Genomic DNA, 65,238 nt, shown 5'->3' with positions numbered 1-65,238 from the left:
TGATTTTTTTCTAGCAATGTAAGAACAGAATCTTTCATTGTTTCTCTTGGCATTCTTTGCACTTTTAGTCTTTTTTTAATGTAAATGTCCCATTTCTTTACATTTTGTTGTTGTATAGCCTTCTCAATTTCTATGAACAGATCTTCAGGGAGCAATTTCAAAGCTTAGTGTTTTTTCATCAGATATTCAAGTCTGATTCTTGCTGTTTACAAATATTTTCATATCTGATTAACTTCATCTAAGAATTTCATACCAGAAAAAAGATAACAAGAAACATACTTACATCCATCATTGTTCATTTTGAACCTACAGTTTAAATGTAAGAATATGTAAATTACAAGCGTTGGAGGCAAAAACTGCCCAATGACCTAATTCTTAATCTTTATGAACTTATTTTCAAAATGAATCCATGTAGCTAAATTCCACTGGGTCAGAAGCCAACAGTATAATTGGAAATTCTCCAAATTAACTTCCATGTAGTATGCAAAGCTATTAAAGAATTAGTAATAAAAATGTGCTAATCAGACCCTTACATACGCATTACTAAAACCCAACAAGTGATGAAAATGTTCTAAACTCAGATTGTGGTGACGGCTGCACAATTCTGTGAATATACTAAAAATTACTGAATTATATAAATAGGTGAATTTTATGGTAGGTGGATTATATCACCATAAAGATGATTTTAAAAACTCAAGAGGAACTGCAGCGATAGTTTAGAACTTACATCAATGAATGATTTTTGAGGGTAGGAGAATTTTATCAATGACATTGTTTAGAATTGCTGGCAGTTTTGTATTATTCTTAAATTCTCTACAATGAGCCCCATATAGTCTGTGCCCAGGGTGAACAGCTCCCTTGGCATGCCACTGGATCAATTAATTCATGTGTTTATAATTCTATGTAATGTAATTGTCATTAAATTTTACTCCTTTAGGCTCTAAACTCGGGGCAGCTGTACTATGGCTGCCCAAATGCTGAACCACACAGTAATCCAGGGGATTGTGGAATCTAGCATGAAATGACATTCAGGGATGACTTTGCAGTTTCTCTGCCTCTGATAATGAATTTTCTGTCATGTAGTTCCTCTGTCTCTCTCTCCCACACACTCTCTCTCCCTCCTTTTCCCCCTCCCCAGCATTCCGTGTTAAGAAATATCTGAAAATTATTCCAAGAGGCTTAATGTTCTTAAACCTGTCAGTTTTCTGAGACTTTTTAACACCAGCAGAATAAGGTGATTTTCTTTTTTAAGGTATGAAGGCTGCAGCATCTGTGTAGCTACAACACCTACATTCACACTAATTCCACCTCCTTTTCTTGCAAAGGCAAAAGAAACTTCAATCCAGACACCAAACGTTTGTTTTGTTTTGAGGTGGGTGGGATGTTAATGTTAAGATGTGACTCAGTTTTTCCCTATCCCTCACTAGAGTGGTGGGCTGGGGAGACTTAAGAAATTAACCAAATAGCAGACACTTAAGTAAGTGCACCTTTATGGGATGTTTTTGTCAAAACCCAGACACTGTGGCTCTCTTTCTACACAATAGCCCTCTCCCATTTCCCAACAGGCAAGCATCAAAACAGCACAGTTATCTCCTAGCAAACAAAGGGCCTCTGCCCAAAGTCTCACACTTTTTCTCCTGGTCAAATGTGTTTTGTCTTCACTATTTCCCAGGCAGCTGAACTCCTTTTACTTTTAAGTCTTACAAGGTAGATTTCTCCCTCATTTTCAATCTCTCCTCATTTCTTGCATTTCCTGATCATCTAACCATAGAGTGTGTCCCTTTTCTTCAGGACAACAGTGGATGGAGTTCTCTCACAAATAAAAGCCAGAGAGACAAGTGTGCAAAAGGGACTGGCTCCCAGAGGTGAGTCACCCACCTGCTCTGTCTGTAATAGAAGGGTTGGCAGAGTGAATGCCAAATCCCATCCTCTGAGAGATCAACTGTTCTCAAGACAGGGTGGTTATTTGTTGGGAGAACATATACATTTAGAAAAAGCATATTATAGTGCAGTGGAAGGCAGTGAAGGGCCATGGCTAACAGCATGGCTATTTGCTCTATTACTTACAGGTTATGCGACCTCATGAAATAATTTTTTCTCTTTAAATCTCAGTTTCTATATATGTAAAATGGGGCTAATAAGTATTTCCTTAACTGAGAGGCAGAATTTTTTGTATTTTAATGTTTATGATTGGGATATCTGACAATCTGTGCTGTTTTATACTCTGTGTATACTAGTCTCTCTCCTAGGGTTGTTAGGAGGCTGAAAGGTGATTGTGTGTAAAGTGCAGTTCACTGGTGGGAATTCTTCCATGACAGACTTTTTATTTTTATTTTTTAATATTTATTTATTTGCCTGTGCCGGGTCTTAGTTGTGGCACATGGGATCCATTTCCCTGACAAGGGATCGAACCCAGATCCCCTGCATTGGGAGCACAGAGTCTTAGCCACTGGACCACCAGGGAAGTCCCCATGATAGACTTCTTTCCTTCGAGAAAGTAGGCAGGTTAGAATCTGTGGGAAGATGAAATATTATTTTTATTGTTGTGACATGGGTTTGTGTATGTGTAGGGCTTTATCTTGCTCACAGACCTTCATGTTGGGCAGAGCTCACTGAGACAGGTCATCTCTGCTCCAGGAAACACTTGCCCTGCAGCTTGAATGGGGCTGCAGGATCTACATCCAAGATGGCTCCCCAGATGCAGGGCATGCTGTTGTTTATAATTTTTATCTTTAATATTTACCTTATTGAGGTATACTTTATATACTATATAATTCACCAATTTAAAATGTACATTCCAGGGACTTCCCTGGTGGCGCAGTGGATAAGACTCCTTGCTCCCAATGCAAGGGGGCCTGGTTCAATCCCTGGTCAGGGAACTAGTTCCCACATGCATGCCGCAACTAAGAGTTCACATGCCACAACCAAGGAGCTCTCGAGCTGCAACTAAGGAGCCTGCCTGCCACAACTAAGACCTGGTGCAGCCAAATAAATAAATAAATACTTTTAAAAATTAAAAAATAAAATAAAATAAAATGTACATCTCAGTGATTTTTAGTGAATTTACTGAGTACAACCATCACCACCACCCAGTTTTAGAACATTACTTTCACCCCCAAAAGTTCCTTTGTGCTTATTGACAGTTCATCTCCACTTGCACTCCACAGCCTAGGCAACCACTGATCTGCTTTATTTGGTCTTTATAAATTTACCTTCGTTGGAAATTTCATATGAATGGAATCATGCAATATGTAGATCTTTTGCATATGGCTTTTTTCACTTCACATAATGTTTCTGACGTTTAGCCATTTTGTAGCATGTGTCAGTAGTTTGTTCCTTTCTATTGCCTAATAATATTCCATTGTATGAATCTACCACACTTAGTTTATCTATTCACTAGTTGATAGACATTTGAACTGTGTCCATTTTTTTGGCCATTATGAATAATGCTTTTATGTACACGTCTTTTTGGACATATGTTTTATTTCTCCTGGGTAGATTCCTAAGTATGAAATTGCTGGGTCATATGGTAAAGTTTATGCCTTTGTTAAGAAACTGCCAATATATTTTTCCAAAATGGCTGTACCATTTTACGTTCCCACCAGCACTGTATAAGAGTTCCAGTTTGTCCCCACCATCTCCAACACCTGTCTTTTTAATAAGACTTTTTAAAAAATTGTGGTTAAAAAAAACACATAAAACTTATCATCTTAACTATTTCTAAGAGTACAGTTCAGTAGTGTTAAGTATATTCACATCATTGTGCTCTATACTCATTAAACCAGGTGTCTGGTCCGCGGCCTGTTAGGAACTGGGCGGACAGCAGGAGGTGAGCGGTGGGCAAGGGAGCGAAGCTTCATCTGTCACTCCCCATCGCTCCCCATCGCTCGCATTACAGCCTGAACCATCCCCCGTCCCCTGCCACCGTCTGTGGAAAACTTGTCTTCCACAAAACCAGTCCCTGGTGCCAAAAAGGTTGGGAACTGCTGCGTTAAACAACAACTCCCCATTCCCCCCGCCTCTTAGGCTCCCTATCCCCTGGAAACCACTATTCTACTTTCTGTTTCTATGAAATTGATACCTCATATAAGTGGAATCACGTAGTATTTCTCTTTTTGTGACTGGCTTATTTCACTTAGCATAATGTCCTCAAGATTCTTCCATGTGTCAGGATTTCCTTCTTTTTTAAGGTTGAAGGCATGGATTTTTTTTTTAACACCTTTATTGGAGTATAATTGCTTTACAATGGTGTGTTAGTTTCTGCTGTATAACAAAGTGAATCAGCTATACATATACATATATCCCCATATCTCCTCCCTCTTGTGTCTCCCTCCCACCTTCCCTATCCCACCCCTCTAGGTGGTCACAAAGCACTGAGCTGATCTCCCTGTGCTGTGTGGCTGCTTCCCACTAGCTATCTATTTTACATTTGGCAGTCTGTATATGTCCAGAAGGCATGGATTTTTAAAGGCTAAGGAGTGCTACATTTATCAACCTTAGGGTTAAGCAAAGTCTCTCTTGCAGTCCTAGGTGCAGGGGAGGGAAGGAAAAAGAGAAGGAAAGAGGAAGGAAGATAGGAGAAGTATATTGTGGAGGAAAGTTTTTGAAAAGGAGAAAGTACAGAAAGGAATTAGGAACACATACTTTATCCCTTTTTGCCCAGGGTGAGCCCAACCACCAAACTCCCCTTGGCAGTCAGAAGTAATCTCCTTCCTGCCTTTCACAGGGCAGAAGTATATATATATATATATATATATATATATATATATATATATATATATATATACACATATATACATATATATATACATACACATATATATATGGTCTTCTTGGACAGATTGATTTTTGGAGTCCTTGCAGCTTTAAATTGATTATGCAGTTGGCTCTGCATTTACTGCCCATAATTAGATCCTGCTAGGCTTTGCAGAAAAGCACATCTAGCCATGATTCATGGCACTTGGGAATGAGTTTGTTTGCTGAAAGGCTGTATCATGTAGACTTGTTCAACAACTTTTAAAGCATTAACATGCTTAATATTGTTTAAACTGGGGAGCAAAATTACTAACATCCCTCTTTCTCAGTAAATTGTCATATACTGTCCTGGATTACTTAGAGAATTTACAGAATGGGGTAGTCATTTATTGCCTCTAAAGAATAGTCTTTACTATTATATGGTAATATCAAATGGAAAATGTGCAACTGTTGTAAAATAGAGCAAAAATTCTCAGAGCAATGAAGCATGGGGGTGGAGTTGAAAGGCTCCATCCAGAATATTTATATCATAGCCTAATATGACAAGTCATATCAAAGAATGAAGGAACTAAGTTTCTGAACATACTTGTGGAGAAGCAAGAGATTTCCTGGCATAGGAGAAAACTGTTAAATGGAATTGAGAAGAAAAAAAAAAAAAAGAGAGATCTGAGAAGGAAGAACTCTGCAAAAGAATAGAACACATCTAATCAGGGAGTAAAATTCTCTCTACATATAGCTTTCTGCTCTAGGACTATCACTGCCTTAATCTTTTTTTTTTAAATATTTATTTATTTACTTACTTACTTGGCTGCACCAGCTCTTAGCTGCGGCACCCGGGATCTTTTTAGTTGCAGCATGTGGGATCTAGTTCCCTGACCAGGGATCGAACTGGGGCCCCCTGCATTGGGAGTTAGCCGCTGGACCACCAGGGAAGTCCCTGATGTAATCTTTTTTACATTAAAAGTTTGAACCGAGTTGATTAGTGACATTTTCTTACAGAAATTTTTTTTTTCATTTTAGAGAAGAAAACATGAGGGGAGACTGCTGTATTGTCATTGTTACTTCTTTAAAAAAAATTTATACAAACGAATTCATGTATATTTATATAACTTATCAAAACATTTTCTAAATGAGGGCCAAGTGAGTGATTTTCAAGTACTAGAAACCATTCTTCTAACAAACTCTAAAGTAGAATCCAAACAATAGCAGATAACATTTTTCTGAAAAGCGCCATGATCCCCTCACTGTGCTAAGCGCATCAGTGCATTACCTCATATCATTATATGAGGTAGGTGTTATTAAACCAACTTTTATATGAGGAAACTTACCCAAGTCCACTCAAGACAGTTTAGAAAAACAGATACATACTGAACTGCTCCAATTACTTTTGGGGGTGAGAGGCGCCAGGCCTAGAGCCTCAACCACTCATCTGCCCTCACCCCCTTCTTGTCCTACCTTCCACAATCCCAGTCCAAACTTCTGGGACTTCAGTGAAACACCACTCTGCCTCAGACTGGACGTCTGCTGGGCACTGTGCTAAAGAATGAGATGACTCAGTTGCTCTGTTTAAGAAGAGTTCTAGCTACCCAGATGTGGTTAATTTTAGGTGTCCACTTGACTGGGCTAATGGAGGCCCAGATAGCTGGGTGTGTGTGTGGCAGTGACCACTAGACTGAGTAAAGAAGATCCACCCTCCCCAATGTGGGCGGGTGTCATCCAATCCGTTGAGGGCCCAAATAGAACGAAACGGCTGGGGAAGGGTAAATTCTCTCCCTCTCTTCTTGAGCTTGGATATCCATTTTCTCCTGCCCTTGCACATAGGAGGACACAGGAGCCCCGGGTCTGGGGGCCTTGAGACTCCAGGACTTACACCAGCAATCCCCTCTTTCCCTCCTCTTTCTCAGGCCTTTGGCCTCAGACTGGAAGTTACATCATAGGCTTCCCTAGTCTTCAGACCTTCGGACTTGGACTGAATGTCACCACGGGCTTTCCTGGTTCTCCAGCTTGCAGGCGCCATATCATGGCATATTTCAGCCTCCGTAACCATGTAAGCCAATCCTCATAATAATCTCCTCCTACATAGCTATGTACTGTATACCCTATTGGTCCTGTTTCTCTGGAGAGTCCTACCTAATACACCAGGGCTGCTCAAAACTTTATTAAAATAGATTATGACTGGAACCACAGAAGGCGTTTCCTTCTCATACCTCATCAAACAAACAGAAACCAAAAAATGTTCAAACATTCTGCTTGCTGTTCAGTGCTCGAAATTGGTTTTAATTAACCGTTTAAAAAATAGGCTACAAAATAGACAGAAACACTTTTGAAGGAAACGTAGGCCCTAGAAGGGTACACATAACAGAAAACGCCCTTAAAGGAAGTACCTCCTGAAAAGTTTATGGTTGGTTGCACAACCTTTGAGGCTGTCTGCTCTGTGCCCTTCTTAAACAATGGTTCTGGCCTAGTTTCAAGCAGAAGCTACCTCAACACTGGGTTCTAACCCTATGGAGATTTACTTGGGGACAAGGAAATTCATGCTTCACACACAGGCCCCAGCCTGGGAATGGTCCCCTTGAATCTTCTGGCGGGTAGCTGGACAGAGTTAGTGGGGGAGGGGGTAAGGTTAGAATCTGTGAGCCAACAAGCCAGACAGCTATTCTGGAAATACTTTAAAAGGAAGAATGCTTGAACTACATGTGAGCCAAACACCTGTTCTGAGCCGTCCCAACTCTCCTGACTGGGTTTTGACTCCTGGTGATTCTGGTTTTACAGTTATGGGACAGTAGAATCAAAGGGGAAAAGGCCTTCCTGTATCTGAAGACCATGGTGGCCTATATGCCCAGAACTGTCCCAGGACAAATGAGAGCTCTCATCAGCCCCAAAAAGCACCCACAGCTCTAAAGAACTGGGAGCATTTGAGTGGGGAGGCCCTCTACAAAGGCTTTTGACAGCACAGCCACAAAGAGGCACAAAGAGAAAACCAAAAGGAGCTCTTATAGTTGCGAAGACAAACATGTTTATATAGAGAACAGGTGGAAGAGAAGCAAAACTGGCTATCAGTGACTGTTCCCAGCAGTACCTGAGAAACAGGTAACTTCTGTTCCAGAGAGAGCAGAGCTGGTGATGGTATTCCTAGCAGGGTGGCCTCTCTGCTCACCTCACTCAGCCAGGGCCAAGTTCAGCGACTACAGACTCCAGAGTCCTGACACATGCCCTGCTCCATCATGCCACACTCACCAGGAATGCCTGAATCTTTTCATTGAACCCTTCCTTTTCACTCTACTCTGAAAATTTCTGGCCAGATCAGTGTGTCAGTTTCTCCAGGGTCTTCATAAACTGCCCAGATGGTTGCTTTGAGTCTGTCAAAGACTCAGCACACTCCACCTGGTCCCAAGAAGCTCTTCAGTCACCTCTTTTACTTGGTCAGCGAACCTCTCCAGAGACTTCTCCAAATGTCTTAATTACTTAATTGAACTTCTTCCCCTGGACCATTCTTTTTCCTGATTAACATCATCCAGCGACCATTCTGTATTCCAAGTGCTGAGAATGGCTGCTCCATATCCTCAAATATGAGTTTCTGAAAGAAGCGCAATCCCTCTCACAAAGTCTGTATCATTTGAGTTGGGTTTGTCAGGTGCAGGGTGGGAGGTCGTTCTATGCAGAGAGAATGCATTGTGCAAAGACATGTGACATTAATTAACTATAATGTGTGAGCTAAAGTCGGAAAGGAGGCATTTAGGGACAAATTGGGATGGGTATTTTGCAGTAAGCTGAGGCATTGGACTTCCATGATACAAACCAATAGAGGTTTTTAAGCAATGGAGTGATTTGACTACTGCGTCTTCTAGGAGTATGTAGGATAACCTGGAAGAGGGAGAAATTAATGCCAGTGTCCGGGCCTTTTGAATGAAATTGCCCTGATTGTAGCCTCTGCGTTAAGTGTGTGTTTTTGTTATCTACGGAGTGATGATGGACTGTCCTATCAGGACTGTCCACTTAATGACCCTGGAGGTTTTTTTCTGGGCTTCCTGGTAATGAGCTACCTGCAACTAGTGCTTCCCTGTAGTGGGAGCAGCTAAGCATGGCCTCACTTCCTACATGATACTATCCAAATGCTATCAGCTTGGGAATGCAACTCCCCAAAGCAGTTGATGCCCAAGCTCAGACTATTTCTCCCCTATTTACAAGGACACTCTCATGCTTGCCTTATAAAAAGGAAGAGCAATGTTTGGGGTAGGGCCCCACTTTCTGGAGTACAAAGATGGTGCATCAAGCTGGCCCCAATACACCTCTCTACAGGATGATATGACTTTGCTGGTGTGTTTCAGAAACCTCTTTGCCCCACAGTACTTCAAACTTCCCACAGCTGATTTGACCATGGGTGGCCAACTAACCCAAGTCAATCTACATATACTTTGCTCACTAGCTGAAAATGTATAGCCTGGAGTAAAAAGATGAGTTGTGTCAATGGAATTCTTCCTTTTAGGGAGATAAATAGGGAGTACCAAAAGGCTTGGCCATTTAGCAGCAGGAGCAGTTGCTTGAAGAGTGTCAAAAAGTGGGCTAAGGGTGGTGGGAGCTCATGCCTTGTACAAGAGAAGTTAAGGCGGGAGCTGGAAAAAGGAGGGCAGGCCAGCATGCAGAGAGAAGCGAGACCTCAGGGAAAGGAAAGTAAGAGAGTAGCCAGGCTCCAGACCAGTTTTAGTTTTTGTTTATTTTGGGTGGGAGGGCGGGGAGGGGGAATGACAGGCTTCTAAATTAAGTTTCAGATTCCATTAATTATTTCTACCATTCTTTCACGATCCTATTTCCCTAGACATTTTCTTTTAAGTTACATGAATGGATTTTTGCTCCTTGCTCTTTGTAAGCCTTTAGAATGCTATGGTAGCTATTGTTCTGGACTTCCTGAAAAGCTTTCCCTTCAGCCCTCACCTGGTAACACATTCTGATTCCTGGCCACAGGGGAGGAAGTTGCACATGTCCAGTAGACTTTTGGACATAAAAGGCTGAAACTGGGGTGACAGTTTGGTTGGAAAGACAGATTTTAAAGGCATCATCATATAGATAAAAACAAATAAGGAAATAATTGTTATACAGCACTTTCAGCATATTAGGTACTGTGTTTGGCACATTACATTAATATCAGTGAATTCTTACAATAACATATCTAGAGATTATTATCGCTTTGGACATGAGGAAACTGAGGCTTAGAGAGTTTATGTAGCTACACGGTCACACAGTGGTAGGGGTCAGAGTTGGGATTCCACTCCAGGATAGGGGGTCAATCTACGAAGCCCAAGCTCCTCCAGCCATGCTGGGTGGCCTCCCAGGACATGGGAGGACACGAAGTCTACTTTCTAGGAAGATAGTGATGGTGAGAGATCAGGGATTGGAACTCCAGGGCACTCTAACTCTTGAGAAGAGGAGCTGGTAACAGAAAAGAGTAAGTCAGAGAAGTAGAAGAGCCAACCACCCTGGTGCTCCGGAAGCGGGAGGCGGTGAGCGTTTTGAAAAGCGAAAGGGTAGCCAGCAATCAAATGGGTCAAAAACATCACAGAGGAAAAGGAGTGAATTGGATTCGGGAATTAGAAGCTCAGGCTCAACTTTGGTGAAAACCGAATTCTGCTGCTGAAAGCAGAAGGCAAGTTTTAATGAGCACACAAGTTCATAAGAATTGGTGGAGTGAGGAGTGCGAGCAGACTATGTGGATTGAGCAGGCATTGTACTGCCAACGGAAAAGGAGACAAGAGTGAGGACGAAGCTCAGAATTCACAGTTCCAAGGAGGAGCAGGCATGCGAGATTAGCGTCGGACAGAAGAGGCGCCTTTTGAAACAGAAACTAAGGAGGTAAGTAAGGCGTCATAACTGGAATGAGTCTGTGCATGTGTGAGAAATTTAGGCAATTCATGTATTTGAGAACAGTGAAATCTGTAAAGGTAAAAATAACAAGACGAGCTGTAGCACATATTCGAATCCGGTACATGTTTTTCGAGCTAATTTGTTATCCTCATTTTACAGATTGGGAACTCCAGGTTCAGTACCTTGATCAAAATCCAATTGCAGGGACCAACTCCAGAGCCGGCAGCTCTGAGCCCACGCTGTGGGTCGAGGTCAGCGGTGAGTAACCAGCCCGGCCCGGGGCGGCGGCCGAGCAGGGCGCAGAAACTACACTTCCCAGTGTGCCTGGCGGGGCGGGGCGGGCGCAGGCTCCTTCCCAGAAGCAAAAGCGGAAACAAAAGAGTCTCGCCGGCGTCCCCGCCCGCATACTCGCGCACACTCGCGCTCGGGCGCCTTAGGAACAGGCATCGGCACCCAGAGCGAGCCAGAGAGCGGCGAGCTGGGGATTCACCCGGCTGAGCCAGCCGAGGAGCCGGCGAGCCGGGCCCGCGACGACCCCACGCCCCCGAGCCCCGCAGCCGACCCCAGCCGGCCGGTATCCCAGCCGCCCTCCCTGACCCATGGCGCTGAAGCGGATTCAGAAAGTGAGTGCCGGGGCCAGGCCTGGGGCGGCGGGGCGGGCTTCGGCCCCCTGCCCACGCTGACCCCGGCGGTGGCCCCTAGAGACGCGCCGCGAGGGAACGTCAAGGGAGGATGGGCCGGGGCGGGGACCGGGGGCCAGAGACGCCGGCGGGGCCAGCGGGCACCCGACAGGTGAGGTGGGAGCAGCGGTAGGTCCCGTGTGCTGGAGGTTTGTTGGAGGCAGGGGGCCCGCTGTGCGCTCGCGCCGGAGCTGAGCCCCGAGCCCGGGCTGGAGAGCCTCCTTGGTCTCCAGACCTTCCCGCAGTCTGTGCTGCTCGGTCACTGCTGGATTTTGCCCTACACCGGCTAGTTTTGGCCCTTGTCATGCTGCTTTCTCCACGCTGTTTCTTAAGCCCGTCCTCTTTATGTGCTTGCCTCCCCGGGATCCCGGGAGGGCCTGGGCCTGCAGCCTTCCTCCGCGGAGGTGTTGGGTTTGTTCTTTCTCTCCTCTGCGGTTGGCTGTTGCTCAGATGCCCGAATGGGGTGGAAAAGCTCTTTTGGGGCCGAGAAACCAGGAGAAACCTCCTGCCTCTTCTATTTTGGTGCCTCTCCTGCTGCCACTTTAGGTCACATAGCTGTAGTGAAAACATAGTTGCTGATACACAACAAGATGACCTCTTGGCTGTGATTCATCGTGAGTCAAGCCAAGCAGGTTTTTTTCCCCCTTGTGATAAACTTATATGTAAAGTTTGTGACACAACAGAAACTGCCACAAATTAAATTGTTTGATGCTTTGACACATGGCTATAGAATGAGGAAGAAATGTGTATGTTCATTAAACAAATATTTATCCATCCCAACTCAGTGTTAGGAATTATCTTCTCTTGCATAATGTTTATTGCTACAGTCTCTAATGTGAACATCTTACAAAACTGAGGTTGGGGCATTTTCTTTCTCTTCACTTTTATTTCTTTTTGGGTTATCACGTCTGTTCACTGACACAAGTTTTAGGTTTTTTACTGTTATGGTTCATGTGGAGAACACTGAGAATTTGTTTTTTTTAATGGGTAGTGCGTTCAGCAAGTTAAGCCAACAGTGGACAGCATGTTTTGCAAAGAATTTCAAAAGAAATCCTACCAAAAATTTGTGTCAACTTTTTCAGGCATGAATCCACAGAGCAGTGATAGAGATGTATACATTGTATTCTCAGTTACCCTTGGTGTCATCTTCTGGTACAGAGGACAGCAACTTTCAGACCCAGCCGGTTTGCCGGGGGTGGGGGAGAGGTCAAATACTAAATCTGTGAAATACTGTTATTTTTTTGTGCCTTTTAAGGTTCCTCTCACTACAATACACATAGTTAATCATCAGCATTTATTGATTAATGTGTTTTCTGATTTGAAGATAATGCAATTACACATTTTTTTCATGTAGAAAATACTAATTTTGAAGCCACACTCAGCATCTTTGCCATGTCTTGTGTACTTATTAATGATGATGTAATGTTGGCTCACATTTGAGGTAAACACATTTTTGCAAGGAAGTCTTAAGATTCCATTTCCTTCTTCCCTAGTTGTGAGAATTTTTCACAAGACTTCGCACATCCAGTAGCTTTTAAATACCGTAGAATTTGTCCACAGTAAGTAAGCATTCAAAGAAAATTGACACTATTTGTAGATATACTGGGCAATTATCAATCACCATGCTAAGCCAATATATTTGGCTTATATTTATAATATGGCATATATGAAAATCATATTTTTAGTAGCTATTGGTTATTATTAGTTTATAACAGAGTTGTCTGTAAAAAAAAAAGAAAAATTTGGGATCACATAATATCTCATCTCTGCATATCAGTCTTTGGCTTTTCTTCTCTGTTATCAGAAAAGTTAACTTGTACAAATCTCTTTTCCAGCCATTCTTTCAACTTCAGGAGGCATTTTATTTGATTCCCCACTTTTCCTTTTTCTTTACCTACCTCCTTGACTAGAAGCAAATTCCAGGGGAGCTGTGCTGTTTGCCATATGAACAGTTAAGTTAAAAACTGTCTTTGATATCATCAGTTTACAGATTCTTTTTGAATCTTGCGTGCTTCAACAAAAGAATACGCATAATTAACTTTCGGCCTTTCTTTTAAAATGTAATAAAGTAACACTGTCAGGTACCTTCCAGGTCATTGGGTTGTGATTTTCGTGTACCTACAGTGGCAAGCTTTAGAACTGTGCACAACCTTAAAGAACTCTGCAGGAGTGGAGTGGGGTGGAGGGCAGGGGAATAGCTTACAGACAGTGGTCCCCAACCTTTTTGGCACCAGGGACCGGTTTTGTGGAAGACAGTTTTTCTATGGGGGGTGGTAATGCGAGCGATGGGGGGGATGGTTCAGGCTGTAATGCGAGCGATGGGGAGCCGCAGGTGAAGCTTCGCTCGCTGGCCCACTGCTCACCTCCTGCTGTGCAGCCCGGTTCCTAACAGGCCATGGACCAGTATCCAGTCCGCCCCTGGGGGCTGGGGACTCCTGTTATAAGGTAGTGTATCAGAATCACCTGTGGGACATTTTCAGACTGTCCCCACTGCTGTAAATGGAGAGATGTTGAATCCCACAGATGCGCTGGGGTGGAAAGAAGGTTGTGAACCACTGACTGACATTCTAGTCTACTCTCCTTATTAGAGAAGGAGCTTGAGGTTTGGAGTGGAGTGCTTTGTCCAGGTTAATATCTTAAGTGATTTGGCATGTTTTTAAAAGTTCATAACTTCACTTCGTCTGAAAAGATTAAAGATAGTTGAATTAAAATTGTATGAATATACAAAGCATGTGGATATGAGTGCTCAGAATATATTTTTATGCTAGAGTATGCTAAATGATTTAATACTCTGATTTAGACATCCAATGCCAGTTTTGCATTTCGGCTCATAAATTTACACACCCATGCCCTATTTTTAGACACAATGGAAGATGTTGTCACAGTCACCTGAATCACTAAAGGGAAAAAATTTGAACAAAGTCTGAGGAAAGATCCCCTAAAACATGTCTGAAAAAAGAGGGCAGTTTTTCAGCTGGACATTTATTATTTTCTAGAATTAATTTTGAAGTGTTTATTCTATGAATACTATTTTCATACCTTGGTAAACTTTTTTTGGAAATCATTTTTTAAATTAATTAATTAATTTTTGGCTGCATTGGGTCTTCATTGCTGCGCGTGGGCTTTCTCTAGTTGCGGCGAGCGGGGGCTACTCTTTGTTGGGCACGTGGCCTTCTCATTGTGGTGGCTTCTCTTGTTGTGGAGCATGGGCTCTAGGCGCATGGGCTTAAGTAGTCGTGCCTCGCAGGCTCTAGAGTGCAGGCTCAATAGTTGTGGTGCACGGTCTTAGTTGCTACGTGGCATGTGGGATCTTCCCGGACCAGGGCTCGAACCCATGTCCCCTGTGTTGGCAGACAGATTCTTAACCACTGCGCCATCAGGGAAGTCCCTGGAAATAATTTTTTTTAATTATGAATGTTATATCACAATACTGAATGTCTTGAAAACCAGAAAGGGAAAAAAAAAGAAAGGAAATTCTAACACAGTTATCATCTTAGTATATTTCTGTCTAGATTTGAGTTTTATTTTGCAAATATAGCAACACAGATGACTATTCCTCAGTATATAGTTCTGCTGCCAAAATGGAATATTTGTATTTTTAATAATCAATTTAACTTAAAATGTATATATAAATTAAAATACTTTATAAGTATTCTGAACTGTTGAATTTTTTGATTTGTACACTTCCGCATTAAACTATTTTATGTCAGTCTAGAAAACCTTAGGATACTTCAAAAAAACAAACAGAAAAAAAAACCCAGCCCTTTGTGGATGGAGCATCAGATGGGAGAAGAAGCTCTGGTTTCTGTTCCTGGCTCTGTGACTTACCAGCTTGTTTCCCTATCCATACAGCTGCTGATAAGTACAACCAGCATGTATAATATATAATGGTTCCTCTGTGCTAGATACTGTATTAAGTGCTTGACATATATTAATTGATTTAATCATTAGTGGGCCCAAGAGGTAGAAACGATTATTATCCCCATTTTACAGATGATAAAACTAAGGCATAAAGATGTTGAGTAATGTACTCAGAATCACGTTTTGTAATTGTAAGTGGCAGCACTAAGAGTCCAAACCAGACAGTTGGCTCCAGAGTCCCTGCTTTTAACTATTTCAGTATATCCAGGTAGACTCACATCTTCTTAAAGATGTGAGTCTTAAACTGAAGGACATAGAGTCAAATGAGTTTATGGATGTAAGTGTTTTGCAAACTGGAATATTCTGTACAAATGTAATGTGGTATTATAATTAAGACCTTGGCATATTTAATCATTTTCACTGATGCATCACTCAGCTTGTTGATTATGCATTGTAAGTTTTTGCTCTGAGGTAATGTGCACTAGACCGGTTAACATGGTAAAAGAATAATGTAACTTTGTTCATCTTTATTCCATCACTTAAAATGTTTCTCCTCCAAAAGGATTTAGAAAAATTGGTGTAATTCATAAATGTTCTGTCAAAAGTATCATTTCATTGTGAGGTTTTCATTTGAGAAAATGGTTTACGAATTGATCTAGCTATTTAGTTCCTATAATGGCTTTGAATAGTAGTCAACAGTTCAGATTACACAGATATATTAGAAAGACTTTCAGATTACAAGATTAAGTCTAAGACTCCAGGTTCCTTCAGTAAAAAGGGATATGACTTCTAAAAACATTTTGAAAAGAACACACTATTCATGCTTCTTGGTAGATAAATGGTTTGCCTCGAGATGAAAGGAAGAAAGCGTTCTTTTTCTAAAAAGCCACTGTATGCATTTTTCTGCTTTTAAATCTTTGTAATTAAATTCAGTCTTCCTTTTGCCGCCAAGATCATATATTTTTCTTCCTTTATCACAACCAAGGTGTAAAAAGATTAGATAACCTATCCTAGTTTAAAAGTTCTGAGGTTTCTTCTCTGTGGAAATAAATAGCATAGATCTAATAAGGCTGTTTATGCCTGCTTTAGGAAGTCAGGCACATGTTATAAAAACCAAACCTAGCAGGATGTGGGATCGCTTCCAGCAAAGCAGAATAGCATCCTTATTCATTTTGGTTCTCTGAAATACATGTAGGAAATGTATTTAATGAGCACCGTTAATCAAAATGATCAGCATAATACTTTGCATCAAACTGAGTTAATGGTTGTCTGTAATGTATTAGCTCCCCCCACCCCTTTTTTAAAAAGTGGGTAAACTGATGCTATGTGTAATTAAAAAATTAAGTATTGAGATACTTGTCCTCTCTCCTCTTAACCCTGTATGCTGGATTAAAAAATACTGGAATATATAATATAACCCAGATTTGCAGGGTTTCAGGATTGGAGGGGTCCGCAGACCACCTCAGAACAAATGAAGGCCAAACAGGTTCTGATTCTGGCCTGCTTTGATCTAGATGGCCTCTGAGAAGCTGAGGGTTTTTTCTGCATTTAATTTGGTCTTGGGATGAATCTGTGAAGGTTCAGTTACATACATTAGACAGTAGTACGAGGCTCCTATGTTCCAGGAGTTGTCCGTAGTATGGGGAAGAAACCATCCTGAAAAACTCCATCTAGCACTGCCCGTTGGATCACACTGTGCTCTGCAGCTTCCTGTCTTTCCTCTTTCTGGATGTTTCCCCCACTGTTCTGTATTCATATTATCCCTGTTTGCGTGGCTCTTCTCCTTCACTGACAGCAGATTGTTATTAGATTCCTAGTCGTCTTTCAGATTTAGGAAAGCCTTTCTAACTGGGGTGAGGTGGGGGGTTTGTTCACCTTAAACTTTATTCGCAGTAAAATTAACCTGATGGTTCTCACTCCAGGTGGCCACCCTCCTTTTGTGAGTAGTTTGGATTGCTCTAGAGGTAACCCATCAGACTTGGTGGCCTGGGCTCATTGTTCTTCTCTAAACCAGTAAAACTCTTTTTTTTTTTTAATTTTTTTTTTAATGTATGTTGATTGAACTATTTTTTTTAATAAATAAATTAATTATTGGCTGAGTTGGGTCTTCATTGCTGTGTGTGGGCTTTTTCTAGTTGCGGCGAGCTGGGGCTACTCTTCGTTGCGGTGCACAGGCTTCTTATTGCGGTGGCTTCTCTTGTTGCGGCACCGGACCCTAGAGCACGCGGGCTTCAGTAGTTGCAGCACACGGGCTCAGTAGTTGTGGCACACGGGCTTAGTTGCTCCACGGCATGTGGTATCTTCCTGGACCAGGGCTTGAACCTGTATTCCCTACATTGGCAGGTGGATTCTTAACCACTGCGCCACCAGGGAAGTCCCATAAACTAGTAAAACTCTTGCTGGTATTTTTGCTTCCCCCAAGTTTTGATGTGTTGTATTTTCATCTTCATTTAGTTAAAAATATTTTCTAATTTCCCTTTTGTTTTCTTTTTCGATTCTTGAGTTATTTAAAAATATATTATTTATTTCCTAAATAATTGGGATTTTACAGAGCTTTCTGTTATTGATTTCTAATTTAATTCCATTGTGATCAGAATATCTGTTATTGACTCCTTTACAATTTTTGAGGCTTGTTTCATGGCCCAGAATGTGGTCTCTATTTTTTACCTACACAATGATAATGTCCTTCCGGTTTTCAGCATAGCTTTTCAATGAACAATGTTCAATAATTTCTAGTCTTCATTTTGCCAGTGTCCGTTTGGTGTCTGTACAGCCTAGGCTATGTTTAAGTAATGAATGCCAAACTAAGACATTTACACCTTGCCAATGTTTTAGTGTCTTCTCGCACTTTTATGAGCTTTCAGAGCAGGGGTGACAAAATCAGTTTAGGGGGACACAAACTGCATTTTAAAAAATGGAATAGAAAACATTAGTGCTTTGGGTATAGTAATGGTGTTGTTTCATGAAATCTTTGTTTTAGTTATGTATATGTATTCCTGTGCGTGTGTTATGTGTACTAGGTTGTGGTATATAATGTTTTTCTTATTATGACTTGCTGTAAGGAAAGTTTGAAAATCACTGTCCCATAGCATAAGATCTTTAGGTAAAATCACTATTGTCAAAAATACATGTCATATACATATATGTGTACATATGTATATAGAGAGAAAACAAATGAACCTATATACATACATACAAGCACACATACACAGATATAGATTCACACACATTGTAAAATGTTCTAGTCTTAGAACGTTTCTGTTTGATACAAACTGTCAATACTCATTGTTCTCTGCTACAAGTAGCAGCATTTTATAGTCACTGATGTACAACTGCAGTATTCAAGAATAGTACTGGGTGATACTAAGAGAGATTAATTACTTTATTATGAAAATACTTATTAAGTACGTACTATGTGCCAGTTATTAGGGATAGAACTGTAAGAAGGTAAATATTTAGTACATATTGGTAGATAGGTTTGTGTTTTAAGTGGATTTTGAGAAATAGGCTGCTACCTTTTTTCTTTTTCCCTGAAGCACCATCTTTCTTGGTTACTATGAAATAAATAGTAACTTTTGATAATGTAGCATTTAAAATGTTTTGTTGCATGTTCCATCGTGTGTCAAAATTCTATTATGTATGTAATTTCCTATCATGTTTTTCTCGCCTTTCAGAGTGTCTTTGAACACAGACCCTCTCAAAGCTTGTGAAGTAGTGTTCATTTCTAACCATTTATAAGAAAGAAGGCTCCTGGGAAAAGATAATAAGAATTCCTTTTCATTTCTTCATTTGTCACACTTTTGTTTCTCTTGAGCATGACTGAAAATGTGCAGATGTCCTTCATTCAGTACTGGAGTATTGTTGGCTCCAATGTCAACTGAAAATAATGTGCTCTAGTTATTACAGCCTTGAGGTGAGTATTGTTTTGGAGTGGGAGGAGTGCTGGAGTGGAAGTCAGATGGTCTGCGCCTGCGTCCTGGCTTTGGCTTTGTGACCTTGGCCAAGAAACTCATAGTCTTTATTTTCTTTATCTAGAAATATAATTAGTTGAACTAGATAACTTCTGTGGTCTTTTCTGACTTACAATTTTAAGCACATCTAAATAGTGTTATTTGCTGTTTTCCTTTTGTCCAGCAAACAGCAAAAATGGTCACAAAAATAAATATTGAGCAGTGACACTGTGCTCTACTGCTGCATGAAACTTGAGTTAAAATTATATTTATTTTAAATTGTCAGAATTGAAATAAATGTGGGCATCTTAATGTATAATAAAAGATGAATGAGTCTCTAAAGATATATTACTTTTTGATTAAAGAGCATTTATTTGAGATGCAAATAAGATGTATTTCTGTTTTTGTATGGGTAACATAATGAGCTTTTCTAATTCCATTTAGCATCCATCTGTTTCAAAGGTATCTTTTGTACTTAAAAGATTATTTTATCCACATATTTAGACAGCTGTCTTACACAACTGCTTTACATGTAGTAGATTTTTTAGATTCAAGTTAATGCACTTATAGAGCACCTTATGTATATAAGGCATATACAAAATGTGATAAGGAGATATATGGAAAAGCAAGGTATAACCAACATTATCTAAGAAATTTTAAACTAGTAAGGATATGAGATGTACCATAACAACTAGGTAGACTTAGGAAAGTACCATAAGGAAAATACAACATTTGAGCAGGAGGGGAGTCAAAGGTGGGAGAGGCCAAATATATTTGGGGGAAATTAGGAAAAATTATACGGAAAAGGTGGAATTGGATATAGGTTTGGAAGAATGGCATATTTGGAAGAATAGCATTTTTTAAGACAGGGAAGCTAGGTCCATAGAGGAAGCTACAGAAATGAAGGCACTGGAAAGTACATGGCTTATTTGGAAGGGAACAGATAATCATGCTTTTGGGAAGCATTCAGAAAATATTAGACCATAAAAGTTCATACTGTGGAGGGCCTTGAAGACTCATGCTGACAAATGTGTACTTAATGCAGGAGTTGGGGGTTGCCATTGAAGATTTTTGAGTAAAGAAGAAACATTCTTAATCCTATTGCTAGGTATACATTCTTGCCCTCATAGAACACAAGATTCTTTACTGTTTGTAGTTATAGATTTGTAGTACATCACGAAAAGGGAAGTACAAGAGTGCCATGGGAATATAGCAGGGACCCTTTGGAGGGTTCAAGGAAAGCCGCCCTAAGGAAATGATGTTTAAGATGAGACATGAAAGTGAAAGTTGAGGGGGGTGGTGATTAGGAGTCTTCTATCTAAAAGGAAGTCATGTTTGAAACTAGAGACAAGACAGCATTTGGGGGAATTGAAAGTCACTGTGACTGGTGCAGAGAATGTTGGGGGAAAGTGTGGGGCTAGAGAGCAGTCAGATCCTGGAAACCATTTTAAGGATTTATAAATCTTCTATTAAGGCTAATGGAAAAACATTGAAAGGGTTTGACATGGTACTTCAAGAAGATGATTTTGACCACAGTGTGTTGGTAGAGAAGTAGGAGGACAGCAGGTTAGTTAAGACAGCATTACACTTGTTCAAATGAGGTCCAGGAGGGTCTGAGCCAGCCTGGTGGCAGAGGGCATTTGGAAAAGGGGGTATGTGAGGAAAATTGTGGGTGTTTGTACCACCTGGCCTTTTTGAATTGGTCTGACCCACCGTACCTCCCCCTGCTTGGCCTTTCAAGTCAAATCTCTAAGGCTCAGTAATCTGGGCAGTCTCTTCAGACCCCTCCATCTACTGACCAGTTCTTTAATAGTGTCTCCCTGGTTCAAACCTTTGGCTTCTTATCCTGAAATGTCTCTCCTCTGGCTTTTCTCCAACTCTTCTGCCCTTTGGACCTCAGTTTTTCTATAGGATGGGCCTCCTTCTAGAACCCTTTCAGTGGGAGGATCTGGACTAAAGGAGAATCTAAACAACTTGGTACTGATTCGTATAGACGATGGGGCATGAAGGGAAGAAGGAATCATGGTGATCTCAAGGTTTAGAGTTTGGGTTCCTGGAATAAGTGCATTTTTACCATAATACTTCATAAAGTAGATTCAAATACAATTTTTTACTGGGATACCTTGGATTTGTCTAAAATATATTTTTATTTATGTAATTCCTATGATGGAAATATTACATATAAAGGGAGGTTGTTGAGTCTTCCCTTTAAAAGGAAGCCATGTTTTAAATTACAGGCAAGGTAGCATTTTGGGAAATTGAAAGTCATATTATGGTTGCTCTAGAGAGCATGGGGGAAAGTGGTTTCAGATCTGAGATATTGGGTAGATAATGTCCCTAACCTGACCTCAAACATTGATTCTAAATTGTGCTCTTTATAGTTCAAATTTAATAAATATTACTTTGATTTGGAAAAGTCAATAGTGTCATTGCTTTTTTCATCATCTTCCTTTTGTGTGGAATTTGACTGCATTATCATCATTATTTTTAATAAACAGCCTTTGCCAGAGATACCTGATCCAAAGAGACAGCGAAGCAGCCAGGACCAGTTTACTGAAGTGAATTTGGTTCCTATAACTTAATTAATTGGATGTCATCAGCATTTTGAAGTCTTCAGGAAGGAATCTTCACAGTTTAAAATAAAGATATTTTAATTCAAGGGTTTAGAGGGGTTCTGTATTCAGAGACATTTCTGAGAATTGTTTGACATCTCCCTATTGAAATAGCTCTAGTCAACTGGATAAGGAGATCAGAGTCTGAATTATAAGCCCATGAAGTGTTTGTTTACAGACAAACCAATTATAGCTCATATATCCCTTTAGAGACAACATAAAAAATGCAATCCAGTAAGAATCACTGTCTTGTTTTAGAAGTGTTGATATAAAGATGGTTGTGTCACATTAATTAATTGCCTGTTGAGCCAGGATTTTTGAAATAATGCTTTCATGTGCTTTGGATTCAGTAATTTAGATTTTGGACTGTAAATCAGTCACTATGCATGGGCTGTTTAATGTCCTTTACACACACACAGTGGGGTATATATTACATCTATTATGGAGATTTAGACTTTCTGAATGTTGAAACTAGAGAACAACAAAGCATTTTCAGTCTGGTCAGCACAATTTTTTAGAGAATATTTACTGCATAGTGTCATATTAAGTATGATGGTAAATAAGGAAACTGACTTGTTAGCTTTCCTTCTCCACTGTTCAGATTGGCCTGTTACCCTTCGGGGAGCTGAGAGATTAATGCAGGCCTCTCTGCTCTTACATTCCCTTCTTTGTTTCCTTTTATTTGTTTACTTTCTTTGAATTAGGCTGCCTCATCTACTTTTAGATTTTAAGTCCCCTAGAGGCAGGGACTGTGTCTAGTTTGGTTTTATGGAGAACACTCAGCATATTGTGGGGATGTTATAAACGTGCCATCTGTGCCAATTTAAAATTCAGTTTCAGGCCTCTCAGTACTTTTCTTTGTGTCTAGTTCGATATAGAAATCTGAACTAGACTAGAGGTGCTTAGCCATGTAAGGCTATATAAATTCCTTAAGTACATGTTTTTGTGGACTCATAGTGCCAGTCTAGGGACACTATCCAGATAGGGACAATATCTTATAATCTGCCTTTCATTATTGTATCTTGTATTTTTATTTTGAAATTTAATTAGTATTTTTATGAGTGTCAGATTGGAATAGAAAACTGCTTCATTGATACAGACTATCTGGGGGCATACTTTCACCATATTGATGATATTTATTGCATGGTCTATGTTTAAGTATAAGATTGGTTTGTTTTAAGCTTACTTTGTTTAAAAGGAGAAGACAGAAGTTAAAACTATGTATTTCAATTTTCAATTTAAAAAGCCACCGGAAATGAAATTGAAAGATATACAAAATACATGTATGCACACAGCGTGTTTACTATAACGAGTTCTTTTCATATATGGAGTTATAACTAGTCTCATTATTTGATAGCCATCTTTTACATTATATGATTTCTCTCTGTGTAACTGGCAGTAGAATTGCTGGGTCATGTTCACCTTTAATGATTACTGTCAGATTTTTCCTCTTCCACCAGTGACATATGAGAGTTCCAGTAGCTTCACATCTTTGTCAACATTTGTACTTTTCTTCTTTTTAAATTTTCACCTTTGGAGGTTGTAATGACATTGTATTTTGGTTTTAATTTGCATTTCCTTGATGACTAATGAAGCTGCGGCCCTTCCCGTATGCTTGTTGGCCATATGGATACCCTGCACTACCAGGGAAGTCCCTTTTTTTCTTTTTCTATATGGATACCCAGTTGACCTAGCACCACCTATTGAAAAAATTTTTCCTTTTCCCTCCACTAGAATGTCACTGTGTTCACTTTTAATTTTTGAATTCCAAGTTTGCCATTTTCTTTCCATTTTCAGCACATTGATGAAGTTAAAATAAGTGCTCATGGTACCACTCAGATGTCACACACCATCACTTTTGCTTCTACATCAGAAGTGCTATTTGTTTATTCAAAACAGTGATAATATCCTAAATTGGGTTTAAAGGATATGCTGTCCATTTTTAAAATGTGCAGCTTTCTGTAATGGAGCTTTGTAGAGCCCCAGGGAGCACCACTCACATTGAAATCTATGTGAATGGCGCCCCTTGGAGTTGGCACACATGGCCTGTGGGGCAAATGCAGCAGCCCTGAGTGCTGCTTGTAATAACTGGCAAATTATAAAAAAAACAAAACCAAAAACATGACCTTGGGACTTCCCTGGTAGCACAGTGGTTAAGAATCAGCCTGCCAATGCAGGGGACACAGGTTCGAGCCCTGGTCCGGGAAGATCCCACATGCCGTGGAGCAGCTAAGCCCGTGCGCCACAACTACTGAGCCTGCGCTCTAGAGCCTGCGAGCCACAACTAATGAGCCCGTGTGCCACAACTACTGAAGCCCGCGTGCCTAGAGCTCGTGCTCCGCAACAAGAGAAGCCACTGCAATGAGAAGCCCGCGCACCCCAATGAAGAGTAGGCCCCGCTCTCCGCACCTAGAGAAAGCTCGCATGCGCCCAGCAATGAAGACCCGATGCAGCCAAAAATAAATGAATAAATTAATTAAAATAAATAAGTAAATAAAACATGATCTTTTTCTATGCTCCAGCAATCCTCGTTTGTAAAACGAGGGTTATTTGTGTTCGATTACTGTGGTGCGCCACAAGTTTAAAGGGGTGGAGTAAGAAAGAAACTCTGAGGCAATCCATGTGGCTTTTCAGAATTTCCCAGCTCTTACAACCTTTTAATGTTTCATATTTGAGTTCATTTTTTATTTAGAAAGTAGTTTATTAATTTAACAAAAAAGAAAGAAAGTAGTTTGTGTCAGTCAAGATATTTTATACCAGTTCCTTCCTAGATCACACTTCTGTCCTAGGAGAAACTTTCTTTCTAGGGCTCCCTTGAGTGATCTAAACTTTAATGAACACATTCAGAAGGTGACCCTTGAGGCTCGTAGCTACTCTTATATGTATTTTCTTGGAGGCACAACTACTTGTAACCTATATCTTTTAAACTGTTGGGTTGGCCAAAAAGTTCATTCAGTTTGAAGTAAAAATAAAAGGCATGTTTTTCATTTTCATGAAGAACTTTATTGAACAATGTATTCACTAACCGAACGAACTTTTTGGCCAACCCAATATATCTTATAAAGTTACTTTTTTCCACAAATGAGTTCTCCTTGAATTTCATGCCCCAGTTCAATCATCAACAAATGTGCCTGACTAGTGACTTGTGAGGATTTTTATTACTATCATAATCTTATACCATTAAAAATAAATGTTTAAAACATTGGAGTTGGGACGAGAGTATAAAATCAGAGTCATGATCCCTATTAGAAAGGATGTGGAAGTGCTTAATAAACAAACTCCTGCTATAATTAGTTCAGCTGGTTAAATTGAGCTTGGAACAAGTAAGAAAAAAAAAAACTCAGTCCATGCCACAGACTGCAGCTCTGAGTATGCGTAGCTCTGTCACCAAGGATTGCCAGTGTTTGGAAGACAGCTTAACTTTGAGACTAGGTCAGCTCAGCACAAACCCCTAACTCCTCTTGGAAAAGCAGCCCAAAGCTACGTCCTGAAAGTAGGTCAGCAGCATCTTAAATAAACAATAAGGATGGCATATTTAGAGTTTTGCGGTCTCCTAAATCAGAAGAACCACAACAAAAAAGACAAGAATTTTGTGTGGCTTTGGACACTTTGCTAGAATATCATACATTCTGTAAATTGAAAATAGTTGTGGCAGTGGCATGTGTTTTTGATACCTTAATGATTAATATTCTTTTGAGGTTCATTTCTAGATGTTATTATATGTTATTTAAAAGGCCACCCCAGTCTTTTTTAAGTGACCTGCACTATTCTCTCAACACCTGTTATTAAGATTTTTTTTATTATATGCAGTCCGCATATCTGCATAGGGGAGTAATTAATTCTGATTCTATTGCCAAATCTAATCATTTACATTTTTAAAAATAAATTTATTTTATTTATTTATTTTTGGCTGCATTGGTCTTCGTTGCTGTGCGTGGGCTTTCTCTAGTTGCGGCGAGCAAGAGCTACTGTTCGTTGTGGTGTATGGGCTTCGTTAGTTATGGTGCACAGGCTCAGTAGTTGTGGCTCGCAAGCTCTAGAGCGCAGACTCAGTAGTTGTGGCGCACGGGCTTAGTTGCTCCGCGGCATGTGAGATCTTCCCAGACCAGAGCTCGAACCCGTGTCCCCCGCATGGGCAGGCAGATTCTCAACCACTGTGCCACCAGGAAAGCCCCTGCATTTCTAAAAAATAGAAATTTGAGGTATCTATGCTCTGCTGATCACGCTCTTCCCTTTTTTTTTTTAATTGGAATACAGTTGCTTTACAATGTTGTGTTAGTTTCTGCTGTACAGCAAAGTGAATCAGCTATACGTATACATATATCCCCTCTTTGTTGGATTTCCTTCCCATTTAGGTCACCATAGAGCACTGAGTAGAGTTCCCTGTGCTGTATAGTTGGTTCTCATTAGTTATCTATTTCATACATAGTAGTGTATATATGTCAATCTGAATCTCCCAATCCATCCCACCCTGCCTTCTCCCCTTGGTATTCATATGTTTGTTCTCTACACCTGTGTCTCTATTTCTGTTTTGCAAGTAAGTTCTGTACCATTTTTCTAGATTCCACACATGTGCATTAATATAGGATATTTGTTTTTCTCTTTCTGACTTAACTTCACTCTGTATGACAGTCTCTAGGTCCATCCACATCTCTGCAAATGGCACAATTTCATCCCTTTTTATGGCCGAGTAATATTCCATTGTATATATATACCACATCTTCTTTATCCATTCGTCTGTTGATGGACATTTAGGTTGCTTCCATGTCCTGGCTATTGTAAATAGAGCTGCAATGAACATTGTGGTACATGACTCTTTTTGAATTATGGTTTTCTCTGGATGTATGCCCAGGATTGGGATTGCTGGATCATATGGTAGTTCTATTTTTAGTTTTTTAAAGAACCTCCCTACTGTTCTCCATAGGGGTTGTATCAAGCTATTCCTTAAATTATATTGTTTAACTCAAACAATATCAAGCACCTTATATGAAAGGCATTGTTCTAAGTATTGTGGAGGAATTCATGAATAAAATGCAAAAAAGTCTTAGTTTGAAAATAATATTCTGGTAGAAGAGGAAAGGGAAGGAGGAAATTAGAATTTCTTGAGCATCTATTATATAGGCCAGGTATTAAGTTAGTTACTTCACTTATGTGTTTTCATTTAATTCTCAGTATAGTTCTTCCAGTGATGTTCCCATATGAGGCATTTGAGCAAGAGGTTAAGTGAGTTGCCCAAGGTCACATAGCTAGTAAGGGTCAGTAGCAAGGCCAGGTCTGACTCCAAAACTCATATTTTTGAAGCGGTCATTGAGAAGACAGCCACTGTTAAGGAGAATGGATAAAATTTGGGCACAGGGAGTTAGAAGGAAGGTTATTTTTAGAGAAGGAAAATTATGAAGGTCAGAAAACTTTAGTCATGTACAGGGAACATCCAAGTACGCAGGCTAGACCTGACTAAATGGTTCTCAAACTTTTTGGTCTCGGGACCCCCTTATATTAAAAGTATTGAGTGCCTCAAAGAGCTTTTGTTTGTATAGGCTATATGTATTAATATTTACCATATGAGAAATTTAAAAATATTTAGTAATTTAAAAATAACAATAAACCCATTGAATATTAAAATAATAAAATTTTTATTAAAGATAACTGTATGTTCCAAAACAAATAAAAGTAGAGTGTCATTGTTTTATACGTGTTCAGATCTCATTATAGTCAGGCTTATAAATGACAGTTGAATTCTCACATCTGCTCATGCATTCAATCTGTTACAGTATCAAATATTCTTAAACTGGAAAACTCCACTGTATACCCATGAGATAATTGAGAGTGAAAAAGGCAAATATCTTAGTTTTATTATGAAATTAATTTTAACCTCACAGAGCTCCTGAAAGTGTTTTAGAAAACCCAAGGGCATTCTTTGGAGAATTACTTGGGATGTTTGTGAAGGGGAACCCAATTGAAAGTGTAGGGTTAGGACTAGATAATGAAAAGAGTTGGTTGAGTTTGGTCTTTAATAAGCAATGGGGAGCCACTGACATCTTCTAAGAAGAAAAATGAAATAAACCAAGCTGTGCTTTTAGAAGATTGTTATGCAGGTAATTCATAGAGTATTGGGAAGCAATTATAGTTGAACTGTAATAGATTTTTGAGGTAATGTAATAGGTATTAAGGTAGAATATATTATACTCTTCCTCTGACAAGATGAACTAGAGAAACGGGAGTCAAAATGAGCGTGGTGACTAGGAGACTAATAATCCCATTAATAAATATAGGGAACATAAAAAAGAAGCAAGCTTCAAAAAAAAAAAAATTGAAACAATGTAAAAGACATAAAGAAGCAAGACAAAAAAGAAGCAAGCTTCAAAAAAAAAAATTGAAACAATGTAAAAGACATAAATAAAAAGTGACGGCCCACTGCCAGATATAACTACTGTTAATAGTTTGGTGTGTATTCTTTTTATTTTCTATGCATGTATAGTATTATGGGATCTCTTGAGCATACTTTTACCACATATATTTTTCACTCAAAAACTATATATATATATATATATATATATATATTTTTTTTTTTTTTTTTTTTTTTTTTTTTGCGGTATGCGGGCCTCTCACTGCTGTGGCCTCTCCTGTCGCGGAGCACAGGCTCCAGACGCACAGGCCCAGCGGCCATGGCCCACGGGCCCAGCCGCTCCACGGCACGTGGGATCCCCCCAAACCGGGGCACGAACCTGTGTCCCCTGCATCGTCAGGCAGACCCTCAACCACTGCGCCACCAGGGAAGCCCAAAAACTATATTATTTTTATACAACGTTCTTTGATGTCAACATATACATATCTCATTCTTTTTAGTGGCTGTAGTATCTCATAGTATGGTTATGTCATAGAACCATTCCCTTATTGATGGGCCTTTAGGTTATCCTCAGTCTTTCATAATTACACAGAATGCCTCACTAAACATCCTTATATATATATATATCTTTGTCTGTTTGGATGATTATTACTAGGAGGTGAAATTCCTGCATCAGAGATCATATGCATTTTCCACTTTCACCATTATTGCCAAATTTCCCTCCAAAAGGTTCTATCTCAACTAACACTCCCTCCAACAGCAAGTGACATGCTTATTTCCCGCCAATGCCATGGATGGAGGTGTTCTAATACGGTGACAGTGGTTTGGTTTGGGTAATGGCCTTATGGATGTTTGACTATTTATTCATTGCTCTCTCTTGTTTTTCCCTACAAAGCACTGTTTTGCTTTGTTTTGCTTTTGTAACACACACACACACAATAATTAAAAATGAATCGTTTTAGAAAGAGAAAAACAAATACCATAAGCTAACGCATATATATGGAATCTAAAAAAACGGTACTGATAAACCTAGTGGCAGCACAGGAATAAAGACGCAGACAGAGAATGGACTTGAGGACACAGAGGGGGAAGGGGAAGCCTGGGACGAAGAGAGAGAGTAGCATTGACATACATACACTACCAAATGTAAAATGGAATGCTAGCGGGAAGCTGCTGCAGAGCACAGGGAGATGAATTTGATGCCTTGTGATGACCTAGAGGGGTGGGATAGGAAGGGTGGGAGGGAGGCTCAAGAGGGAGGGGATATGGGGATATATGTATCCATATAGCTGATTCACTTTTTTGTACAACAGAAACTAACACAATATTGTAAAGCAATTATACTCCAATAAAGATGTGAAGAAAAAATGAATGGTTTTAAATGCTTTGTCTTTGAGACCTTTAACTGTTAATCAGCATGGGATAAATTGGATCTTATGAGGATCCTATGGACTTGAGCAACTTGTATAATTCAGTGTTAATTCTTAAAGAGTGGAGAGAAGAGCAAAGGAAGAGATTACTGATCCTAGCATTTCCTTTTGAAATAATATAAGAATCATTAAATTATTTTTAGTACTCCGTATGTGGCTGTGATGCTAGAAGTAGATAAATAAGAATGCCAGTTATGGTAGAGAAAGCATAAATCAGGTAATTGGGTGATTTCTGAAAAACTTTGTGTAAACTAAATCAAAAGGGAAAAGTATAAGTGGTCCTTGATTTCTTGTGTTTGTCTAAAAGCATATTGGCTTCTGAATAGACTAAGAGCAAAAAGGTGGGGTTTTGATTTGTTTGGTTATAGTTTTTGTTTGTTTTATATTTTCACCTCCTTAGCACAACTCAGAATTTTTCATTTTTCAAATTTAAGGTCTCTATTTTTGTAGGCAGGGGAGGGTGTGTATTGTGCCTTTTGTTTTCTGTTGGTCATTCTGTCTGTGCATATGCACCGTAGTTTCAGTTGCGTATTTCCAAACAGTGTAATAGGGCATATTTCCAGACATATTTTTTTTTTTACTTTTTATTTTATATTGGGGTTTGGCGATTATCAATGTTGTGATAGTTTCAGGTACACAGCAAAGCGACTCAGCCATACATATACATGTATACATTTCTCCACCAAACTGCCATGCAGGCTGCCACATGCAGGCTGCCACATAACATTGAGCAGAGTTCCCTGTGCTATACAGTAGGTCCTTGTTGGTTATCCATCTTAAATATAGCAGCAGACACATATTTTGATAAAAATAACATTAGAAATTTAGACCCTCCTAAAAAAGTCTAGGATGCGTAAGTTTCCTCACCAAAGCACTTGTGTCAGTATTAGTAGTAATTTAATGATTGATGTGACTATTAAGAATGTTTGATGTACCATCAGCTGCCTCTTTCCTATAAGTGAGCTTTAAATAGACAACTTAAGAACCTGGCCTTGGCTTCACAGAGAACATGGTCCTGAGAAAAGGAGAAAGGCTGTGTGAGTTCACTGCCCAGGGCCCAGACACGGAGCCTAGCACGTCCAGCTCTGTGCTCCCAGCTCTTCACTTTTTCTACCCACCTGCCTTCCTTTTAAAAATTAAAACAAAGCTTTTGAATTCTGATTATGATGTATATGTATAATGTATAATATATAATGTATGTTCACTCTGAAACAAGTAATAAAGTATTGAAAGTGATAAATGACAAAGTAAAGGCAACTGTAATCCTCAGAAAAAAAAAAAAAGAACCTGGCCTTGGGACTTCCCTGGTGGTCCAGTGGTAAAGAATCCACCTTCCGGGCTTCCTTGGTGGCACAGTGGTTAAGAATCCACCTGCCGATACAGGGGACATGGGTTCGAGCCCTGGTCCAGGAAGATCCCGCATGCCGCGGAGCAACTAAGCCTGTGCGCCACAACTACTGAGCCTGCGCTCTAGAGCCCGCGAGCCACAACTACTGAGCCCGCGTGCCACAACTACTGAAGCCCCCGCTCTAGAGCCCGTGCTCTGCAACCAGAGAAGCCACGACAACGAGAAGCCTGTGCACTGCAACAAAGAGTAGCCCCCGCTTGCTGCAACTAGAGAAAGCCCTTGAGCAGCAACAAAGACCCAGTACAGCAAAAAATTTTTAAATGTTTAAAAATTAATTAATTAAAAAAAAAAGGAATCCCCCTTCCAATGCAGGGAACATGAGTTTGATCCCTGGTCGGGGAACTAAGATCCCACATGGCGCGGGGCAACTAAGCCCATGCGCCGCAACTACTGAGCCCGTGTGCTTCAACTTGAGAGCCTGTGTGCCACAAAACTACAGAGCCCACATGATCTGGAGCCCACGCACCACAACTGGAGAGAGAAAACCCACACGTGAAAACTAGAGAGAAGCCCCGCGTGCCACAATGAAAGATCTCGCATACCGTAACAAAGATCCTGCATACCACAGCTAAGACCCACGCAGCCAAAAAAATAATAATAATAAAATTAATTAATTAATTTTTTAAAAGAACCTGGCCTTTGCAGTTCAGTTGTTAGATTTTATCTTTCTCATCCTTAGGTCTAACTTCTATCAAGAGGTAAAATCAGGGCACAGAAATATAAGAACATGATAGTGAATATTTTTCTATACTATTTTGAAGGGATTTGAAAGAACAGTCTGACATTTGAAATTTGAACACAATTCAGGGCTATTCCATGTAAAACATGGTTTGGGTTTTTTTTATTAGTAAACAAAATAAATTTGTATGTATTTATGTATGATTTACTCGCATATACATTACTCCGTAAAATTATATACATGCAAATCATGACAGTTTTTTAACCACAATTAGAGATTATTTTCTTTTTCTTAAATTATATTTAATTGAAGTGTAGTTGATTTACAATGTTGTGTTAATTACTGCTATACAACAAAGTGATTCAGTTATACATATATATATGTATATATAGATATGTATACACACATCTTTTTTTTAATTTATTTATTTATGGCTGTGTTGGGTCTTCATTGCTGCGCACGGGCTTTCTCTAGTTGTGGTGAGTGGGGGCTACTCTTCGTTGCTGTGCGTGGGCTTCTCACTGCGGTGGCCTCTCCTGTTGTGGAGCACAGGCTCTAGGTGCGTGGGCTTCAGTAGCTGCAGCATGTGGGCTCAGTAGTTGGAGCTCATGGGCTCTAGAGCGCAGGCTCAGTAGTTGTGGTGCACGGGCTTAGTTGCTCCGTGGCATGTGGGATCCTCCCAACAAGGGATCGAACCCATGTCCCCTGCACTGGCAGGCGGATTCCCAACCACTGTGCCACCAGGGAAGTCCCTACACACACATTCTTATATATTCTTTTCCATTATGGTTTATCATAGGATCCTGAATATAGTTCTCTGTGCTATACAGTAGGACCTTGTTGTTTATCCATTCTATATATAAAAGCTTACACCTGGGGCTTCCCTGGTGGTGCAGTGGTTAAGCCTGCGCTCTAGAGCCCACGAACCACAGCTACTGAGCCTGCATGCTACAACTACTGAAGCCTGCGCGCCTAGAGCCCATGCTCCACAAGAGAAGCCACTGCAATGAGAAGCCTGTGCACTGCAACGAAGAGTAGCCCCCGCTCTCTGCAACTAAAGAAAGCCTGCGCACAGCAACAAAGACCCAATGCAGCCAAAAATAAATTAATTAATTAAATAAATTTTTTTAAAAAATGCTTGCATCTGCTAACCCCAACCTCTCACTCCACCCCTCCCCCAACTCCCTCGCCCTTGGCAACCACCAATCTGTTCTCTATGTCCGTGATTCTGTTTCTGTTTCATAGGAGACTATCATTTTCTTATTAACTAGTTTTCCAGTTAAAGTAAGGGCCAAGAGGGACTTCCCTGGTAGTCCAGTGGTTAAGACTCCGTGCTCCCAATGCAGGGGACCTGGGTTCGATTCCTGGTCGGGGAACTAAGATCCCACATACCACGACTAAGCCTGCATGCTGCAACTAGAGAAGTCCACACGCCACAACTAGAAAAGCCCATATGCCACAACGAAGACCCAGCACAGCCAAAATAAATAAATAAAAATTTTAAAAAATTATCTCTTAAAAAAATAAAAATAAAATAAAATAAGGGCCAAGAAGTTCAATTTACCCATTTACACTAATGTTTGGAAAACTCAACATGATGAATCTTTTCAAAAGCAATCTCCTAAAAGACCGAATTAGAAAACAGTTAAGTAAAGCACAGTTATTCTAAAATGGGGCTATGGGGAATTCCCTGGTGGTCCTGTGGTTAGGACTCTGTGCTTCCACTGCAGGGGACCCAGGTTCGATCCTTGGTGGGGGAACTAAGAACCCACAAGCCACCTGGTGAGGAAATAAATAAATAAATAAAATGGGGCTATGACTTGGGAACTGCTCTTCCCCCAGTCATTTAAACTGGTTCAGTAATTGTATTCAGCTACTAGAGAATTGGATAGTTGTTATGAATCCTGTATTAACTTTACAATTTATTTGAATGCCTACTATGTGCCAGAGACTGCTGTATGCTTCATATGTATCATTTTACTTTGTTTGTCATAGAAAGTGTGGATGCAAGTCATAATATCACTTTGCATTAAAGAAAACTAAGGCTTATAGAGGAGGAAAAAAAGAGTTTTGCCCAAGATCATGAGGCAGATGAGTGATGGCACCTGGACTTGAGCTTCAAAGCCTTTCTTTTTTTGTTTGTTTGGGTTTTTTTTGCGGTACGCGGGCCTCTCACTGTTGTGGCCTCTCCCATTGTGGAGCACAGGCTCCAGATGCGCAGGCTCAGCGGCCATGGCTCACAGGCCCAGCCGCTCCGCGGCATGTGGGATGTGGGATCTTCCCGGACCGGGGCACGAACCCGTGTCCCCTGCATCGGCAGGCGGACTCTCAACCACTGTGCCACCAGGGAAGCCCCAAAGCCCTGCTTTTTAATCACTGTCACTGAAATCTTCCTCTTTATTGTTTAACTATACCAGGACCAAAGAAGCTGCTAACTCTGTTTAGTTAATTCTTGTCAGGAAGAGAAGGACAGCAAGAACTGCGGGGAAAAATCAACAAAAACAAAAATGAAAGTACTGAGGTATACTGGAAAAGACCAGAAGACTTGGAAGGAGACTTGAGTTTGCACTTGGCTCGGTTACTTAGTTCATATATCACTTTCTTAGGAAAGCCTTTCTCTACTCCTTTTTTGTCTCTATTAGGACACTGAACTGATTGCAATGATTCTAAGGTGTACATCTTTTTCATTTTAACATTTCTAAAATCTGGATGCATCTTATAATTGTTGGTGTCTTAAAATTAATTGAGTGTTTATCCTTAATTATTGTGTGTATCCTTAATTATTGGTACGTAAAATAAGGATGTGATTTACCATTAATGGCATCTTAGATTTGATGAGTGCAGTATTTGTTTACATGTGTTCCCATGAAAATGTTTACATCAGTCCCATAGTTTTTAAATAACAGGTATATGCAGTGATTTTTCTGATTTCTGTTCTAATCCTCTTTTAAGCTCTAGCCCTGTATGTTGAATAAATTTTCCTTTGATTTCACAAGGATCACAGACTCAGTGTATCTACTTTCCAAATCAACATGTCTTCTAGTATATTCCCACATCTCAGTAAATGGTATCTACACCTGTAGAAGCTAAAAAACTAGAAGTCCCACTGCCAGGGTTTGAATACCAGTTCCACCCTATACTAGTTCTGTGAGTACACAGTGAAGCATGTCACCTTTATTCTTCATTTGTAAAATGGGAAGCATAATAACACCTACCTCTCAGGATTATTAAGATGGTAAAACATCGAGTAAATGTTAGCTGCTGCTAGTCTTCAACATATATATTCGTGACCTTTCTCCTTCCTCTGTACATGTAATTCATCGTCAATCCTGTGATAAGTAGGCCTTTCACAATATCCCAGATCCATCCTCTTTTTTATCTGCTGCTTCTCCAGTCCAAGCCCCTGTTATAGCCTGTAATAACTAATCTGGTAGCTTCTCCTCTTTCCCATCTTTGATCCATTCAATACATAGACCAGTCAGAGCCATCTTTTAAATCAGATTATGCTACGTCTTAAAACCCTTCCCAATGCACTTGGTATAAAACCCCCAATCCTTAATATGGTGTATATTGTTCTCACTTTTCTGCCTGGCCTCTGCCTACTCTTTCATCCTCATCTTATGCCACTCTGCCTCACGTTATTCATTTCTCCCAAAACTGACTCCCACTCATCCTTTTGATTTCAGCTGAAATGTCACTTTCTCAAAGACATTCACTTATCTTCATAACTAAATTAGGTTCTTCAGTGCTAATATATAGTCTTTTATATTGAATTTACACCTTTCATAGTTGGTGGTGATCATTTCCTTCCCAACTGAAGGTAAATTATTTCCCCAAAGTCATAGAGCTAGTTATGGTAGGATTGGAATGCCAGCCTAGGACTGGCCAACTAAAGCTGTGCCATTTCCATGATCCTTCCTTTGCTTCCTTGAGAGCAGAAAAGAGCATATGAATCAATGTGCTAGCCTTTAAAAATTTGGCCCAACTGCTCTCCTTTCTTTCCATTTAACCTTCATGTTGTTCCTTAAATATCCATCTCTCTGTGAGCCTTCACTCTCCCAAATTAGATTATAAACTGGTTGAAGTAGGATCTGTTTTTTATATATTATACACCTAGCATTTACATAAGTTACCCTGCATATAATAGATACTCAAAAATAGTTTGTCTTAGAGATGCTAAAGAAACAATTTTTTAATCCATTTAATTTTTTCAGGGTTTGGAGCTATCTCATGAAGGAATTTACTACCTCATTCCATATTCTTCTACCCATCAGTGACAATATATTTTACGTGTCCATATTGTGAATAGAACTGCCTAAAATGATTTTTAAATGAGTAGTTTGTGTCTTCATGGATTATTATGCTTGTTTCACTGGAAAAGAATTAACCTTAAGTATTTTTGCTTTGTTTCAGGAATTGAGTGATCTACAGCGCGACCCACCTGCTCACTGTTCGGCTGGACCTGTGGGAGATGACTGTAAGCTTTGCTCTCTTGCTAGGATTTTGCTACCATTAATAATACAGGTTTGAACACTTGTTAATGACTCCAAAACTCCTTTGTTTGTTTCAGTGTTCCACTGGCAAGCAACTATTATGGGGCCTGTAAGTATGATTCATTTGTGTGAAATTAATACCCTCAGCCATCCTTCATTCTTGGCATTTCACCTTTTATCAGATGTTTTTGGCTAGGGTTGAACTTTCTTGTACTCTGAATCTCTCAGAAAGCAAAATGTGAGTAAAGGATTTATGATGATTTTCTAGAGCGCTGGTGGCAAATACTTGCTAGGAACACATTTACAACACTTTGCCAAATCCTTGATCATTATGCATAATAATGAATCACCCACAATTTGCAACCAGGCTGCGTGTTTATCTTTTTTTAAACACAGAAAGTCAGTTGTTCAGAACTAAGTGTAATTACTCTCACATCAACATTTTAGTAGGTTAGAAATAAGTCTAATTAACCCAATAATGGAATTCCTACAAGTAACAAGTATCAATTTGCAATAAGTTTCATCACTGTTCCTGTGTGTGAGAGGAACGGATAAAATATTGCAATGGCTCTATTGTTGCCACATCATGAATTTGCCTCTTTTGTTGCATTGTCCTGAACTCAGAATTACCTGCTATTCTATGACTGGCTTCTCTTCATACTTATTACCTTTGTTAAGATTATTTCCTTCTACACCTGAGAAGCAGCCATGACTTTTCTTTCTGTGGGTAAAAATCTGATTGCATAAGAATGGGCACTGATAGCTCAAATCTACTTTCTGAGTAAAGACTGCATTAGTAACATGTTTCCGTTAACATCATTCTCTCCTTCCTCCCTTGAAAGATCTTTATCTAGTAAGCCATAGTGTTGTTTTTTGTTTTGTTTTGTTTTGTTTTGTTTTTTTGCGGTATGCGGGCCTCTCACTGTTGTGGCCTCTCCCATTGCGGACGCGCAGGCTCAGCAGCCATGGCTCACGGGCCCAGCCGCTCCGTGGCATGTGGGATCTTCCCGGACTGGGGCACAAACCCGTGTCCCCTGCATCAGCAGGTGGAGTCTCAACCACTGCACCACCAGGGAAGCCCAGCCATAGTGTTTTTAATCATATGGCCTCATGCTTAGCTTTTAAAAAATACAACAGTTATTGAATTTTCAGAACAGGAGTCCTGAGCAAGTGTCTTAAATTACTAAATTGTTTTATTAAGTTAGTTTTTTAAAGGGTGAAGTGCAACATATTTATTTAACAACTTTTAATAAGAATCTAGTTATTTGATTTTCATTGCTTACCAAGAACCTTCAAAATAATATCAAGTCTTACCCTTACCATTTGAATTATAGCCCATCACAAATATTTCTCAGGTGAATCACATGTAGCAAATGATTACAATTATGTTACTCATACCCTCTTTATTGTAGTAATGTAAATATGCCACTCAATAATATAATTTGAACATCTAAGAAGACCATATCTGTTGATTGTAATTAACTTACATTTTCTACATTCCTTATAATTCTTGATGAACTGGAATTAAACTATGTGTATAATAAGAATAATTATATGGTACAGTCCTCTAATGTATATGTAGAAACTTAAAGGAGGAAGTAATGATAGCCTTGCTGTTATTACCAAAATGTTAATATACATGATACTTTTAATTAAATATAAATGAATTAAAATAGAATTTAAGGTATTTTTGCTACTTTTTCCCCCTTTTCCTTTTTTTTAATTATCCTTTTTTTTTCTTGCTTGTAACATTATAAATATTTCCTAATTGCTATAAAGGGATATGGCCAAACTTAAATTCCTCTTGTAAAGTTCATTCCTAATTAGATAATTCTATGAAACTGAATTTATCTAGTTTTGTTTGGGGCTTTTTTGCATTTCCCACGTTGTTTTGTAAACTGCTACTAAGTGAAGATTTGAGGTCTAAATTATGTAACAGTGTCACTTAGCCTTTTCTTTTCATAAGTTGGTCCTTTCAGTTCATCTCTATTCTTGCCCCTTAAAGGATCATGAGAATTTAAGTTTTATAATTAAGAAGAAAAACACTAGCCTCAACCCTTTTCTTTTATACTGATTACTGCTACAGAAAATTATTCTTTTCTCACAGCAGTCTTGTGTGTTTACTGATCTTTAACAGTCTATACTCATGAACAGATTTGTTTGGGCAAGTCACACCACTCCACTGTGTGTGTCCTATTTTTGTTTTGTTTTAAACTATGATGTTGGCATGATTGTTGGAAAGTACTCCTTCATGCCTGCAAAGACAAACCTGTTTTTAAGGTAAATGATTTGAACTTATGACAAAATGATGGCATTTTTTTCAAACTGGTATATTTGGAGGGAATCATCTTGGGTTATTAATAATAAATATAGTAATCAAAACACTGATGTGATTATTTTGTAATTTCAGCCTGATAGCGCATATCAAGGTGGAGTCTTCTTTCTCACTGTACATTTTCCGACAGACTATCCTTTTAAACCACCAAAGGTATTTTTATTTTTATGATTGACGTGACTCCTGTGTCAGGGGTTTTACTCTCTATCCAGAGATATTTTCATGAAAAGACTGTGGGTAGGTTAGCATGTTCGAACTGTTCTGTAAAATCAATGAATCTAAAATGCTTTCTTACTCAAATATTGTATTATGTCTGTAAACAGAAGGCAGTATCTGTTAGGCTAGAAATTAGCTTCCCTACCTGTCTTTCCCTCTGCATTAGGTATGTGTAGTTTGGGAAGTTTTTATGGTCAAGAGTTAGACTCTTCCATTCAGGGGATTATCTTTCCTAGGTTGACCCTTCTTTCTCAGTTTTTAAGTATTCAACAAACATTTATTGAGCACCTACCATGTTCTGTTGCATTGGGAAATACAAAAGTAAAAAGACATAGCCCTTTTGTTTAGTGAGGAAAGATTAAAACACATTCTTATTAAATTTAGCTTAAATCTAAAGAGGAAGCCAACAAATGATGGGGGTGTCAATGAGGGAGAAAATCATTAACAAATTCTGTCACTGAGGAAATATTTACTTTAGATTTTTTAAAACACCTAATTAACATTACATGTGAAACGATGTAACAACCCTAGTGGAAGATTAGAATTCTTGGTGGATTTGTTAGGGCAGGTAATAAGCTGGGGCCCCTCAACTTTCCTCTGGAATAAGGTCAGCAGCCTATTTCTAGATCCAGGTATCAATTGATAATCAAATTAAGAAAAGGATTGCTTTGAGGGTTGATGAAAGCCATGGTTAATTACTTCAGGTGCTACTCGACCAGTCATACCACCTATTATAGACTTATTTATCACACTTTCCAAAATACTCCTCATTTCCTTAGGGTTGGGGAGAGCAGAAAACTGACTTTGCTTTCACATTATCAGTAGCTAAAGCCACGTGCACATAAAGTAGATGCTCATCCAATTTGTGTTGAATACATCTCTCCTCTAAGATCACATAAAATTGAGGACATTTTACCCTAGAGCAAATTGGTTCTGTTTGCTTTCATAGTTCATTGATTGTCACAGTTTTGTTTTGTTTTGTTTTATGTTTAGATTGCTTTCACAACAAAAATTTACCATCCAAACATAAACAGTAATGGAAGTATTTGTCTTGATATCCTGAGGTCACAATGGTCACCAGCTCTGACTGTATCAAAAGGTAATTTCATTTATCAGATTTATAACAGTTGATAACAGTGAGACAGGAAAAATACAGCAGAAATATCTTAGGGACCAAAGTTTAAAAAAACCAATCTACTGTGTTTTCTTCTGCTTTGCTTTTGCTTTGCTTTCATAGCTTTTATATTACTCTTGCTTGGGGGGGTTGATGGACAGATCTAAATGATGAAATGAGAGAAATTTAAAATGTTAAAATTAGGAATTTGGGGATAAGACTGTTGACATTTCACCCCTTTAGTTTGGGCTTTATCTTTAAAAAGAAAGAGACAGGGACAGAGAGAGAGACACAGAAGTAAAAACAAGATTTTAGAACCAGATGTCCCATTCATTAAATGGAATTATTTGTTGACATGATGAGTAAAGCTTTACATCTCCTTTACTTCATCTCAGAGGAAATGTCAGATTGGCAGATAAAGTAAATGATTTAAAATGAAAGACAGGAATTCCCTGGCAGTCCAGTAATTAGGACTCCGTGCTTTCCCTGCAGAGGGCCCAGCTTCAATCCCTTGTCGGGGAACTAAGATCCCACAAGCTGCATGGTGTGGCCAAAAAAATGAAAGACATATTTCACACTTTAGAGTAATGTAGTATATATAGCATGTTAGTCTAAACTTCAAATAATCAGTAGCATCATTGTAAGGACTGATACATAATCCATGCAGATTCTCAACTTTCACAGTTGCATAGCATTATTCTTTGCTAAATTATGAGATGTGTATATAGGGCATCTGAAGGCATTTGTTTCATTAGCTAATGTTATTTGATTTGCCAGCCTCTTAATTTTGTCTTGTTTCTCTAACAGAAAAGAGCCTGAGTTATTGTTTTGAGTTAGAACCATCTACCCCTGAAAGCAACTTGGTAGTTTTCCCTTTTTATAAAATTTAAGAAAACTGTTTCTCTTGAAGGATTTGGGGGAGGAATCCATGGTCATTAAAAAAAAATTTTTTAATAAACCCTACCTGAATATATAGCTTGTTTTAAAAATTGATAAGGTTTAGAGGAAGCAGTGTCCATAGCCATGATTATTTCAAGTATTAGATAAGTAACAGCCGTTCAGATCGGTTAGTTATTCATGAATGGCAATTTTTCTGATCTAACATATCCCTATAAAACGTTCATGTAGATTCTAGTGTTCTTTTAAAAATCTTTCACATACTATAACTGTTACACACTAGATATAGGAAAGATACTGTGTCATAGGGTTTTTCAAATTAATATTCTGTTTCCTGGAATAGGATCACAAAATGAAATTCATTTAGCATATGCAGCTAAATACTTAGAGAGCGCAGACTGCCGGATGTTGAATACTTACCTTCTGCCGTTGGTCGCTTTTTATAAAAAATAGTTTTGTTAGCTTCTAGAAACTGTCCTTTAAGAACAGTTTCAAACAGCCTCAGTTTCCTCATATGTCAAATGGGGATTATAATAGTATTACCACATATGGTTACTATGCAACTAGCACATAGTAAGCATTCAAATGGATGTTATATATTGTTATCTTTTTCCTTATCTGAAAACATTTGATTTGTGTGCATAATAGTGAAATCAGGGCACAGGGCTCTTGGCAGCAGGAGTGGGGAGATGAGGAACTTCCCTCTTGCCTATTTTATAAAGTAGCTTATATTTTCTTTATTTGTACATTTTTCACTTTTTAATATTTTAAATGTCTTATTTCGCTTTTTATCATGAGTTTAGTTTGGAAACTTTCTGGAGGTGTGAGCCCAGATAACTTACCCAGTTGGTTTAATATACAGGCTTGAAATTCCATTGGACAGATGAAAGTTTAAAAAGATGAATGAAATATTAGTTTTTGTTAGCCCGTAGCACCCCCTTTCCAAGTCATTAAAAATCAACTCTGGGGCTTCCCTGGTGGCGCAGTGGTTGAGAATCTGCCTGGACACGGGTTCGAGCCCTGGTCTGGGAGGATCCCACATGCCGCGGGGCAACTAGGCCCGTGAGCCACAACTACTGAGCCTGCGCGTCTGGAGCCTGTGCTCCGCAACAAGAGAGGCCGCGATAGTGAGAGGCCCGCGCACCGCGATGACGAGTGGCCCCCGCTTGCCACAACTAGAGAAAGCCCTCGCACAGAAACGAAGACCCAACACAGCAAAAATAAATAAATTAATTAATAAACTCCGACCCCCAACGTCTTCTTTAAAACAAACAAACAAAAAAAGAATCAACTCTGCCTTCCTTATAAATTCACCTTTGGATTTGTAAGAGTAGGAAAAGATAACGGAACATAGTAGAGGAAGGTGAAGGTGGAATGTTGTTCCAAAGATACCATGTATCCCCTCAGAAGTGGTGGCATGGAAGCAGACAAATGAGGAACCAGAGTCCTTGTTTCCTTCTTTTTCAGACACTTAGTTGTTTATTTTTTTAAGTGTAGCTATTTGCATTAGGATTTTGATACAACATGCAAGAAACAACTACTATAATTTATCAATTTTCATTTATATTTAAAAATATACAAGTTATGTAATGATAGCTGTGCCAATTTTTTTTTTTTTGTTTGCGGTACGAGAGCCCCTCACTGTTGTGGCCTCTACCGCCGCGGGGCACAGGCTCCAGACACGCAGGCCCAGCGGCCATGGCTCACGGGCCCAGCCGCTCCGCAGCATGTGGGATCCTCCCGGACCTGGGCACGAACCCGCATCCCCTGCATCGGCAGGCGGACTCCCAACCACTGCACCACCAGGGAAGCCCATGCCTATTATTTTTAAATGCATTTGCCACAAATAATGTACATGGAATAAAAAAATTCACTGAAAATAATCTTACAGATATTCCTTCTTTAGCTCTAAGCCCAAGTAAAACAGTGCATGAGCTTCATCTCCCAAAGCGGTTTGAACTGTTAACTGTAATTTGATTGCTTTACCTTGAACTGTTTAGGACACAGATTTTCTGCATTAAAGTAGAATAAAAGTGGACAGTTTTCTTATTAAAGTAAAAAAATATCTCTAAGAAACATCTAAAGTTAGGATGCTATTCTAATATTTTTCCAACTATGTACCATCCGGGGTATATGTGTGTTACCTAAAAAATATTTTTGTAGAGAACTCTTGAGTTTAAAAGTTAATAGCTACTTTGGAGGTTCACATTTTTAAAATAAATAGAAATTCAAATAGAATTTAAAATTGCAAAAGTGATAATTTTGTATTATATACACTGTATGGTAATTTAAAAAATTAAAGATATTTGCTGCCAACCAAAATTAATCTCAAATGTAATTTAATGTGTTCATTTTGTTTTTTCTTTGTAAGTTTATTGTCTGTTCAGTAAAATTATTTTCACATGTGTAATTCATATAAAGTAGAAAGATCATTACTTAATATGATGTTCTCTTTTAAATCTAGTTTTATTGTCCATATGTTCTCTGCTTTGTGACCCTAATCCAGATGACCCCTTAGTACCAGATATTGCACAAATCTATAAATCAGACAAAGAAAAGTAAGTGTTTGCTTATATTAGTTTCTATTTGGGTGCATTTCTATGTAGTCTGCCAAAACATAAGTATTATCAATGTATTGAAGTACATTTAGTTATGCTTATTGTGTTTATGTTAAGTTTGTTTATCTATCCAGTGGAGTAAACCTTTCTTTTTAAATTCTATTAACTCCTTTTACAAAAAAACCTCATCCCTTCCCACTTGTTGTTTCATCCTTTACTATTTAATAGTACTTGTTCTGCATTTACATAGTATGCATGTTTTTTGATAGTAACTATCAAACTATCTATAATTCTAAGTAGTAAATTTAAAAAGTTGATAATTGGAAATTACTGAATATCATATTCGTTACCTTCTCCCAGGAAAAGTTATCCTTAACTACCCCTAAACTGACCTAATTTTCAAGGTGCTTCATCTTGCTGGCACCATTGATTCATTTGCATTTTACAGATAATGACCATTCAGGGTTGTCATTTACAGATTTGTATTAGAAATTGATTTCTTTATTTCGTTGTGTATAACTTAGGTACGTTTTCATATAGGTTGTAAAGAGATCCATTAGTTTTAAAAATCGCTCATGTTTTCTGTTTTATTTATGCATGAACCTAAGTCACATTGACCCAATAATTGGTGTATGTATGATTATTGCAGTTAAGCATAAAAAAGGTATATATACAGTTTTACATAGACAGATCTTCTAAAAGATTTAATTTGTATGTTTTTACTATATCCCTTTTGTATGTCTACAGATACAACAGACACGCAAGAGAATGGACTCAGAAATATGCAATGTAAAATCAAAAAAATTTTCATATATACCAGAGTACTGTAAAATCTAGGTTTTCTTCAACATTAGCGGTAAATCGAGCACCGTTTACTGTTTCATTGTACCATGAAATCCTTTGATTTTTACCCATTTTAAATGTATTTCTGAAGCAAGACAAAACAAACTTCCAAAAATATTCTTGAGACTGTGATGAGAGCATTTATCATTTTGTATGCATTGAGAAAGACATTTATTATGGTTTTTAAGATACTTGGACATCTGCATCTTCAGCTTACAAGATCTACAATGCATCTGAAAAGCAACCAAATTATTTTTTGCTGAAACTAGATGTTTTTACATGAAAAATACTGTATGTGTTGTCTAAGATGTCGTCAGTTATATAAATCTGTATTCAGATTTCATTCTTTGTTAGCTCACTTTATAATTTGTATTTTTTTACTGTATAGACTAAATATATTCTATTTACATGTATGTCAACTCGTTACTTTTTTCCTGTGAACAGTATTGAAAAAACCCAACAGCTGATAATGAAATGAATTAACTGTCCGTCTCCCTTGTCTTAGGGTATTCTGTAGATTGATTGCAGATTCCTTAAACCTGAAATGATCTTTACACTGTAATTCTCAGTATACTGATTATGGAGAAACACTTGTTTTGATTTTGTTATACTTGACTTAACTTTATTACAATGTGAATTAATTGCACTGCTAAGTAGGAAGACGTGTAACTTTTATTTGTTGCTATTCACATCAGAATTTTTTTCTGTATAGGCAATATTATATTGACACCTTTTACAGATCTTAATGTAGCTTTTTCCATTTAAATAAAATGCTTTTTCTACTATTTGTCTTGATTACTTAAAAAGATAAAAAATTACTTTATAAGTAAGGATCAGTACTCTATATAAAATTTTGCATGGAAATTAATTCCAAATTGTAAGAATGAAGTCTGTTGTATTTGGCACTAATCACCATTAATTATATAAATTTTATTGCTTTAGGTTTGTATTGATATCTGTTTACTAAATTGTCAATCTAGAGGATGATATACACTGGTCCCTTGTTATTGAAAAGAATTTAGGATATGTTGGCATTTGTCTTGGATCACATCTAAAATGAATTATTTTCTAAGGTACTGAGATGAATGTAAGACAGTGTCACCTACATTGAAGAAAAGTCTTTATAGACCTGAAGAATAATTAGGTAATTCATTAAAATGCCCCTCTAGATATAACTGATGTTGTATTTCTTAACATTTTAAAATCTAGAATTTCTAAAATAGAATTTTAATGCCATCACAGTTTGAAAGAGGACATCCATTTTTTACCGTAGAAGTTATACAGAAAATTCTAAAATGACACTTTCCCTCTGTTTTATAAATTGTCAGTTAAAATGATTTAAATGAGCAGGTTATCTTTGCAGATTTTAAAGAAAGCTAGAAAGTTCTAATGTTTTAACTTGGAAAAAAAATGTCTCTAATTATTAGCATGCTTACCAAACTTGAGTGTCATTTTTAAGAAGAGTTGTAGCTCTTCTGATTATTTCAGTAGCTGTATAAGTGTACAAAAATCTGTGATGGGTGTAGTCATTAGCAAAGAATGTAAATCACTTAAGTATTTTACCATGGTTCATTATTATAAAGCACAAAATAACCCATTGTTAAAAAATGTGTTTTTATAAATGAATGTAAAATAATTAAATGAATTGTGAAATGGATGTTTAAGAAAATATAGGTTTAAAAAGTAACTATATTAAGTGATGTCTTGAAACAGCCATATCATGAAGAATACTACTATGTTATTATAAGCTACATTGGCCCAGAATTTGAACACTCAACATCATTAGATTTAAGTATTTAGTATATTTTGATAATAAAGGGATTTGTTTCTTGAATATCTTTCACTTTTTAAAAAACTTTTGTGTGGCATTTATTTTTGGAAATGTCTTTTTTTTTTCTGTATTAAAGTTTTGAAACTTGCCTAACACTAACTCTGTTTGCCTTTGCTTACATCTGAATTGTACAACCACTCTCTTGAGGAGTGAGCACAAGTTCTCATAATTAATTTAAAAATCTTAGAAGTTCAGCAATGGCATAATGATCAGCCAGATCAGTATTTTGGGTTTGTTGTTTTGTTTAATTCTAACAAAGGGTACATCAGTTACCTAACTGTAAATCCGAAGCCAAGGACCTTCCTCCATAGATCAACCATTAATTTAAGGACCTCCTGGGAGTGAGGAAAATGGAAAGTCTTTTGGAGTTTTACGATCCTACCTCTTGAAGTCTTGGATTCTGAACACTCATAACTGCCACATACAATAAATCCATGATACAGGCTGTAAGGGGTAACCTCACGCTCATCCCCCCAACTATCTCTAATTCCTGAACAAGCTTTACACATGCATATGTAAATCATATACAATTATTCATTTTTGCTTTACGTTATACCCCCACCCCTCCATGAACTCTGTTAGGGAAAATTTTAAATTTACTTTGTCAGTTAAGCAATTTCAAAGGATCAAAAGGTATTAGGTGAGAAACACAAACACAAAGCACCAGGGCAACCATAAGAGTTAATATTCAGAGTAACTTTTGGGGCTTCCCTGGTGGTGCAGTTGTTAAGAATCCGCCTGCCAATGCAGGGGACACGGGTTCAAGCCCTGGTCCGGGAAGATCCCACATGCCATGGAGCAACTAAGCCCTTGCACCACAACTACTGAGCCTGCGCTCTAGAGCCCGCAAGCCACAAGTACTGAGCCCACGTGCTACAACTACTGAAGCCCGCGCGCCTAGAGCCCGTGCTTCGCAACAAGAGAAGCCACCGCAATGAGAAGCCCGCGCACCGCAATGAAGAGTAGCCCCTGCTCGCTGCAACTAGGGAAAGTCCGTGCGCAGCAACGAAGACCCAATGCAGCCCAAAATAAAAAGAGTAACTTTTTTTAAAACTTAATAAAAACAGTACCACATGTAGTTTTTCATTTCTCATTATTTTATCACAATGATGTTTATCTTCTTTGTACATGATTCAAGTCATTGATGTTTCACAGAATCCTGCTGTCTCACAGTTCTGTATTTTTAAGGTGGAAAGATAGGGGAAATGAATTTTCCTCTCGGATTAAGAGAGATTCTTGGTGAAGCTATTTATATCCTGTCTCTTTGTTGGTAGTCATTTTGAACTGGATTCAGAGTCCAGTCCTATGTTTTAAAATTGGAGTTCTGTAGTAGAATCATTGGTCCTGTTACTCATTTTTACTAGGACTAGCCATGGAAAATGTGATTAATACTCTAGCCACGGCCATATAGCTTCAGTGTATTCAAATTGTTGACTTTGGTCTGTTAAGATACAGCACTTATCTTTTTAGTTGACTTTGGTCTGTTAAGATACAGCACTTATATTTTTAGTTTGTTTAAATCTTTTGTGGTTATTAATATAAAATAACAAACATGAATTTTAAAAGTTTACTTCTAGCACTCTATCAATGTAAACTATGCCAAAAATTTTCTTTAAAGCAGAAGTTTAATTGCAGTTTAATAGCCCTAAAGTGTAATGCATATTATTTGTGAAAGTTCTGATTTTTTACAGTGCTTCTCTTTGCCTGTTCTGACAGTTGTGTTTTACAAACAGGGCAGCAGGTAGAGATTCATCTAATTTCACTTGTAAAAATTCATCTGTATAGATAACTAGTCATTTCTAAAAAAAAATTTTTTTTTTGTACTGACATCTGCAAACTCCTAAACTGTATATTGATACACTTTGACCAGGAGTTTTTTCAGTAGTAGTGATAACTGAAAATTTGTAGACAGCTGACATTTTGGGTAATAGAAATAATTTGTAACACAATAGTGTTTTATCACTTATTTGCATCATGTTACATTTAAATTTCTGCTCTCATTATCCTGTTATATATCTAAGAATGTGGTTTTAAATTGTAAATGAACTGAACTAATAGGAAGAGGGAATATTCACCTAAAAGTTCTAGCACTTGGAGGCATTTTTATAAGATACATTTTTTAAAAAAACTTAGCGCTCTCTTAGGTTCTACTGTTGTAGAGGGAGGAATGTGCCTTTCTTACCCCAGGAGGAAGTTGCTTTTATTATGATGGCACATGTTCTGAGCTATGCTTCCTCATATCATTTGCTTGCTTTTGTTAAAATCTTTTTAGTGCAAAAGATCACTGTGAGTTGCATGTAAGATTTTATTGTAAACTTAATATACATATTGTGGGGAACAGTTGTGACACCACTTGTGTAAGCACTCCTGATACACCCGTTTAGGTGGTCCAGTGACCACCCACACATTCAGTGTGTCAATAGAAGTCACCAGACTAAGCATATGTTCATACTCACAGCTAAGATTTATTATAGCGACACAGCAAAGATACACAGCTCCCTCAGTAAGGGGAAAAGACAGATCATGAAGGAAACCATGAAGCTTTCTCTGAAGGGGCCACACAGAGCTCACTCTCCCTCCAACAGTGAAATGCAGTAACACAGGCACAGTGTTTCTGCCCAGGGAAGCCTGTTTGAAATGCAAAGTCCAGGGGTTTTAATAGGGGCTAAACCATGTAGGCACCCTTTGCCCACCAAAACTCCAGGCTCCCAGAAGGTAAGCAGGTGTTCACTGAAATCACATTGTTTATTTAAAAAGTCTAGTCAGGCTAGCATAGCAGATAGAACCTTATATCACATAGGGAAAGTTTTAAAAGCCGTATTCCTTGATGCCAGCTGAAGGCCAACCTGGTAAGCCCTTCTAAAAATCAGGCCTGCACTATTCGTTGAAAAGGTCTCTGTACCCTTGTCGAAAATCAACTGACCCTAGAGGTTTTTTACGGTCTCTGAATTCTGTTCTAATGACCTGTATGCCTTATGCTAACACCACACTACATTGATGACTGTAGCTGCATGGTAACTTTCGAAATCAAGAAGTGTGGATTTTCCAACTTTGTTCTTTTACAATATTGTTCTGACTATTCACATCCCTTGTGATTCAAAATGCATTTTAGGATCAGCTTTTCCATTTCTTCTGCTGAGATTTTCATTGAGGTTTTATTGGATCTCTAGGGCAGTTTTGGTAAAGTTGGCATTTTTGTCCTGGTTATCTATTGCTGAATGACAAACCACTCTCAAATAAGTGATATAAAAGAACAGTTCTTGCTCATAAATTCTGTTGCGTCAGGAATTGGAATGGGGCACAGTAGGGAGGGCTTGTCTATTGCATGTACTTAGGGCCTCAGCTCAGGTGATTCAAATGGCTGGAGGCGGAAATCATTGGGAGGCTTCTGAGATGTTGGCGCCTGGATGAGCACTGTCTACTAGAGCACTTATTAAAAGCCTTTCTAGGACTTCCCTGGTGGCGCAGTGGTTAAGAGTCTGCCTGCCAATGCAGGGGACATGGGTTCGATCCCTGGTCCAGGAAGATCCCGCATGCCACGGAGCAACTAAGCCCCTGTGCCACAACTACTGAGCTTGCGCTCTAGAGCCCATGAGCCACAACTACTGAACCTGCGTGCCTAGAGCCCGTACTCTGCAACGAGAAGCCACCGCAATGAGAAGCCTGTGCACCGCAATGAAGAGTAGCCCCTGCTTGCTGCAACTAGAGAAAGCCCGTGCAGAGCAACGAAGACCCAACGCAGCCAATAAAAAATAAATAAATTTATATGAATAAATAAAAGCCTTTCTGTGTGGCTTGAACTTCTCACAACATAGCAGCTCAGTGCCAACAGGCAGCATCTGGAGATCAGGTCTACCAAGAGAAGGAGGAGAAAGTCCTATGACCTTTTATGATCTAGCTTTTGAAGTCACATAGTGTCACATCTTGTGTGAAGCAGTAACAAACCCTCTCAAATTCACGGGAAGGGAACATAGACTCCCACTTCTCCATGAGAAGGAATTTGGGGTCACCGTCACATCCTACTGAATCTTCCATGAATATATAGATCACTCAGTGTACTTAGGCTGTCTTTAATTTCTGATTGTTTTGTAGTTTGCTGTGCAGAGGTCTTGTACATTTTTCATTGGCGTTATCCTTTGGTACCTTATTTTTTAAACCTTGCTTTCAGACCCAGAATGTGGTAAATTTTGATAAATGGTCCATTTGCGTTTGAATATAATATGAATCTGTTATTAGGTGCAGAGTTTATATATGTGCCAATTTGATCAAGTTTGTTAATTGTGCTCACAATATTTGCTTTTTCTCACAGCCATTATGGGTGATGTGTGCAAGTTTCCCATTTATGATTGTGAAATTGTCTATTAGTTTATATTTGCTGTAAAGATTTTGAAGTCATATTATTGGATACACACACATACACACACGCATGCACAATACACTCATGAAATCGTGATGTTTTACTGGCAGAATGATCCCTTTCTCATTAAGAAATGTCTTTGTTTATCTCTAATAATGCTTTTGGCTTAAAGTCTATTTTAATATTAATATAGCTTTCTTTTTGGCTAGTATTTGCAGTGTATATCTGTCTCTGTTCTTTAACTTTGGACCTTTCTGTGTCTTTTTAAAAATGTCTCCTGCACTCATTATAGTGAGTTTAATAAAACCATTATTTGGTTTTATTTGATTTGGTTTTTATCCAATATGACAATTTTAGTATTTTAATTGGAGTATTTAGTCCTTTGCATTTAATGGAATTACTGATGTTGGTTGGGTTTCTACCTACTACGTTCCTGATTTATTTATTTATTTATTTATTTATTTATTTATTTATTTATTTACTTGGCCATGCTGCGTGGCTTGAGGTATCTTAGTTCCCTGACCAGGGATTGAACCCGGGCCACAACAGTGAAAGCGCCGAGTCCTAACCACTGGGTTGCCAGGGAGTTCCTGTGCTGATTTTTTTAAAACCATGTTTTATTTTTTCCTCCTTTCTTGCCCTCTTTTGGATTAATCAATTTTTATAATAGTCCCATTTTTTTCCCTCTAATAACTTGTTAGGGAACTTCCCTGTGGCGCAGTGGTTAAGAATCCGCCTGCCAGTGCAGGGGACATGGGTTCGAGCCCTGGTCCGGGAAGATCCCGCGTGGCAGAGAGCAACTAAGCTCGTGAGCCTAGAGCCCGTGCTCGGAAACAAGGAGAAGCCACAGTAATGAGAAGCCCACGCACCACAACGAAGAGTAGCCCCCCCACTCACCACAACTGGAGAAAGCCCGTGCACAGCAACAAAGATCCAACACAGCCAAAAATAAATAAATTTATTTAAAAAAATAACTTGTTAGTTCCACATCCTTTTATTTTTTTATGTGTGTGATTACCCTGAATTAAAAGATCCATCTGTCTTATTAAGTTTAATATAAATTATTACTTATACCATTTTCCCAGTAATGTAAGAACCTTAAACTATTTGGGCCTTGTTACTTCTTTCCCACTTTTTGCATTATCATTATGAAGTTTGATTCTACATGTATGTTAAATTCCACAAGACATTAATATTCTTATTTTGTATGTTATTGCCAGTATACTGACCTCCATATATACTTTTCCAGTGGTCTTCATTGCTTCTTGAATTTTCATGTTTCTATCTGAGATCATTTGCCTTCTGACTAAAGAACTTCATTTAGTATTTCTTTTAGTGCAGGTCTTCTGGTGACAAATACTTTTTTTTTTTCTTGAAATGTTTTTATTTTGCTATCATCTGTATAGGATATTTTCTCTGGGAATAGAAGTTAGCTTATTTTCTTTCAGCAGTTTAAAGGTATCATTCTATTGTCTTTGGATTCCACCATTCTGTTGAGAAATCACTTGTTTTTTTATTGTTGCAGCTTTAAAAATTGTCTATTTTCTCTACTTTTAAGATTATATACTTTTATTTTTAAACTTTAAGACTTTTACTATGATGTTACAAGGTATAATTTTCTTTGTCTTTATCCTGCTTGAGGTTCACAGAGCTTCTTGATCTGTAGGCTGATACATTTTCACGAGTTTTGGAAAATCTCAGCCCTTGTTTCATCGAATATTGCCTCTGCCCCATTCTATTTTTCCCCTTTAGGACTCCAGTATAAAATGTATTAGACCTGTTTCCTAACCTATTTTCTGTGTTTTTCTTTTTCTTTTTTCCTCTGTGCTTCTGTTTGGAAATTTTGTTTTCATCTTTTTCCAGTTCACTAATCCTGTCTTCTGCATGTTCAATCTACTCTTAAACCCATCCCCTCAATTTCAGATACTGTAGTTAATTTCAGATTGTCTTTCTGAGTTCTAGAACTATCATTTGATTTTTTTTACATATTTTAGTTTTCTATTATGTTCCAAAATTGTTTATTTTGTCTATGTTTTTTTTCTATTTTTTGAAGTACTTCATCACAGTTTTTTAAAGGCTTTGTTAACTTCAAGGAACTGAATCACCTGTGTGTGTGCTTTTACACTTTTATTGAAAGCCGGACATTGTGTATAAAAACTGTAGAGTCTCTTGGGACTTCCCTGGTGGCGCAGTGGTTAAGAATCCGCCTGCCAATGCAGGGGACACGGGTTCAAGCCCTGGTCCAGGAAGATCCCACATGCCATGGAGCAAATAAGCCCGTGTGCCACAACTACTGAGCCCATGTGCTGCAACTACTGAAGCCCACGCACCTAGAGCCCGTGCTCTGCAACAAGAGAAGCCACCGCGATGAGAAGCCCATGCACCGCCACAAAGAGTAGCTCCCACTCGCCACAACTAGAGAAAGCCTGTGTGCAGCAACGAAAACCTAATGCAGCCAAAAAAAAAAGAAAGCAAAAAACTGTAGTCTCTAGATGATGTTCTCTTCCACCAGAGAGGGCTCACCCTCTCCTCTGCTAGACAAATAGTGTGCAGAGATGATCACCTTAAGGCAATCAGGGTCTGTGCTTAGTTGAGGCTGGTTGCAGTTTCACCAGACAATTTATGTCTGGTTTACCCTTGTTCATAGCGCACAGCCCTCTAGCATTGTCTTTATTTTCTCAGACCAGAGAGACTGCAGGAAATTCCACTCTGCTTTTAAATAGTATTTTTGATTCACAGTTTTAGCTTCTTTCTTCTTAGAGCTGCAGAATTTGGCAAACATCCTGATGGGGCAATAACCATATGTTTGAAGTCTTTCAAATCCACCATTTTGTCACTTCTGATCTGTGCAACCACCACAAGTACTACTATTTTTTCTGTCATGAATAGCCGCTCTCTGTCAGAGATCAAGACTGAATTCTCAGCCTTACACCCCATCCAAATCAAGTGCCCCAGGTAAAAGGGGGACTGTAGATCATTAGTGTCAGTTCTCCACTTCAGTCTTATTGTGTTCTTTGGGGACCCTGTCCTCTGGCAGTCCTTTGTCTTAACAATGCTACAAGACTACAGAAAATTATACCATGTTTTCAAAAGTTTAGTTCTTTAGCTTCTTTACCAATATAGCTTAAGATTCTGGTACATATCTTGAGAAAACAAGTTGCATGTTGAGGTCCTTTAAGTTTCCAGTTTTGTCACTCTAGCACTGTGCAACCACAGAAAACTCTGTTAGTTTCTCTGCCCCAGCAGTGGCCTGCTGCCTGTGCTAGGCCCAAATTCTCAGCTCTAGCCTGTACTCCAGGAGAAGAATGACTGCAAATACTCAGAGTTGATCTTTGATATATTTCATCCAGTTCTGATTTTCAGTAGGACCACCTATCTGGAAACAGATATCCCTAACCTATTCATTCTTTGAATGCAGTGCTACTACAACCTCCTACCTTTTTCCCTACCCTCAGACTGCCCTCAAATTAATCATCCTCAGAAATGTCAAAGTATTCCATCTAACTGAAATTTTATCTTGTGTGTTATCATTTAAAAATATTTAGAATGGGGCTTCCCTGGTGGCGCAGCGGTTGAGAATCTGCCTGCTGATGCAGGGGACAAGGGTTCGAGCCCTGGTCTGGGAAGATCCAACATGCCGCGGAGCAACTAGGCCTGTGAGCCACAACTACCGAGCCTGCGCGTCTGGAGCCTTGCTCTGCAACAAGAGAGGCCGCGATAGTGAGAGGCCCATGCACCGCGATGAAGAGTGGCCCCCGGTTGCCACAACTAGAGAAAGCCCTCGCACAGAAATGAAGACCCAACACAGCCATAAATAAATAAATAAATAAGCCAAGCATTTGAAGCCCTTTTTCTAAAAAAAAAAAAAAAAAATTAGAATGTTTAGGAACTTCCCTGGAGGTCCAGTGGTTAAGACTTTGCGCTTCCACCACAGGGGGCGCGGGTGTGATCCCTGTGGGGGAAATAAGATCCCGCATGGCATGGCCAAAAAATGAGGTTTAATATTTCCCCACAGCCTCAATAGTGGTTTTGCAGAGGAGTCTGGGAAAGAAAATGGAGATGCTGGGAAAGAAAATGAAGTGGAAGTGAATCATACATTTCTACTTCAAACAGTGATGCTCATTTTTATTGGATTTATATATGTGTCCTGTGGTTCACAGGTTCATTTCCTTGGTTTAAATCATCAACCAGAAGAATAAAGTACTAAGTCCTTAAGACTCTCGTGATCAGATATGGCTTGCATCTCCAGACTCATTTTCCACTCTCTGTCTCCCACCAAAATTCCTGCAGCTCCCATTGGCTCCCAACTTCTTCCACTTCCAGTATAGAGTGGTGCTTCTCAATCTCAGACTTTGGTCAAACTGTTCATGGTGCCTAAAATGCCCTCTTCAATCCTTTAACTATCTCTCCCAGTGCTGATATCTTCCCTTTTGTTTTCCCAAAGGTGGTACTAAAGCTCAAGTTTGGGGTTTTTCTCCGGCCTGCAGATTCTGGCTGGCTTTCTGTGTGTGCTCACTAGCCATATGCCAAAATTAGCTTTCATTGTTGCCAAAAACTCAGCCTCTGTTCACCGGTGCCAAATAGAAACGCAGAGAGAGTGCTCTGGAGTAGAAAGGAGTAGCTTTATTACTTTGCCAGGCAAAGGGGGACATAGCAGACTCCTGCCTTGAAAAACTATGTGTCCCAACCCAGGAGGATTTGATGAAGAGTTTTTTTTTTCGGTACACGGGCCTCTCACAGTTGTGGCCTCTCCCGTTGCGGAGCACAGGCTCTGGACGCGCAGGCTCAGCGGCCATGGCTCACGGGCCCAGCCACTCCACAGCATGTGGGATCTTCCCGGACCGGGGCACGAACCCGCGTCCCCTGCATCGGCAGGCGGACTCTCAACCACTGCGCCACCAGGGAAGCCCAATGAAGAGTTTTATAACTAAAATAAATAAATAAAGAGTTTTATAACTATAACTTTATGTACTTCCCAAGAGTGGGTTTGCTGACAAGATGAGGGTGTATACAGGGTCTCAGGTGGTCTCCTAATCTTGATGAGCTTCTCTGGTCCCTTTAATCTGGCCTCAGGTGGTCTCTTGGCTGCTCCTCCCTTGCTTAGCAACTGTTCAAATCTGCCCTTCGGAACTCAGGGAAGGTCATGGAGGCTGGAGTCTTGCCTACAAGAAATGAGGGACAAAGAGAGGCCTCAGGGCCCAGGAGCCCCACAGGGCCCCACTTGGTTTCATCACTACTGTTGTCAGAAATGCACGCAGGGAGCTGGACACCGAGGGGGGGGAATGTGCGTGTGCACGAGTTGTGCCAGGAACTGGGGGTGCTCGTGGACCAGCTGGGGGGACCATGGGTGATGTGTCCCCAGCAGCTATGGTTTCTTGATGGAGTCCACAACATAGTGTGAGCCGTGTCCCATTAATGCCCTCCAAGAATTCTATCCCAGCTTCTTCCCACTCCCCAGTCCTGAAGTTCATGATTCAGTATTATGGATGCGCTGAGAGAGAAATGAGCTCCTTTCTGTGTTCCCCACAGTTGGGGAGGCCAGGTGGTCACTCACACACTCTCACTTTCCCTTGTTAGAGATATCACAGGCTCAGAGGATCTCTTTTGGCCCTAAGCTGTGCTGTCTTTGGGAGAGGGTTGATGCAGTAAAGTCAAACTATTTCTTTTACCTTCTCCGATGTATCCAAACTTGTATTTTTTTTTTTTTTTTTTTTTTGCTTCAACATTGTCCAGGAAGTTTGCTGCTGGAAACCTGGACTTCCACAATGGCTCTTTCATCCATAAGTGATTGTCTAAGACAGTGTTTTGCAGGAGTTCCTGGGCTGTGGCTATGAGGGGCTGGAGCCAGTTCATGGGCCACTGCAGGGTCCACAGCCAGGACCAGGACCACGTTCTGTATGTCTGTTACCCAACACACAGGTGGGCAAGATTCCTCCCAGATCCCTTGGCAGAGATGCTCACAGCTCACAAAGGCACTTCTGTCCATGGATAGATGCCAAATTTTTGTTGGGGGTAGGGCACAAGCAAGGGTCAACTTATTCAGCCATAGTGCTGACATCACTCTACCCCAGTGTGGAGTGTCCTTACCCTTTATAAGTGCCCTTACCATGCTGTATTATCAGTATCACTAACCATGAGATCCTTAGTGTTTATCATTTTTGACTCCCTGGGACCTAGTACAGTATCTGGTCCACAAGAGCTCAAATAGTTATTGAATAAATAAATGAATGAACTGGGCCTCAGATGATACTTAGGATTTTTTTTTTTTTTTTTTTTTTTTTTTTTTTGCTGTACACAGGCCTCTCACTGCTGTGGCCTCTCCCGTTGCGGAGCACAGGCTCCGGACGCGCAGGCTCAGCGGCCATGGCTCACAGGCCCAGCCGCTCCGCGGCATGTGGCATCTTCCCGGACCGGGGCATGAACCCGTGTCCCCTGCATCGGCAGGCGGACTCTCAACCACTGCGCCACCAGGGAAGCCCCGATACTTAGGATTTTAAATGGCATATTTAAGTGGGGAAGTAAGAGAAACCAAAGATAATAAAGTAAAAATCATTCAAGTAAGAGAAGCCAAAGATAATAAAGTAAAAGTAAGTGAAAATGGCCTTGGTCTATGGGCAATTGAGAGAAAAGATTAGGTGGAGAAGGCAGATTAATTAGATGTGAAAACTTGATTTGATGGCCTGTAAGAAATCAGTGTAAGTTTTTTTTTTAAATTCTATTTTATTTTATACAGCAGGTTCTTATTAGTTATCTATTTTATAAATATTAGTGTATGTATGTCAATCCCAATCTCCCAATTCATCACACCACCAGCCCCCACCACTTTCCCCCCTTGGTGTCCATACGTTTGTTCTCTACATCTGTGTCTCTATTTCTGCCCTGCAAACCGGTTCATCTGTACCATTTTTCTAGGTTCCAGATCAGTGTAAGTTTTTAATCAACAAAATGATGTAATAAAAGCATGCGTTTGGGGCTATTTATTTAGCAGAGTGTAGAATTGGAATTGGAATAATTTGTCATACTAGAATCCTCAGAATCATTCTTGGCTTCCACCTGTGAATGAAATCCTGCTGATTGTACTAGAAATGCCTTTGGCATATGAGCCATGGCAGAATCTTAGTTCAGAATCTCAACCTCTTTCCTAAATCATAGCAATAACCTCCTAATTTACCTCCTTCTTTAGTCTCCTCACTTCCATCACTCTCAGTGCTCCTACCAAAGAGGTTTTTCTAAAAATGAGTTTAAGCTGCCTAAAAAGTTATTTGTCCATCTTTTGCTAACAAACTCCTTAGCATATTACACACAGCCCTTCACAACCTAATGCTACCCAACTTCTTTAGACTTGTCTCATACTAACTCCTTTTCACATATATTTTGTCTTCTTAAGGACAGCATGCCCTCACGCATATCTGCGACTTGCACATACTGTTTCCCTTTTCTGGAAAGCACCTCCACCCTTCCTCACTTGAAAAAAACAGTTCAAATGTCACCTACTCTATGAAACCATTCCCTACTCTCCCAGCAGATTTAAACAGATGGATCATGCCTTAGTCACCTTTGTATTTTTAGAACTTATTGCAGTATCTAGCATAGTACTGGCTTCTACTAGGAATGGAGTCTTTTTTTTAATATATTTAAAATGATAAATATTACCGTTGTATTTTGGAAAAAAATGTAAAACAATACCGGTCTATATAAAGTAAAAATTGAGTACCATCTACTCATTCCTGCAATACTAAGGTATAATCACCATTAAACCCAATTTTGTGTGTATTATTTTGCACACTTTTTATGCATGCACACACATGCATATGTGTGAGTATAGTTTTAAAAAATTCAAGCCTGAATGACTGAATGAATGAGGAAATAAAGAAACTTCAGATGTTATTTTTAGCAACCCACAAATTAGTTAAATAAGTCAAGAAAGAGTCTTTTTAAACTGTTTTTTAAAAAATATTTATTTATTTGGCTGTGCCAGGTCTTTGTTGCAGCATGTGGGATCTTCATTGCGGCATGTGGGATCTTTCAGTTGTGGCATCTGAACTCTTAAGTTGCGGCATGTGGGATGTAGTTCCCCGACCAGGCATCGAACCCAGGCCCCCTGCATCAGTAGTGTGGAGTCTTTCTTAACCACCGGACCATGAGGGAAGTCCCAAGAAGGAGTCTTTACAAGGATAGAAAAGAAACAATAAAATGTAAGGGAATATTAAAAAAAAAAAACAAACTGGGAATTCCCTGGCGGTCCAGTGGTTAGGACCCCACGCTTATGCTGCAGGGCCGCACAGGTTCGATCCCTGGTCAGGGAACTAAGATCCTGCAAGCTGAACAGTGCAGCCAGAAAAAAAAACAAAAACAAAAAAAACTATGGCAACTTCATCACTGAATTGCCTATATTACACTTACATAGAGTCAAATATAATTTCAAAGCTGCAAACTGTGTATTCATAGGTGGAAATTTTTAACAAGATGCAACAAGGAAGATAATCCTTCCTATATATCTCTCTCTGAATACCAGTTTTCATACCTGTACAACACAAATAATTCCACTTTGTAGGATCTATGAAAGGATTAGAAGCAAAATATATTAACATGCTTGCCATGTAGTTGAGTGATAAATTATAATTATTACCATTTGTATTGATCCAGTGTTTTACAATGTGAGGGCAGACAATGTAGGTTATCTTGTTTATTAATAGCATTATTCCCTCAATATAATCATTCTGAATTTCTTCCACTCTTTAATTTGGCTTTCAGGAATATCCAGCAATATGAATTTGGGTTTTATAATTTGCATAAAATTATAGTTATCCATTTTACTTGTCCTTCCTCCTGCTGACTCATAGAATCAGCTTTAAAATAGAAAACCTATATTTATTTTGCATAATAATACTGCTATAGCAATGGTTAAAAATAACTCTGATACCCTCTTTTTTTTTTTTTCGCGGTACGCGGGCCTCTCACTGTTGTGGCCTCTCCCGTTGTGGAGCACGGGCTCCGGACGCGCAGGCTCAGCAGCCATGGCTCATGGGCCCAGCCGCTCCACGGCATGTGTGATCTTCCCGAACCGGGGCACGAACCTGTGTCCCCTGCATAGGCAGGCGGACTCTCAACCACTGCGCCACCAGGGAAGCCCCTCTGATACCCTCTTAATAATTAAGGTTGCATACCTTGTTCTAATTGAGAAGTAATTCATAAACTAATTTAGATATCTGGGAACTATTAACATGCAATAGATCTTTCTTTAGAATTTTTCTCTCCTTTCCATCATTTTGTACACTGTTGGGGTTTTTTTGTTTGTTTTTGTTTTGTTTTTTATGTTTTGGCTGCACTGCACGGCATGTGTACTGTTTTAAAAGGCAAACTGCTCTGAGGTGATAATAGACCCTAAGTGAATGAAAATGGTTTGAAGGAAAAAATTATACATGTAGTTTTCTTCACATACTTTATTAAAATCTTGATTTACAGGAAAGCTAGGAGATATTCAGATTATAATTTTTTCTTATATTGCTGCAAAGAACTGTTATACTTTTATAACTTGTGTGTGTTTATACTTTATTTCCCCAAAGTGTAAACTTGTTGAAACAGGAACGATGTCTTATCCTTTTTGTACCATTTCCAATGCCTATCACAGTGCTATTTAATTGCTGATGAGTACACTGTCTTTAGATGTGGTGTTTATAGTATAACCTTATTTCTAGAAATATATTTTACTTATGAGTTCAGAATTATGTCTATTCCTCATGCTAAACCTACTAGGTGATTGTTCCTATTGTAGCTGGATTATTTGTCCATTATAATTACAAAAGCAAGACTGCTTTCTCTTAGGAATATTTTTTTCTTCAAGTGGTAACTATGGATCTAACTCTTATTCACCAGGGAATTATCGTGGTCTCTGACTGCTGCTGCTGCTATTTATTGGTGTTACTTTCAGCTTTACTAGTGTGCAATATCAATAAACCATGATCATTGCTTTCATACATATGTTCCCAAATTTTACATTGCTCCCATCTACACACATAACTGTCCCTCCTATTGGCAAATGACACTTCTAACAGGTAGCTGCTGTTTTCTGTGGTGCCAAATTTGTATATAACTTATTTGTGCAAAACTAATCTTTTTACATTTTTTAATCTCCCTCTCTCTCTTTCTCTCCCTCCCTCCATCCATTCGTCATGCTCAATGTACTATGCTAGTATTATACGGGACAGAAAGAAGCATAAGACTTAGCCTTGTCCTCAAGTATAGCTTACCATCTATTGAGGAAAAAATATGTACACATAAAAAAAGATTAACAACCAGAGGGCTATATGATATGTCACAAATAAATTATATGAGTTCACATAGTCTAGAAGATCCAAGGAAGATATTTGGGGCTGGAATGATGTGATGTGTTGACTGAGTCTGAGGGATAGTCTGATATAATGGGAAAAGTGCAAGACAATGAATTGGAAGACCAGGTGTTCATTTCCACATCTTATTAACTGTTGTAACATTGTGACATGGGCTTTCTGAACTTAATTTCTCTCATTTGTAAATTGGGAACCATGATCATGATACTACTTGCTCTGTCTACTTCTTCAATTCATGAATCATATAATCAAATACAGTTATATAAAGATGTTCTGAAAACATTAAAGAACAATTCCAACCTAAGTGTGTGTTGTTTGAATTCTTCATCACCTACCATAGTGTTTATGCTAAAACACCACTAATAATTAAGAAATGTTAAAAGTTCAATAGGAAGAGAGGAGCAATGCTGGTATATAATTCATATGTTATTTAATCGGGAGAGGAAATGACAAAATAAAAGACAGGGCTGTGACGCAAATATGACTTTTTTGTTTGGATATAATCCATACTACATCTATAATTATTTAGAAGCTAATAATAAGTGTTATGAATAATGTAAGGATAATGATAACCACTGTTGGGACTTCCCTGGCAGTCTAGTGGTTAAGACTCTGTGCTCCCAATGCAGGAGGCACAGGTTCCATCCCTGGTCAGGGAACTAGATCCCACACGCCACATGGCATGGCCAAAAAAAAAAGATAGCTATTATTTATTGAGCTTTTACTCTGTGCCAGGAACTTTTTATACACTCTCTAATTTAATCTTCATAACAATCCTAAGAATCAACTATCACTGTTCCCATTTCACAGAGGGGAAAACTCTGGGACAGAGAGATTGTCATTTAGCAAGGTCACACAGGTAATAACAAGCACGGGATTTGAACTTAGATCTGTCTAACTACTAAGTCTGTATGCTTATCCAGTAATTTCCATAACTTTGGCATATCACACAAAATGCAATGGTAAACTCAGAGCCAAATTGAAGTGCTTTGATGTATTTATTAACAGACAAGAAATAGATATTTAAATAATAAACTATTTCAAGCAAAGATGAAGGGAGGAATGAAGCTTTAGAGGGAGGAGAAAGGCCAGTTCATGGAGGACTTGCATGCCATATATGAGAATTTAAACTTGATTCTGTGGGTAATCATGAGCCATTGAAGGTTTCAAGTACAGAAATGTGATCATTGCCTGCCTGGCACAGAGTTGCTGCTCCATTCATACTTCATGAACAAATGAATGAATGGGATTTGCCTTTTAGAAGGACTGACCTGGTGACAGTGTGAAATATGGTTTGGAGGGAAGTAAGACTGAAAGTAGGCAAACTGGGGACTTCCCTGGCAGTTCACTGGTTAAGAGTCCGTGCTTCCACTGCAGGGGCCATGGGTTCAATCCTTGGTCCGGGAACTAAGATCCCACAGGCTGCACAACGCAGCCAAAAAAAGAAAGAAAGAAAGAAAGTAGGAAAACTACTGTAAGATTTTGGGAAAAGATAGCAGAGCCGTTGTGAACCAGTGGCATACAGGAGCTGACTGGTACTGGCTTAAAAAGCCAATTATATATATCTCTTCCCAACTTCAGGTTCAGTGACATTCAGTTGGTGATTTGAAATCAGCCATGCGAGTATTTATTTACACCATAGATCTCAGCAAAAACTACAAATTAGGGCTCTCTTTTTGGAGAGCTGATTTACCAACACACTACTGGCCTGATCAAAAGCTATAGCAATGTGATGGAAGAGGAGGAAATACTTACTAGAGGGGCTAATGAAATAGAATCAGCAATACTTATCATTAGTTGGTTGATGGGTGAGGAGTGTGAATGAGGGAGATTATATAATAGTTTATCAAGTTATTGGCTTCCATGATTCCAATGGGATACTGGTGCCTCTTACCAAGAGAAGGAGTTCAAGATAGGGGAAAGATAGTGAATTCTGTTCAGGGAAAACTGAGGTATCTGTGAAACATGATGGTAAAGATGCCAGTGGCTATATATTGGGGTTGCCCAAAAAGTTCGCTCGGGTTTGCTGTAAGATTTTACGGCTACGGAAAACCTCGAACAAACTGTTTGGCCAACCCAATAGATGTGAGAGTAAAAGGAGAGGTCTGGATTCAATATGAAATAGGGAACCATGAGGATGTAACTGACAGTTGAAGTCAGCTGGGACTGAAACACTGGGAGCAGATGAAATTTTAAAACAAAATAAAGGGACAGAACCCTGGAAAAGTCTTCAAGTTTTATAAAGTAAATATACATGAAGCCATATGCCTTTTTGTTCAAAGACAGTGTGAGTAAGTAGGTAGAATTATATTTTCTGTGTAAATGCTGAGTTTGGAATAAAATTATCACTGCAATGTATATGAGTTTTAAAGAATATTGGAATGTGATGAAAATAGAAATGTTATAGATCAGATTTATAAGAACTTTATAGCAAGATTTATGAAAATGACACTTTAAAACAACAAAAAGCTTTTTAAATGTCCAAAAGAAGTTTAACTTTATATCAAACATCTGAAAGAATAAAAACACTCTAGAAAAATATAAAGAAAAATTATTTCAGAAATTAACTAAAATGTAATTATAAGGAATTCTAGCCTGTACTTACCTCTATCTTGACACTGTACTGCAACTCTTCCTTTCTTTGCCTCTGCCACTAGTTTTCACTGCAGGTGGGGAGAATGCTGTGTCTATATTTGTTTGGGGCCTTGTACATAGTATGTACTCAGAAAAAAACAAACAATAAAACCCAGCCCTGTTTCTTCCATGACAGGGTGAGAGGTTTGAACAGATGACCTGGAAGGTCCCTTTCAATCCTGAGAATCTGTGAAAAGGAAGTGGTGATAGTTGCTTACCACTTAAAAGAAGAAGTGGGCTTAATTTTCTATGGCACCGAAGGATCAATGTTTCAAAGCTACAGATTCTCAGCTCAATATTACACTGGTAAGAATTTTCTAACAAAGCTATCCAACAGAGGAAAGGCTGTTTCAGGAGGTGGCTATCTTTGAAATAAAAGGAACGTGAGAGCTAGAAGGACCCTTCCATAGCTTTAGTTTAGCTCTTCCCAATCTTCTTCATGCCATTGTCCACATGGAAAATGGTTGTACAGCACATCTATCAACATCTCAAGGCAGGACTTCCCTGGTGGCACAGTGGTTAAGAATCCGCCTGCCAATTCAGGGGACACAGGTTCGAGCCCTGGTCCAGGAAGATCCCACATGCCGTGAAGCAACTAAGCCTGTGAGTCACAACTACTGAGCCTGCTCTCCAGAGGCCATGAGCCACAACCACTGAGCCCGCGTGCCACAACTACTGAAGCCCACGCGCTCTAGGGCCTGTGCTTCGCAAGGAGAAGCCACCGCAATGAGAAGCACGTGCACCGCAACGAAGAGTAACCCCCACTCACCACTAGAGAAAGCCCACATGCAGCAAAGAAGACCCAACACAGCCAAAAGTAAATAAATAAAATAAATGTATAAAAAAAAGAAAAAAATCTCAAGGCATACTTGTCACACGTTCTCAGGGCTTTGGGTGGGAAAACGCTGACATAGTCCAGCGTCCTCAGCTGCAGTGGGGGAATTAAATCCTAGAGAGGGGATGCGACATTCCCGGATCAAGACATTAATGCTGAGGCTAGAACTCTAGTCTCCGGACAACTAACTAGCCAAAGTCTCCTCCCCACAAATTAAGCAGGGGTTGGATGTCAAGCTTGAAGACTGCGACAGCGGTAGTGACAGTGGACAGTGGATGGGGTGATGGTCCGTATCGGTATTGCTTTAATGTGGTCCCATTACCACTGGCATTAGAACTTGTTAAACCTTGAGGAACCTGGGACCCACACAGACATACTGAATCTGGCTCTGCTGCAAGGCCTGGGAATCTGCATTTTAAGGTTTGCAACCATGCCCCACCCCCCTCCTCGGCACTAATTTTGGACTCTGAGCTCCACCTCCTGCTTGAACTGAGGGACTCTGCTGGGCGCGTAGCACCCAGCAACCTGACCTCAAAGAAGCGTGGGCGTCACAGCTTCACTGTGGTAAAATTGTCTGTTACGTACTAGTCCTTCCCGTCGTCACAGGCCAGCCAGTACAGTGTCCCGGTGAGGCCACCGCCGTGCCTCCATCAGCCTACTGGGCCAGCGGCTGAACTGGCTGCGGAGGGCGGTCTGCGGATGGGGGCCGAGGCGGCTCAGCAGTGTCCCCTCGAGGAACTGCTGAGCCGTGCGTCGCTTTCCCTTCTCCGCCCCCGAGTTCCTCCTACTTCTTCGTAGTCCCGCCCACCAAGGAACCCACTACGGCACCCGCGCCTTCTTCCTTGCCCCGCCCCCATCTAAACCGGATGTTAGCCGACGTCCCATAGTGCCTTGCGAGTGGCGGGCCTGATAGCAAGTTTGGGGTTAGCTCGCGGGTTCAAGTCGTCCTTGTTGGAGTTGTTTTATTGTGCCCGGGCGCTGTACGAGACTGGGGCCTGGTCAGTGCTTCGTCTGCGGATGCAATGGCGCTTCTCCGGGGCGTGTGGGGCGTGCTGAGTGCTCTGGGAAAGTCAGGAGCGGACCTCTGCGCGGGATGTGGCAGTCGACTGCGCTCTCCTCTCAGGTAGGACTGCTCGCCTGTGCCTCCGGAGGCCGCAGGGCTCAGGACCCCCTGGGGTTGGAATGTAGACGCTTTT

At 39.4% G+C, this 65,238-nt stretch overlaps 2 protein-coding genes and 1 long non-coding RNA gene across 6 annotated transcripts in view; 2 read left to right on the top strand and 1 right to left on the bottom strand.

The window, feature by feature from the left end:
- Positions 1-11,016: 11,016 nt before the first annotated feature.
- UBE2D1 (ubiquitin conjugating enzyme E2 D1) lies at positions 11,017-46,945 on the top strand. Of its 2 annotated transcripts, XM_060125965.1 has the most exons (7): positions 11,017-11,237; positions 35,994-36,057; positions 36,151-36,182; positions 38,484-38,561; positions 39,618-39,723; positions 43,100-43,193; positions 43,941-46,945. In XM_060125965.1, exons 1-7 carry the CDS (start codon positions 11,214-11,216, stop codon positions 43,984-43,986), a joined length of 444 nt encoding a protein of 147 aa, XP_059981948.1. In that variant the 5' UTR covers positions 11,017-11,213; the 3' UTR covers positions 43,987-46,945. The 2 variants fall into 2 exon arrangements, with proteins under 2 accessions (XP_059981948.1, XP_059981949.1); XM_060125966.1 differs by lacking the exon at positions 36,151-36,182.
- An 11,226-nt stretch (positions 46,946-58,171) lies between these two features.
- On the bottom strand, positions 58,172-64,814 carry LOC132507375 (uncharacterized). Of its 2 annotated transcripts, none has more exons than XR_009536159.1 (3): positions 64,628-64,814; positions 63,179-63,394; positions 58,172-58,388 (listed from the first exon to the last, which is right to left on the bottom strand). It is a non-coding gene; the product is annotated as an uncharacterized LOC132507375 (long non-coding RNA). The 2 variants fall into 2 exon arrangements; XR_009536160.1 differs by lacking the exon at positions 64,628-64,814 and adding an exon at positions 64,077-64,156.
- A 111-nt stretch (positions 64,815-64,925) lies between these two features.
- TFAM (transcription factor A, mitochondrial) overlaps positions 64,926-65,238 on the top strand; it is a 15,996-nt gene continuing 15,683 nt past the window's right edge. For both annotated transcript variants that reach the window (XM_060126661.1, XM_060126659.1), the window contains exon 1: positions 64,926-65,165. In XM_060126661.1, coding sequence (XP_059982644.1) covers positions 65,065-65,165 — 101 coding nt within the window. In that variant the 5' untranslated portion in view covers positions 64,926-65,064. The remainder of the gene's footprint in view (positions 65,166-65,238) is intronic.

Source organism: Lagenorhynchus albirostris, chromosome 16 (assembly GCF_949774975.1).
Source record: "Lagenorhynchus albirostris chromosome 16, mLagAlb1.1, whole genome shotgun sequence".
NCBI classification, from domain to species: domain Eukaryota; kingdom Metazoa; phylum Chordata; class Mammalia; order Artiodactyla; family Delphinidae; genus Lagenorhynchus; species Lagenorhynchus albirostris.
This window is presented reverse-complemented; position numbering and strand designations above follow the sequence as displayed.

Coding starts and splice junctions, on each gene's coding strand:
- UBE2D1 (XM_060125965.1), top strand. CDS start 11,214: ATGGCGCTGAAGCGGATTCAGAAA. Junction 36,183..38,483: donor AAGCAACTATTATGGGGCCT/GTAAGTATGATT, acceptor TTGTAATTTCAG/CCTGATAGCGCATATCAAGG. Junction 39,724..43,099: donor AGCTCTGACTGTATCAAAAG/GTAATTTCATTT, acceptor TTTTAAATCTAG/TTTTATTGTCCATATGTTCT.